Source organism: Thamnophis elegans, chromosome 14 (assembly GCF_009769535.1).
Source record: "Thamnophis elegans isolate rThaEle1 chromosome 14, rThaEle1.pri, whole genome shotgun sequence".
Taxonomy (NCBI): domain Eukaryota; kingdom Metazoa; phylum Chordata; class Lepidosauria; order Squamata; family Colubridae; genus Thamnophis; species Thamnophis elegans.
Window position 1 is genome coordinate 47699947 of NC_045554.1, and position 69580 is coordinate 47769526.

A 69580-nucleotide genomic window follows, 5' to 3' on the forward strand; every position below is an offset into this window, starting at 1 on the left:
AGCGAACAATTCAAGGGGGAAAAAAAGGGGGAACATAAAAGACAAAATACAAATAATAAAAGTCGCACAACCATACATGTCGAGAGGGGAGGGAACTCATCACCCCCAGGCCTGCCGGCGAAGCCAGGTTTTGATGGCTTTTCGGAAGGCCTGGAGAGAGGTGAGGGTCCGAATCCCTGCGGGGAGTTCGTTCCAGAGGGCCGGAGCTGCCACAGAGAAGGCCCTCCCCCGGGTAGTAGCCAGATGGCATTGGCTGGTAGATGGCACCCGGAGGAGGCCAACCCTGTGAGATCTAATGGGTCTGTGGGAGGTAATTGGCAGCAGGCGGTCTCTCAAGTACCCAGATCCAATACCATGAAGGGCTTTATAAGTTACGACTAGCACCTTGAAGCGTATCCGGAGACTGATCGGTAGCCAGTGCAGCTCGCGGAGGATAGGTGTAACGTGGGTGTACCGAGGTGCACCCACAATCGCTTGCGCGGCTGCATTCTGGACGACTTGAAGTCTCCGAATGCTCTTCAAGGGCTCCCCCTTTCCCTGTCGCAGTTCCCCCTACCACCACACCATCTATTCCCCACTCACCCTCAGGACTTTGGATCAGCTCTGGAGCACAGGAATCACACTGGCCAGTCTCGAGGTTGAAGAATTTGTCAGCCGCACATTTCTCAGGAAGGCTGGAGGCTGCAGACCCGTCCCTTAGACCCAGCACGGAGCCCTGCAGGGGATTAAGAAGAAGCAGGAGGAGGAGGAGGAGGAAGAGGGAGCCTTTCAAACTCGGCATTTCGGAGGAAGCTTGCAATGGGGGTTGGGGCACCCCACTCCCCGCAGATTGATCCTCTGTGGGACAAGAAGATCAGGAGATCTCCTGCACAAGGCTTTTGTGTCGATCCAGGTGTATCCTTAGTAACCAAACACAGGTGTGGCTTCTTAGGAGCTGAAGCAAGGTGTTTAGCTTTGACTCCCCTGCCACTTTTACCCGTGGTCATCGTCTGTGGCCAGACTCAGCCACGGAGACAAGGCATGGGGCGATCTTGGCGCAAGACTAAGGAATCACGGTAGACAAGGGCTTTCTCTGGTTCAGCACCAGTGCCACGACCACACGGAAAACACCAAGGAAGACGTGTGATTTATGAGGTTGAGAAAGGGTAGATTATGCGAAGAAGAAGGCAGCGATGTTATAACCACAGAGAAAGGGGGGTAAAATCCAAAGGCCTTTATAACTACTGTAAAGTTCACGATCCATTTTTTTTTACCCTTTTCTTTTCCTGTTGTTCTTTCTCATAAGGGTGAGGACTGGTCATAAGTCCCTTTTTTTTCAGTGCCATTTGAATGACGGCCAAATGGATGGTTATAAGTCAAGGATTGCTTGCATTTCATTTATTTAAAAGAGAGAGAGAGAGAGAATAGCACAGAAGACGGGAATCTGGAATAAGCGTAACCTGGGCAGGGGGAAAAAAGAGTGAAGATGTAGTTTCATTTATTTATTGAAGTTTTATTTTATTTTCCCCTGATCCTGTCGTAATGAGAACTTGAAATGTTTTCAGTACATAAGTTAAAAACAACAATATTTCACGTAGGACATGAAGTCGCACTCTTGATACAGGGCACTCACAACTGCACCCAATGTACATCAGAACATTTTATATATATATATATATAATTATATATTACACAACCAAACACAGCAGTTTTAAAACTTCAGCGAAACTCACAAGATGGAAATGTTTACAATCGTACGATATGCAGTTCTGGGTAGTTTTTGTTTTTGTTTTGCTTTTTAAAAGGGTAAACAAGAGAAGGAAGGTCTCAAAATGACATATTCAGCAACACCCTCCCGCACACAAAAACTAGGATCTGTTGCAGACCCAAAAAGTCGCTTAAACTCTTCATTGCAATGACAACCCCCCCCCTCCCCAGGCCTTTAAAGCCGACCTCAGAAATGCAAGCACACATCTGGATTTATGTCTTGGCATTCCACTAATCGTAGACTCTTCGCTCACATTCGGTTCAGTGCTTCTCTCCAGCCACCACCCCCCCACCTTAAAAAGAAAAAAACCTTCAAGATTTAACCGTGGAACGGAGAGGAAAAAACAAATTCACATGAGCACAATTGACGAGAGACCCAAAAGGATGAAGGTATAAAAGGAGATGGGACGATATGCATCAGAGGAACGGGACTCCTGCAGCCTTCGTGGAATAGAGCCCTGGATTGCTGTGGTTTGCAGGAACCCAGGAGAAATCCACGCAAAGCCGTCTTCAGATCCGTGCTTTCAATCATCCAGAAGTGGTAGCTGAGTTTTAATGCCAGTTTGCCCCACCGTGAAACCCTTTTGCAATCAACCCGTTGTTGGTGCATACCTCGATGCATTGTTTCCGCCGTGTGTTATAAGCTGATGCCTGCTGGGAGAAGTAGATGCCTTCCCCAAACTGGAAGAAAAGCTGAGCTAGAAGAATTTAGCAGAGGCCTCTCTCCAGATGTGGTGGTTTGGGCTTTTCCTGCGGGAATAGGAACAGCAAAAAGCCAACCGGGAGGAATACTGATGTGCTGAGCCTCCTCCAGATGCTTATCTGGGCTCCAACTCTTAACAGAAGCTACTACTGGCAAAGAACAGGCTGCTAAAGACAGCAAGCTGCTTGTTTTGGAAACCACCAGAAAAGGATCTGGTTAACAAGTGGAAATATAAGGGAAGCGTCCAAAAATTCTATCAGTAGAAGAAGTCACCCCCACTCCCAGGGCAGAGTCAACACAGACAACTAACAGCAAGGATTCCTTCCTTGAACGCTCAGAGGAAGCATGTCAAAAACCTATTCTCTTGGCGCCCTCTCTTGGTGGACAAGGGATCTGCAAGGCTCCAACTTTTGCGGGTTATTGCAAGATTTAAGGTGAAGACTCACTGTCATTCCTAAATAACAGGCACATGTACAGAGAGAGAGGGAGGGAGAGAGAGAGAGAAATGGGTTTTCTTGTGGATTCTGTAAACCAACCAACCGCTAGCAGCTATGTCTTTTTTCCCCAAAGAATGAGAAATCGGCATCCATCCAGCCACGCAAAATGAATGGAGAACACTTCCCTACACACCCAACATCAACCGGCCCTTAGAAACACGCATGCACACCAGACACGAGAACAGAGGTTGATCATCGAAGGCCTGAGAAGCAGCACGGAAGAGACTTCTCCCAACGGGAGGGTGTTGAAGAATATTTTGGTTGCCCCCCCCCCCCCCCAAAGGTGGCTTGTGGCTGCCCTGTAAGCCTTCAATAGCAATAGCAGTAGACTTATATACCGCTTCATAGGGCTTTCAGCCCTCTCTAAGCGGTTTACAGAGAGTCAGCATATTGCCCCCAACAATCTGGGTCCTCATTTCACCCACCTCGGAAGGATGGAAGGCTGAGTCAACCCTGAGCCGGTGAGATTTGAACCGCTGAACTGCTGATCTAGCAGTAGCCTGCAGTGCTGCATTTAACCACTGCGCCACCTTGGGCTCCTATGTGAATGGTGGAACCTCACACACAACCCTCCACCTGCTTCATGTGGGCCAACCAGGCAAAGCCTCTGTGAAGTTGACAAACCAGACAGATGGGATCAGTCGATCTGGGTCAACCAGTTGACCAACTACATCAACCAATGTTGGGTTGGTTCTTGTTTACACCTCCTGAGTTAGATCAGCTTCCTGGTTCCATCGGAACATGTTGCATTGAAAGCACACAGGAGGCCCCAGAACTGCTCCAGGTAACCAGGAATGTGGGCCTGGTTGGCTTGCACAGCATCTTAAGAGTTCAAAACTACAATGGTCAGCCCCTCCCTGCCTTTAAATACCTTTCTCTGCCCAACAGGACGAATTGAACTAGGCCTTCTGCATCTACAAAGACCGTCCTCCAGAATGACCGGCTCTGTAGAAAAGCTAAAAGCCCTTTATCTGCCTGTCCGTTCCATCACAACTCCTGCACAAGTCCCATTTTACATTTCATGGCTGTTGGGGGAAAAAAATACTCTAGCTCCTTCAAATCGTCTGCAATGAGGCGTGGAGGGTTTGGGTTTTTTTTGCCGTCCTTCTCAAAAGACCCAGCTCTCCTGGCCCCAATGATTCTCCCTGCCTTGCGTGGAGGGATCTTCCCAGACAGGGGCCAAAGCCAGGGTCTTTTATGCCCGAAGTTGGAGGAAGTGGTGTCCTTGAGGCTACGGAAGGAGACAGGCGTCCTGGGATGGAGAAGCTCTACGCCTACGGGCTGCTTAGCACAGCACGACACGGTTGAACAGCAATCATGCAGGATTATTGCAGAGTCTGTAGGGGGGTCTGTGGATTTAAAAGCCCATCTGAAGTCTCAGGACGACCCCAGAGACGCGTCTCACAGCTTTTCGCCTCCGCCGGCCTCTCCTCTCCGTCCTGGTAGGCTGTGGAGCTATTCAGCAGCCATTTGGTCAATGTGGTCGCTCAGAAGCTTGTACTGCTCTGAAAAGAGAATCAAAGGAGAACCAGCTGAGAGATCTTCAGAAACAGGTCAATGGGTCGGGTCAAGCCAGCGGTGGGGAGAAGAGCTTGGAGCTCCAGTTCAGCAGGAACTCTTCCACCCTACAGAATGGAAATCCCTAGGCATTCCTCTCCCGCAATCTAGTAGCCTCTACTGTGCTAGGCCAGGGTGGGTGGTGGGTGTCAAACTTGATTTCATTGAGGGCCGCATCCAGAGGTGGGTTCCTACCGGTTTGCACCAGTTCGGTAGAACCGGTTCGTCAAATCTACCGAACCGGTTAAAAGAGGTCCCACCAGTGGACCCGGAAAGCAGGCCACACCTACAGAAGAGGTTCCAAAAAAAATTTAAACCCACCACTGACACACACACACACACACACACACTCACACACAGAAAGAGAAAGAAAAGAAGAAAGAAAAAAAGAAAGAAAAAGTGAGAGAGATGAAAGAAAAAAAAGGAAAAAGGGACAGAGAGACAAAAGGAAGGGAAGAGAGAGAGAGAGAGAGAACACATGGCTGGCCACTCCCATCAGGTCACATGGCCAGCAAGCCACTCCCACAAAGGAGGCCACACCCACAGAGTAGGTTCAAAAAATTTTTGAAACCCACCACTGACACACACACACACACACACACACACACACACACACACACACTCATACAGAGAGAGAAAGAGAAAGAGAAAGAAAAGAAGAAAGAAATAAATTTTTAAAAAAAAGAAAAAGTGAGAGAGATGAAAGAAAAAAAAGGAAAAAGGGACAGAGAGACAAAAGGAAGGAAAGAGAGAGAGAGAGAGAGAGAACACATGGCTGGCCACTCCCACCAGGTCACATGGCCGGCAAGCCACTCCCACAAAGGAGGCCACACCCACAGAGTAGGTTTGAAAAAATTTTGAAACCCACCACTGGCCGCATCAGAGTTGTGCTTGACCTTGCCTGGGGGCTGGGGGGCAAGATGGGTGTGGCCAGGGTGGTGGGCATGGCCAGCATGACGTCACTCATGTCGGGCAGGCTTTTGTAGTGGCCCGAATCCTCTGCCAACAAAAATGGGCTCTCGAGCTCCGTTTTGGCCTGGGACGGCCTCCTGCAGCCCTCTGCCACCGAATATGGAGCTCGGGAGGGCTGTGAGCAGCGCTCCCAAGCCCTGTTTTTGCTGACAGAAGCACGGTGGGCCAGTCCTTTGCTATTTCCAGGGCAGCCCACGGGGCCAGATCTAAGCACCCCATGGGCCAAATCCGGCCCGCGGGCCTTGAGTTCGACACCCCTGCGCTAGAGCAAAGGTGCGCGTCCAACCTCGTCAGCGTTAAGACTTGTGGACTAATTGCTATGCCAGCTGGGGAATCCTGGCAGTTGAAGTCTTAAAAGCCTTAAAAGTTGACGCGGTTGGGCAATCCTGCACTGGGCCAAAACGGTTCCACCACATCTGTCACCAGCATTGCAAGAACAGCAAATTGCCCATTATTCAATCGGCAGTCTGGGCTACTTCTGCATACAGTTTATGTCAAAAACCATCCTTCTTGAATTGATGTCCTCCAGATGTCTGGGGATCAGCTTCAGCTATGTGGGGGGGCACACATCTGGGGGGAGGGGGGGGGCAGCAGGCAGCCTAAGGCGAAGCAAAGAGGCTAAGATGGGAGCCTCTGAATCCCCAAAACAGCTTTTTCCATGGCAACTTGAAGATGTGTGGACTTCAATTCCCACGTTGGTTGAGGAATTCCTGGAACGGGAGTCCACTGGAAGCTGCCACTTAAGTGTCAGAGGAGCCATCAAGAGAGCAGTAATTCTCCACCTTGGGAGACTGAAGGGGTGTGCGCTTCAACTCCCAGTGAGGCTGGTTGGGGAATTCTGGGATTTGAAGTCTACACATCTGAAAGGTGCCCAGGCTGAGAAACACAGCTCTGCAGGGAAATTGCTCTTCTTCTCCTTCTTCCCCGTTCTCCTTCCCCAAAGATGCCCCCTGGCTTTGCAAAGGCCCTTGGGCCTTCTTCCCAAGCTCAAACCTACCTTCATCCAGGTTGCCAATCACTGCCTGCTTCTTCAAGAAATCGTTGCAAAGTTTCTTGTTCAGCCCAAAAGCCAGCATGTTATGAGTGAACGTTCTAGTTGAGGAAAGTAAAGAGAAGTCAGAACAAGCCAGAAATCTTAACTTTAGGGGTTTGTTGGTTCAATCCAGTTGGACAAAAGTCAAGGAACAAGAGGAACAGTCTTTGTGTGAGACACTGAAGAAGCAACATTGGGCTGAATTGTTCAAGAATCTGACCGGGATTCCACATTTAAGTTGTGGGAATCAAAAGGAAGTCATGGGATCCCAGATGTGGTGGTGGGTCTATACAGCCTCCTTCTCTGCTTAAATCAAGGATCCATGGATCCATGGTCTCCAGCTACATTTCTGCTGTCTTCAGAGCCCCCCACAGATCTCACTCTTTCCCCAGACAAAACAGGACATCAATTTTGATCCTGTCTCCCAGTAACCTCAGCCCATCGCTACCCAGGGCACCACTGGTGGCCCCTGGAAGTTCATTAGAAAGAAGATGAACTAAGTCATCTGGGGGGTCAGAACTTTGACCAGATCTGCGCCATGAAGTTTACGTTATCACTGGTCCCCAAAATAAACCCATAAAGTAGGCAGAGGTTCTAATTCACTCTTGGTTGGTGGCTTTTTTTGAGCCCTACCTACTCTGAGCTAAAAGCAAGCCCCACCCCTCCTATTAACACATTGCGTATATATTTATTTCAAGACACAACTGATTTGACTTTTATTAGAACAGGTGGTTGAAGCCACCCGCTGCTTGTTCTGGGGATCCAGAACGAGGTTTTTCCAGATACATCCAATTCCCATTATCTCAGAAGACAAGCCTAGACCTTCAGAAGACCAAAAAAAGAACAGCACAGACCCTCCAAGAATGAGCAATGCAAAGGAGGCCCATGCATTTGGTAGCCTGGAGATGAGAACACATTAGGGACGCATGGATTTCCAGTATGATTTATGGCAGGCATTTAAAGAATAATTACTGTCTTAATAGAGAGAGAAGAAACTAATCTTTGAAGGCTGAGAAAGTTCGTCCTCTTTTTCTCACTAACTTGAAACCAAGGGCTGGTTTTGGTACTTACCCCAACTGTCCAAAGGTGATATTCTCATTAAAGCGGAGGCTATCGTCGCGTTCCTCCTGCGTCATGTGGCACCACTTCTCCCTGCAAGCACAGGTGGGGATCATGTAACCAGGGTTCCTTGCGCAATCAACCAGCACATCATGTGTCAAAATTGGCAGGAATGGATGGGTGCAAGGGTGAAGGGAGTAGCCTGCTTTCCCTTATTAGCTATCAATTGTGGCAACCACTTGGGAGATGTTTCTTAAGTCACCTCAAAAGGTGCGTTGCCTGTTGCTGATTTCAGATTCTGTATTTGAGCTTGTGTCACAGTGGGAAGTCCAAAGATGAATTTTAAACAAGCTTCCCTTACATTTGTGGGTTGCGTTCATGGTTATTTAGCTTCTTTGGAGTCCTCTTTCAAAAACATGCTTAACTTTACAAGCCGAGATGTTTTTCAAGGAAGTCAGTTGCCACCATAATGGTGATTAGTGTGAGACACCCAGTCCTTACAAGACATCTGTTGTGCGGGGAGCAGGAAAGGAGAAAGCCATACACACAGCAAGGGGGGAAGAAATGAAGTGGAAAGGAGAAAGGTTTAAAAGGTCCATTAAGCTCTACCTTCAGCCTGATAACCTGATCAAAATGTTAGCTTTAAATCTGAGCTCCCACCATCTAGAATTAAACATTCTGGAACTGTCCAAGTTCTTGCCGTTTCCACCAACCCTGAAAAAATCTGGTCACCATTTCAGAGAAAGGAGGACCCAGGTTCCCCCAAAGGAGAAGCCCACAAGAGAGACCACATGGAAAGGGACACACCGGGGAAGGGCCTTCTCTGTAGCTGCTCCGGCCTTATGGAACGATCTCCCCGTGGAGATCCGGACCCTTACTACTCTCCCGGCCTTCTGCAAAGTAATTAAGACCTGGCTCTTCCAGCAGGCTTGGGGCTGTTGATTTATCCAGCCCCATTTTATGTTATGAATGTTGTGGGATTTTAATGTTTGTACTTTTTAATTTTTATATGTTCCCCTCCCTTCTTTTTCTGTAAGCCGCCCTGAGTCTTTCGAGAGTGGGCGGCATACAAGTCCTAATAAACTCAAATTCAAACTCAAACTCATCTTAAAAATGCAGCCTGCTGTTCTTAGAAATAAGTTTTTAAAAAAAGTTTCCCAAGAGAGAAATAAAAACAATGCAGAGCTGAAGGGCCCTAGGTTGGTGGGAAAGTATGGAAGGCACATGAATTTGCTAACACAACTGAGCTGCTGGATGAGTTTCTACCACCGCCTCCATCTTCATGGAGGATGGAGGCAGCCTGGAACAACAACTCCCAGAATTCCTTGGGCCACGCTACCTGGAATCCTGGGAATTTCAGCCTCTGCTTTAAGAGAGCACAATGGACGAAATCCTTGCCATGCCAGATAAAGTAGATTCCTCCAAATCCCACGGAAGGTGAAGGAACATCAATATTTCAAACCAATATCCCTTCCCTTCTAGCATCCTACAGATTCAGACATTTAAGGAGTTCATAACAAGGCCAATTAACTTCACCATTTCCATTTCTATATCCTCTACTCTTCAGCGCATCACTAACATATGATACTGACACCTTGAGGCAGTATATTTCCTCTACTACAGTGGTTTCCAAACTTGGCAACTTTAAGACTTGCGGACTTCAACTCTCAGAATTCTCCAGCCAGCTCTGCTGGCTGGAGAATTCTGGGAGTTGAAGTCCACAAGTCTTAAAGTTGCCAAGTTTGGGAACCACTGCTCTATTACACTATATTACTTTACCCAGCTCTTTAATTCCCGCGTTGCCTTCCTCTGCTGCTAGAATTTCTACAAGCACTGCATTCCAAAGGTCAAATCAAGTCCAGAAAGAATAAATATAGCTTCATTTCGGTTGCTGTTCGGAATCGGATTTTCAGCGCCTGCCCTTCCCTTCTAACATCCAACAATGTTCAAGAGGCGGAAACATTTTTAAAAAGGGAAATTATAAGGTGGGGGAGGGGAAGCTGCTGGAATAAATAAAGGAATGGGAAAGGAAGGAGAAAATTGGTTCTTTGACCCAGAAAATAGAATCACGTTGGGGCGGGAAGGCTGGGATCGGGATGTCACCACAAGAGATTTTTGGGTGTAGTTCTCGGTGATTTGCCTCCAAAATTCACTTCGGAACTATTTAACTTTGCAACGTAAAATTTCGGGCTTAGTTGTGGATGTACTTCCATTTCATTTACAATCTTTTCCACTGATGGCTTTTCATTTCATTAAGATTAAAGAAATCAGGACAAAGAAAAGATCGTTCCAGAGGGCCTTCTCTGTTGCAGCTCCGGCCCGCTGGAACGATCTCCCCATGGAGATCCGGACCCTTACTACCATCCCGGCCTTCCGTAAAGCTACTAAGTCCTGGCTGCTCCGGCACGCCTGGGGCTGTTGAAGTATCCAGCCCCACTTTAATTGTGAATGTTGCTGTATTTTAAATTGCTGTATTGTCTTATTTATCTCCCCCTTCCCTTTTTATTGTTAGCCGCCCGGAGTCCTTCGGGAGTGGGCGGCATACAAGACTAATAAAACCAAACCAAAAGAATCTTTTGTCTTGCATAATCATTTCCAATCCTTGCTCACCGATTGACGGAATCGTTACCTTTAACCCTATCCACTGTCTGCCAAACATTTGAAGTCCCGAGTGCCCTGTTTGGGATAGGAAGCTGTGGTTGCCTGTTCAAAACAAGCTGTTCCGATCGTTTGGGCAGTCTTTCAAATAAGCTCACCGTATTCCTTCCTTTGAATTTAAATGCAAGGATCTGTTGAGCAATTTTTCAAGCTCGGGAGGATTTGAAATTGAAAACCTTTTGCACGCCCCTTCCCGGGAGAGGAGCTGATCTGTGCTGGCCTTACAGAGAAGGGAGGTTTCTCTAGGGAAGGAGGTTGTGGGCAACTTCTCCTGCTTTGGCCAGAAGAAGAAGACCAGAGCAGAGAGGACCTCCAGCAAAGCTTCAGATCTTGACAGAGTCAGGGGGGAAATCTAGCGGGTTCTGAACAGGTTCTGGAGAACCGGTAGCGGAAATTTTGAGTCGTTTGGAGAATTGGCAAATACCCACCTTCTGGCTGGACCCTGCGTGGGGTGGGAATGGATATTTTGCAGTATCCTTCCCCTGCCATGCCCACCAAGCCACGCCCAGGAGAACCAGTAGTAAAAAAAATAAAAATGAATTCCACCACTATTCCTAGTCCCGATCTAGGATGTGCATTGGAAACTGTGTGTGCAAACCCCCTAGGACAGGGATGGAGAACCCTTTGCACTCAGCAGGTCAAAAATCCAGACTCTACTGGTGTGTTTTACACACACGCACACACACACACACACACACACACACACACGGACCAAAGAGCTCTCTCCAAAACCACTTCTCCAGAACTTCTGGAGATCCCACGAGTGTGCTTCCATCTCACAAGGTCTGCGGAGGTTCTGAAGATCACGTGGGAACACGTTTTTTGAAGGCCCCCCCCCAAAGCAGCACAAGGTCAGGACCCTCTCCCACACCTTCCAGGGGGTCCAGAGGCTTGGTGTGTCCCCCCAAAATGGCATGGCGGCTCCCCCTTGTCATAGGTTCACCATCACTGCTGTAGGGAGAAGAGCAAGCGGGCCTGGGGCGCAGGCAGGATAAAGCCCCAGTAAGAAGGGAAAACGCAGAGTATCGTCATCGGGGCAAGAGAGAACTTACTCAGAAGAGGAGATGTGTAAAGTCCAGACAGTTAACAAAAGGAATGGAAGGGGAGGGAGAGACAGACGGAAGTCACCAAAGGCACTCAGAAGTCAAAAGAAAGGGGGGGGAGGAGGAGGAGGAGGAGGAGGAGGAGGAGGAGGAGGAGGAGGAGGAAGGAAGGGGAAACCAAAACAGAACACTGAAACTTCAGAAACTTTCTTACAAGCTCAAAGCGGCAACCTCTTTCCAAAGACTTACCCCCCGCTGCCAAGACGCAGAAATGGCAAAACCCAATTAACCTAAACGTGATTCCTGAGCTAGGATATCTGATGGGGATGGAAATGTGGAATGCAAATTCAGAAGACAATAAACAGTAGGCAACCCGTGTTGTTGTTGTTGTTGTTTTAAACCCACTGGCCTCCACCAGGGAACTAGAAGTTGAGTTCCTGTCTTTAAAGGCAATCCTGCCCATCGTGCAAAATTTCTCCCTATTGCTGTTGCCTCGCAGCTTTCCAAAGCAAGGCAAATTTTAGTCAGGAGGCCGAAGAGCTCCGTTGGAGAGCCCCCGCCTCCCCCCAGGACAGCCTCTGAAGGTGGTCCCAGAGAGAGAGAGAGGGCTGACCGCTGGAATAAAGCAGGCAGCCCCCACCAGGCCAAAGAAGAGCACATTTCAACAGAAATGGATTCAGTAAATTCATGAGTGACCCAGTTCTGTCGTCTAGCTGAGGCAGGCGACAGGATTTCTCACCCACCGGGGGGAAATTTGTGGACTGGGATAACCGTTTAGGTGGGGGAGGGAGGGGGAAGAAAGGGGAGACAGTAAAGGTGGGAAGACACACCTCTTTTCCTCTTCCTCCCCAGTGTCCCCTCTGGAGTGGCAGCAGGAAGGGCCAAGAGAAGTCACATGGCAAGTGCATGCAAGAAGGATGGATGGAAGAAAGAATGGAAGGAAGGAAAGGACGGAGGAAATGAACCAAGGGGGGAAAAAAAGAACAGGGTTACAGACATTGAGAGAGAGAGAGAAAGAGAAAGAGAGAATTAGTTTTTTCAACCCTCCAAAAAGACAGTACAAGAGTGAAGATCCTTCCCACCAATCTCCCCCTTCTTTGGAGCGCGGGCCAAAAGGTGAGCTTGCTCCATGACCAACCAAGAGCTTCTACATCCGAAGAGGAACATCCAAAAGCAGCTCGCCCACAAACGAACAGGAGGAGCCATCTTGACAAGGGACTTTAAAGGCCAGAGAGGGAGGGGAAACCTTCCCTCCAGCCAACCTTTCCTCCCCCTCGCCCTCCTCCAGAGCCAGAGGGGCCGCCCGGGAGAGGCTTACCTGGTAGTGGGGGACCGTTTCCGCCTCTCGCAGTGGACAGCGTCGAAGAAAGCTGCGTTCCAGAACCTCAGCGTGTGCCTACAAAAACCGGGACAAAGACACTAGAGTTTGCTTGGGATAGTGAGATGGGCCACATATAAATTTAATAAATAAAAGGAAGGCGGAGCATGGAGAGCGGCACCCACAACAGCTGGGTTCCGGGTGGTTGGAAGGGCCCTGTGCTGAGGTGCTCTGAGGGCCGTTTTTCCATGGCGGCTGTGGCGATTGAGAAGGGCATTGTTACGGCCTCCAGAATCAGAGGAGGAAGAGGAGACGGCGTGGGAGTCAGGGCCAGCATCAAGGCAACCTGGGAGCTCCAAGGGGAAAGAAGGAATGGAGCTTGCAGAGAGAGAGAGAGAGAGACGGAGGCAGAGCCTGGCCTGTCAATCAGCCCTCAGATGGAGTGTCAACAGCCCCCAGGTCTGGAGGTGGCTGATGAGGAAGAGGAGGAACAGCTGGGTCCAGGGCCTGACGCGTGGATGGGCAGAAGGCAGAGGAGAGGAGAGCAGTGGAAATCTATGGGCCGGTCCTTGGGACAGAAGAGCCACCGCTGCTAGCGAAGCCCCACCGTAGCTCTGGGGATCAAAGGCAGGGGGTAGAGATGAATAGATGTGCCAGAGGAGAGGAGAGCAGAGGAAATCTATGGGCTGGTCCTTGGGACGGAAGAGCCACCGCTGCTAGCGAAGCCCCTCCCTAGCTCTGGGGATAAAAGGCAGGGGGTAGAGATGAATAGATGTGCCAGAGGAGAGGAGAACAGTGGAAATCTATGGGCTGGTCCTTGGGACGAAGAGCCACCGCTGCTAGCGAAGCCCCTCCCTAGCTCTGGGGATAAAAGGCAGGGGGTAGAGATGAATAGATGTGCCAGAGGAGAGGAGAACAGTGGAAATCTATGGGCTGGTCCTTGGGACGAAGAGCCACCGCTGCTAGCAAAGCCCCACTCTATCTCTGGGGATAAAAGGCAGGGGGCAGAGATGAATAGATGTGCCAGAGGAGAGGAGAGCAGAGGAAATCTATGGGCTGGTCCTTGGGACGGAAGAGCCACCGCTGCTAGCGAAGCCCCACTCTAGCTCTGGGGATAAAAGGCAGGGGGCAGAGATGAATAGATGTGCCAGAGGAGAGGAGAGCAGAGGAAATCTATGGGCTGGTCCTTGGGATGGAAGAGCCACCGCTGCTAGCGAAGCCCCACCCTAGCTCTGGGGATCAAAGGCAGGAGGCGGAGATGAATGGGTGTGGCAGACAACTATTCATCTCCTGGAAGGACAGACTTGTTAGCCTGCGGTGAGAGAGGAACCTCTTGCTGGGGCTCCTAATAAAGGAATCGTTGATTTAACTACAGAGGGTTTCTCGCGTGTGGGGATCTGGATCAGAACAAGCATCTTCTCTCTCCTTACCAGATGGGCTGTTGCTTGAGGTGCATGTAGAGGTAGATCTTCTCCCCATTTCTTTCTTCCTCCTCCTCGGGACTGTACAGGGAAACTGCACCAAAAGGGACATTCAGACCGGGGGGGGGGGGGGGGGGGGGCTTTAGAGCAGGCAAACCCCTCAAACCTTCACTGTCCTGCTTCAGAGGTCCGGAGCTCCCACCAAGGACCACCGACTCTCTGGGTCCATCTGCTTACCTGATTTCTGCATCCTCTCCCTGGGCTTCTCTTCACCATCCCTGGAAGAAGAGTGGGATTCAGGCCAGCGGAGGTGGCAAGACCCCCCCTCTGCCACGACAGGCTCAGCCAGGGCAGCCTTGACCAAGGGCAACCCATCCTTGGGTCCAATCCATCCAAGGGCCACGATCGACGGCTTCTATGCAGTCGATCCCACCCACCCCCCCAAATCGCGCCCATAAATAAATATTTATTAGTGTGATGATGTTCTCTCCCTGACCCTCAGACCAAATCCCTTTTCCTGCCAGTTCCACCCCTTGGTTTTATTCCTGCCTTTGGGAATCCCAGAGGACAGCCCAAGGAAGAAATGCTACTGGTTTGCTAGAACCCGTAGCAAGCAATGCTAACGCTCGCCGAAACCAGTAGTTAAAAAAAGCTTTAAAAAGTTGGGGGGGGGGGGGAAATGATTCCAACGATTGCACGGATCACCCAGTGGTGAAATTAATTTATTTTTTTGCCACTGGTTCTGTGGGCGTGGCTTGGTGGTGGTGGTGGGCGTGGCCAGGTGGGGGTGGCCAACTTTCCCCCACTTTTTAAAGCATTTTTTCCCTGCTGGTTTGGGCCAAAAGAGGTAGTAAAAGAATGCTTTAAAAAAGTGGGGGGGAAATGGTTTTGACGATCGGGCGGCTCACATCTGATTCACACAATCATCAGACCCCCTTTATTTCACTTTTTAAAGCATTTTTCTACTACCTCTTCGCTGGAACCGGTAGTAAAAAAGCTTTAAAAAGTGGGGAAAAAATGGTTCTGACAATTGCGTGAATCAGCTGTGAGCCGCCTGATCGCCAGAACCATTTTTTTCCCCACTTTTTAAAGCATTTTTTTTACTATCTCTTTTGGCCCGAACCGGCAAGAAAAAAAAAATGCTTTAAAAAGTGGAGGAAAGCTGGCCACGCCCATCCAGTCACATGACACCCACACACACACACCAAGCCACGCCCACAAGAACCAATTGCAATAAATAAATAAATTTAGATTTCACCACTGGGACGCCCCCCTTTCTTCCCGAATTCAGAGTTTTTACAAAGCTGTTGCATCCTTTGGGGCCCTAAACCTTCTCTTCCCCAGCCCTTAAACACTGGACGTTTTTAAGAAGATGTTGGATAACCCTTTGTCTGAAGCGGAGTAGGGTTTCCTGCCTAGGCAGGGGGTCAGACTAGAAGACCTCCAAGGTCCCTTCCGACTCTGCTATTCTACCCTATTCTAATTTGCAGCCATGGAGGACGCGCGACTGGGACTCACTCGCTTTTCCTGGCCCCGACGGGACCCCTCAGTTTGCTTTCGAAGCTCCCGAAAAACCCCTTCATGTTCTCTGTCTTGGTGTTTTTCAGCAGCCGTTCAGCGATGTCCTTCTTCTCAGCCAACCAGCTGTTAGCGGACTTCAAGTAGGAGTCTATGGATCCCGCGGCTTTCTCTTTCCACTCCGGGGGGAGAGTTTGTGGCTTGCCTGCACCGAGACAAGGACGGCAAGGGAGAATTAACAGTTCAAACGATCATAAAACCGTGTAAATAAATAAGAGGCGGGTGCGGAAATGTAAGGTATATTGTATACAAAATGGTACAGAATAAGAGTTGTAAGAGGAATATGGGTTCACAGGTGGGTGCAAGAGGTATTGTATAGAAATTAGCACATGGGTACGGATAAAAAGAGTATAATAGAGGCATACCGATGTGGGAAATGTTGCAAAGATGATATTTGTGTTTAAAAAATGGGGGTGGGGGGGAAACTGTCGAGTAAAAATATTTAAAGAAACAAAAAGAAAACAGTTCAACCCGTTGTTTCCCAAACTTGGCGGCTTTTAAGACGCGTGGAACTTCAACTCCCAGAATCCCCTAGTCAAAAGAGGGAGTAGCCCGTCTCCAATCCCACTTCAAAGAGATCCACTTTTTAAGACAAGCTAAGTTACTAGTCCACATGGCAGCTTATAAATAAAGAGAGGCAGGATTCCTTTTTTTAAAAAAAATAATTTTTTTTTTAAAAATTCTTTTTGGAAGATCCGCAGCTGCTGCTGGAGATAAACCACTCCACCCGGTTTGGCTTTTGCTGCGCTTACCAATGTAATAGTAAGTAAAGCACATGGTCATCAGGTTTTTAGCAGGGCTGAAGTCATCCATCTGGTAGCATCTGCAAAGTCAAAAGAGAAAAGTTGGTGAAAAGTGGTGCGGGGAAACTCCAGGGAGCACGGCTCAAAAAAATTGGTTTTCTTACACTTTGCAGAGAGTTGGATTGGAGAGCAGCGTTTCTCAAACTGGCTGGGGGATTCCGGGAGTTGAAGCCCACCCATCTTCGAGTTTGAGAAATGCTGGATTTGAGGGCCACGGATCTTCCAACACCCTCCCCCCCCCAATTCGATGATTCTGTGCTTTGTGGAGCAGGAGTGGCCAGGGTCATTCCTAGGAATGAGTTACAGAGCCAAAATGGAGGTGTGTGTGTGTGTGAGAGAGAGAGAGAGAGGGAGGGGGTGGAGAGATGGAGAGAGAGAGAAAGAGGGAGGGATGGAGGGAGAGAGAAAGAGGGAGGGAGAGAGAGAGGGAGTGGGGAAAGAGAGAGAAAGAGGGAGGGAAAGAGAGAGGGAGGGAGGGAAAGAGAGAGGGAGGGAGGGGAAAGAGAAAGAGGAGGAGAGAGAGAGGGGGGGGGGAGAGAGAAAGAGGGAGGGAGGGAGAGAGAGAGGTAGGGTGTGAGAGAGAGAAGGAGTGAGGGAGAGAGAGAGGGAGGGGTGGACAGAGGGAGAGAGAAGGAGGGAGGGAGAGAGGGAGGGGAAAAGAGAGAGAGAGGGAGGGGGTGGAGAGAGGGAGAGAGAGAAAGAGGGAGGGATGGAGGGAGAGAGAAAGAGGGAGGGAGAGAGAGAGGGAGTGGGGAAAGAGAGAGAAAGAGGGAGGGAGAGAGAGAGGGAGGGCGGGACAGGGAGAGAGAGGGAGGGAGGGGGAAAGAGAGGAGAGGGAAGGCAAGAAGAGAGGAGGGAGGGGGAAAGAGGAAAGAGGGAGGGATGAGAGAGAGGGCGGGAGGAGAGAACGAAAGAGGAGGGCGGGGAGGGAGAGAGGGAAGGGGTGGCGGAGAAAGAGGGAGGGCGGGAAGGAGAGGAGAGGGGGTGGGAGCAGAGCTGAGAGGAGAAAGAGGAGGGAGAGAGAGAGGTGAGGGAAGAGAGAGGGGGGAGGGGTGCGAAGAGAGGGAGACGAGAGAAAGAAGAGGAGGGAGGAGAGCGAGAGAGAAAGAGGAGAGAGAGGGAGCGATGAGCGAGTGAAGAGGCACGGAATGCTTCGAACAGGGGTGTTGTCAAACTCAAAGGCCAGGGGCCGGAATCCGGAACACCAGGATACTCAGTTCTGACCCGTGGGGCCACCTGAAACAGCAGAGAATCGGCCCCGAGGTGCTTCTGCCAACTGAAATGGTACACCTGAGCTCCGTTTTCGGCTGCCACAACCTCCTGCACCCTCTGCCAGTTAAAATGGAGCTTGGGAGGGTCACACATGAGCTCCCTTTTTCACCCCGCAGAGGGTTGCAGGAGGTTGTGGCAGCCGAAAACGGAACTGGGGATCTCATTTGCGCTGGCAGAGTGCTCGGGCGACCACAGGCACCACCGACACAGGTGGCTCTGGCTGGGCTGAAAGCCCGCTGAATTAAGCCCTGTTGAAACACACAGACACACAGACACACAGACACACAGACACACACACACACACACACACACAGAGACACGAGATGACTGGCATTACTCACTCAAACAGCACAACGGCAAAGGACTGCACCAGGCGGTAGAAAGTCTGCTCGGAGACACACTTGGAATTGCAACGCTGTGAAGGAACCAACAAGGGGAGGAGTTAGGGATGCCCAGATGGTAGATGGTGTCCTTTTCCATGGAGGTTCACAGGGAGGCTTAACCACCCTAAAAAGAAGTTCTGAAGCAGGCTGGAATTGCACGAGGCCTTCCAGCGGCAATCCAGGCACGTTCCCCGAGATCTACAGGACTCCAGATTTAGCAAAGCCGTTTGATCCCAAATGCTTCCTTACCTGAGCACTGACGTATCTGGCGAACCACTCTCTGCCTTTGGCGTTCTCGCCGCTGCACAGCTCTCCGAATCTGGCTTGTTCCTCTTGGTCAAACTCCTCTCTGAAATCACACACACACACACACCATCACAATCACACACCTGGCGTGCCCATAAATAGAAACATCTGCTCCCTACAAATTGTTACTGCGGCCAGAACAACATTCGCAGAGAAATGGAAGAGCAACACAACACTGAACGAAGACAAGGAAACACGGAAGATCTTAGAATGCGCGGAGATGGACCAATTGACTAAGGAAATTCAAGGAAAGGAGGAATCAGAGGACTATTTAGTTTGGGGGAAATGGTACACATGGTTAAATGATAGAAATAAGAAATTGGGAAATGTAAAATGCATTGCAGGAGAACTTGGAAACAGCGATAAAAGGAAGTTGGGAAAGTAGGATATGCAAAAGTAGGAAAAGATGTACAATTGAACAAGGGTAATATTAACATCTGATACAAATAACTAAACGTAAACAAGTAAGTAAAGGAGTAAGCAACAAAATGATCACAAAATTAGAATGCATAGTAGGGGAAACAATAACTGTAAAGATGCACCGATAGGTATCTGCTGTAAGAAGGAATGTGCAGTTCCAGTGTGGTTTTGTAAGTTATGTGTATGCTTTTGTCGATGTGTTTTAGGTGTTTAAAATTTAAAAATTAAAAAGAAGAAAGAAATATCTGCTTCCAGGCTGCAAACCGGCCCCTTCCTGTCTGCTGTCCGTTGCCTCTTCTCCTGCCTTCAGGTGCCTTGGAAAATAGGTTGACGCCCCGCTTTTTTTTAATATACTTTTTTATTTTCCACTTTCATAACATACAATCACATGTATACTATTACATAGCCAATATCCTATTGCATTAAGTAGTAATTACATCAGTTCCTCTTGTCATCAACGCCCAGAAAGATAAAAACCCATTATTGGCTCTTCTGCTCTCCATACACCTCTTTCTTCGGCCTCTCTCCTACCTCCTTTCTTCCCTCCATCATCCTTTCCTACTCTACTTCCCCTTCCTTTCTCCTTCTCCTCTCTCTTCATTCCACTCCTCCTTATCCTCCTCATCTTCCCCCCCTTACCCTCTCTCCTATCCCCCTCTTCCTATCTTTCTTCTCTCCTCTGCTTCCCACTCTTCCTCTCATTCACTTGGTGTATTTCAGCTTCTGAGCAAACTCCATTCTATGTTGATGGTATTTATGCTTCCCTATCAATATACTTAACATATTAGCTCTTCTGCTCTCCATATACCTTTCTTCTGCCTCTCTCCTACCTCCTTTCTTCCCTCCATCATCCTTTTCTACTCTACTTCCCCTTCCTTTCTCCTTCTCCTCTCTCCTCTTTCCACTCCTCCTTATCCTCCTCATCTTCCCCCCCTTACCCTCTCTCCTATCCCTCTCTTCCCATCTTTCTTCTGTCCTTTCCCACTCTTCCTCTCATTGGTGTATTTCAGCTTCTGAGCAAACTCCATTCTATGTTGATGGTATTTATGCTTCCATATCAATATACTTAACATATCTCAGTTTTAAAGAAAAAAATAAGAGAAGACAGTATACATGTGGAATCATATTACTTTAAAATCTAACACCCCTCGTCAAGCCTAGTATTCATCCCTCCCTCCCACCCTCCCCCCAACCCCCCCCCCCCAGCCTTCCCTTCTCCGACTTCCCAGGAGCCCCACTTCTTTGCAACTACCTCTATGAATTTGGGCTGTTGAAGCAGAAGGAACTACAAAAGCCCCCCCCCCCGCCCATATCCCAAGTTTCAGAGGCACCAAATGGCCCCACAAAATCCCATTCATCTTTTTCTTAAAAACATATGGATGTCTGCAAGGTGTTGCCAGGTGAACCCTGTCCTCAGGAAGCACAAGACCTGCCCCTTCGCTATTGACTCAAAACAAAGGGCAAATTGTGTGATTCTGGGTCGTTGTGTCATCTGCCAAGATAAATAAACAGGTTTCCCAAAGGCACCAAAAAGGACAGGAAGTTGACTGTGATTATTTATCCTCAACCTCAATTCCACGAGATTTTTTAAAAAAAAAAACAGCTGTAAAAAGAGCACTCCTATCGGGTGAATTTTATTTATTACACCTATACGGTGACTTAGTTCCAAGGACTTCTTTCAGCTTGCAGCGGCATGCAATAAATCCAGAAAATTAAAACAATCCGTAGTAATGGTGGCAGCATATACAAAGAAGTGAACTCCGTGACAATGGGGCAAACAAAGAAAGCAGGCATCGTAGGCAGAGGTCTTCAAACTTGGCCACTTGAAGACTTATGGACTTCAACTCCCAGAATTCTCCAGCCAGGGAGTTGAAGCCCACAAGTCTTTTAAGTTGCCAAGTTTGGGGACCCCTGGCATAGGAGCATTAAGTGTCCTCCAGAACAACTTTCGATTCTGGAATAAAACCAGTGGGTTAAAGAGCTTCCAAAGTGGTGTTTCTCAACCATGGCAACTTTAAGAGGGGGAAGACTTCAAACTCCCAGAATTCCCCAGCCAGCAGAGAATTCTGGGAGTTGAAGTCCATCCCTCTTTTTTTTTAAATACTTTTTTTATTTTCCGTTTCATAACATACAAATCACATGTATATACTATCATAGTATTATATATACATACTATACATACTATCTATAGTATTAAATAGTATTACATCAGTTCCTCTTGTTGTCAACGCCCAAAAGATAAAAACCCAGTATTGGCTCTCTGTTCTCCATACCCCTCTTTCTTCTGCCTCTCTCCTACCTCTTTCTTCCCTCCATCATCCTTTCCTACTCTACTTCCCCTTCCTTTCTCCTTCTCCTCTCTCTACATCCACTCCTCCTTATCTCCTCACTTCCCCCCCTACCCTCTCTCCTATCCCTCTCTTCCTATCTTTCTTCTCTCCTCTGCTTCCCACTCTTCTACATCCTGTTTCCCTCCATCCTTTTCTACTCTACTTCCCCTTCCTTCTCCTTCTCCTCTCTCTTCATTCTTACTCTACTTCCCCTCCTTTCTCCTTCTCCTCTCTACATTCCACTCCTCCTTATCCTCCTCTCTTCCCCCTTACCCGCTCTCCTATCCCTCTCTTCCTATCTTCTTCTCTCCTCTGCTTCCCACTCTTCTACATCCTGTTTTCCCTCCATCCTTTCTACTCTACTTCCCTTCCTTTCTCCTTCTCCTCTCTCTTCATTCCACTCCTCCTATCCTCATCTTCCCCCCTTCCCCTCTCTCCTAATCCTCTCTTCCCATCTTTCTTCTTCCTCTGTTTCCCACTCTTCCTCTTATTGGTGTATTTCAGCTTCTGAGCAAACTCCATTCTATGTTGATGGTATTTATGCTTCCATATCAATATACTTAACATATCTTAGTTTTAAAGAAAAAATAAGAGAAGACAGTATACATGTGGAATCAAACTACATTAAAATCTAACACCTCTCGTCAAACCTAATATATATCCCTCCCTCCCCCCCTCCCCCCCAGCCTTCCCTCCCCCGACTTCCCACAACCCATACACGGTAGAAGTCCATCCCTCTTAAAGTTGTCACAGTTGGGGGGGGGGAAAAACCACAGTCCCACCAGGAGGCTGTTCTGTAGGATGGTTGCCATTATCACAGAAATATTAGCATCTCTCTCTCCTTTTTCTTGAACTTGCCACGACAGTGGTTTTTCCAGGGGGACATTTTAATAATAATGGGTGCAGGAAGTATCCATGCAATTTAGAAGCCACTTTGAAGGTGTTTTTCTCCAGCAGAGGAAGGGAGAATTCTCTGGACCTTGGCATCTCTCAAGTCTAGGTTTTTCCACCGTGGAAAAGAGGTCAATGAATGAATTTGTATCCACAGAAGGTGAACAGAAAAACCCTCGTTTGTTTCTCTCGCCCATTAGAAGGATCTAATTGGCTCGAAGAGTCTCACCAGCGTCCAGGCATAACCCCATTCCCATGTGCTTGCAGGAACCGCTCGCCTTCCAAAACAATTGGCTAAAACTACAGATCTTTGACGCTTGAAATAAAACGGAAAATGACTTATCCATGGAGACAGGATGTTAAGGTGCACAGTGGAGGAAGATTGCCTTGGGCTACTGGCTTTTCTTAGTCAATCAATTCTTTTAACCATTCACATTAAAAGCTCTTTTCTGCTTCTGCAAAGGGAGGGCAAAACCCCGCTTTCGGTGCCATCCACGTGCGAGCAGCAAAGGGAATATTCTGGATAATTCTGGATAACCAGCCTCCGAGCAAGCAAGAAGGCCAAGCCAGCCACCCTTCCCCCCCCCATCGCTCAGCTTCCATCACATTAATTCAGGCCCGGGTGACTCAGAATGCCCCAAGCTTTGCTGAGAATCAGTGGCTTTATATATATATATATACTGAGAATCTCCTGGTCCTTCCTTCCTGACGATTCGGGAGCCAATGGAAGAGGGGATTTGATATCAAATCCCCTCTTCCATTGGCTCCCGAATCGTCAGGAAGGAAGGACCAGGAGATTCTCAGTCATCCAACTCAGGGGGGTCTCCATCCTTGGCAACTTTAAGCCTGGCGGACTTCAACTCCCAGAATTCCCCAGCCGGCAATCCCCCCCCCAAGGTCACGTGATCAAAATTCAGATGCTTGGCAACCGGCTCATATTTACGACGGTTGCAGTGTCCCCGTTTTGTGTCATTACGACAAGCAAAGTCAATGGGGAAGCCAGCTTCATTTAACAAGTGTGGTGCTAAATTAACACTTCAGTGGTTTGCTAAACGACTGTGTTCAAAGAAAGGCAGGAAATGTCATAAAAACGGGGCAAAGTTCCCTTAACAATGGTCTCACTTAGCAACCGAAATTTTGGCCATAGGTCGAGGACTACCCGTGTCAGAATCTGCAGAGAGGAGTTTGCAATTTTAGGCCTCCCCTCACCCCTCGGCCCCTCTTTCCAGGGTCCCCATGGGGGGCTCCCGCAACACTCACCCACCGGTGAAGATCTTCTCCACATATTGGCTGACGAACTCCCGGTTTTCAGCTGCTACTCCCCCCCGCGTGGACTCTGTGCTGTGGCTGGATGAGTAGGACTCCGAGGAAGAGCGTCGGTGGTTATTCCAGCTCGGGTGGCCGGGCGAGCCGGTCGTGTCGTTCTCACTGTCGGCCGACTCGGTGGCATCGCTCTCCTCGGCCACAGGGCCCCCCTCGCGGAGATCCAGCCCTGCGTGGCCGTTGGCGGTGGAGGGAGCGGTGGGGACCGACTCGGAGGTGTCCGTGGTAGACGGCTCAGAGTCAAAGTCGATGAGATTTCCCACGGGGACATCCACCACCTCCATGGTTCTTGCGAAGGGGCTGGAATGGAGCTAGAGAAGGTCTCAAACTTCCTTTTCAAGGGAAACTGGAGGCCGCCAGGAACAAGCCATGTTCTAGATCAAAGCTTCTCTTTGGCCAGCATACTTGAAGACTCCTGGGGGGGAAAAAATACACAGAGCAATTCATTGTGGTTATTTATTTATTTATTTATTTGACTTATATACCACTTCCTAGAGCTTTCAGCCCTCTCTAAGCGGTTTACAGATTTTTAGCAAATTGAATCAGCATATCGCCCCCACAGTCTGGGTCCTCATTTCACCCACCTCGGAAGGATGGAAGGCTGAGTCAACCTCGAGGCGGTGAGATTAGAACCGCTGAACTGCAGATAACAGTCAGCTGAAGTGGCCTGGGTCCTCATTTCACCCACCTCGGAAGGATGGAAGGCTGAGTCAACCCTGAGCCGGTGAGATTTGAACCGCTGAACTGCAGATAACAGTCAGCTGAAGTGGCCTGCAGTGCTGCACCTTAACCACTGCGCCACCTCGGCTCCTTAATCATTAAAATCCAAACTTGGGAACTTTAAAACTTATGGACTTCAACTCCCAGAATTCTCCAGCCAGCCCTGGGAGTTGAAGTCCACCAGTCTTAAAGTTGCCAAGTTTAAAACACCCCTGATTTAAACCCTATGGATATTTCTGGGTGGTCCTTGACCTGCAACCACAATTGAGCCCAAAACTTCTGCTGCTAAGCAAGACAGGTGTGTTTAGCCCCGCTTTACGACCTTTCCCACTTATTAAGTGAATCACTGCAGTTGTTAAGTCGGTAACAGTCGTCATTAAGCGAATCTGACTTCCCCAATGACTTTGCTTGTCAGAAGGTGGCAAAAGGGGAATCACGGGACTCTGCAACGGTTGTATGTCGAGGATTTCCTATGCAGAGGTTCTTTTTTTTTTTAAACAAAGGTTTTTTTTATTTTTTGTTTCATATTTTAACTTATTTTATAAACAAAGTGTGGTTCGGGTTTTCCCCCTCTTCACATCTTCCGCTATGCATAGTTCATTTTACACCAGATTTCCATTTCATGTTTCAGCCGCCTTATTTCCTTTCCATCTTTTCCAGCTTCACTTGAATTTCTTCTATGGTTTTCCCAGTTGCAATGTATGTAAAAGTTGGACCATAAGAAAGGCTGAATGCCAAAGAATTGAGGCCTTTAAACTATGGTGCTGGGGAAGACTATTGCGAGTCTCTTGAACTGCAAGGCGATCAAACTGGTCAGTCCTAGAGGAGATCAACCCTGAGTACCCTTTAGAAGACCAGATCCTGAAGATGAAAGTCAAATACTTTGGCCACCTAATGAGAAGGAAGGACTCACTGGAGAAGAGTCTCTAATGCTGGGAACGATTGAGGGCAAAAGAAGAAGAAGGGGATGGCAGAGAAGGAGGTGGCTGGATGGAGTCATTGAAGCAGTAGGCGTGAGCTTAAATGGACTCCAGAGGATGGTAGAGGACAGGAAGGCCTGGAGGAAAGATGTCCATGGGGTTGTGATGGGTCAGACATGACTTCCCAACTAACAACAACAAAGTCAGTGTATGAACGAGCTGGAGAAAAGGATATTTAGCATTTCTCTTAAGTATGAAAATATTTCCCCTTGTTGACAATATCATTATGTGCCTCTCCAAGTTAATCGGATTTAACGTATCGTTTCCATCTATTATTCTGTTTTACTATCAATAACACATATCCTCAAATTTAACTTTATATAGTACCCATCTCACTTAGTTAATTATCCAAAATTAATAGTATTAATCTATTTCCCCCACATCGTATGAGCTATGTACCATTGGCTGTATTTATTTCGTATTTCATTCTATTCCACTGGTAAATCCTTTTCCTTCTTTCCTACTTTCAACCGTTTTCTCTTAGTCTCTCAGGAACTCCTCTTATATTCGCTCCTCTCCACCCATTCGCCTAGCTTTTTCTTTTTCTTGTAATTTCTACATTTTTTCTTCTTGATTTTGTTTCTCCTTTTTAATTCTATGGTTTTGGTGCCTTTCCCCAGAACCTATGCAGAGGTTCTTAAGGGCAAGGCCAGCATTCGGAGCTGCTGGCAGCTGGAAACTTCCCCCGTTTTAAAAGCTTCCTTTCCAGTTCATATCCAACAACTTCCAAATCGGAATCCAGACACGTCGACGCCAATCGACCCTCCGTGGCAGCCGGAGGGAGAAGATCAAACGGAGCTTGAAATGAAGAGATGCTCCAGATGCTTTGGAGCTCCCTGGAAAAGCTCTTGGAGATGCTTCTTGGCTGCCTTGCTTGCTTCGACACCAGGGAAGCCTTCGGGAGCCATAAAAGCACGGGTGGAATCCTACCGGTTTGGGACGCTTCACCCCAACCGGTAGTAAAAAATGATTAGCAAAGTTTAAAAAAAAAAAGTTGCAACGATCAGCTGTGCTGCGCAATGGTAGAAACTGTTTTTTTAAAAAACTTTTTTTTTAGCATTTGGGATCCAGTTTTGCTCCCAGGAGGCTTCCCTGAGGCATGCTAGGCCGAAACTGAGTGGGGTGCTAAGGAAGGAAGGAAGGAAGGAAGGAAGGAAGGAAGGAAGGAAGGAAAAATGGAGGGAAGGGAAAAAGAAAGAAAAAGAGAAAGGAGGAAAGGAAGGAAGGAAGGAAGGAAGGAAAAAGGGAGGGAAGGAAAAAGAAAGAAAAAGAAAGGAAGGAAGGAAGGAAAAAGGGAGGGAAGGGAAAAAGAAAGAAAGAAAAAGAGAAAGAAGGAAAGGAAGGAAGAAAGAAAGAAAAAAGGGAGGCAAGGGAAAAAGAAAGGAAGGAAGGAAGGAAAAAGGGAGGGAAGGAAAAAAGAAAGAAAAAGAAAGGAAGGAAGGAAGGAAGGAAGGAAGGAAGGAAGGAAGGAAGGAAGGAAGGAGGCTTCCCTGAGGTATGCTAGGCCAAAACCGGGTGGGGTGCTAAGAAAGAAAGGAAGGAAGGAAGGGAAGGGAAAAAGAATGAAAAAGAAAGGAAGGAAGGAAGGAAGAAAGAAAAAGGGAGGGAAGGGAAAAAGAAAGAAAAAGAGAAAGAAAGAAGAGAAAGAAAGAAAAAAGAAAGAAAGGAAGGAAGGAAGGAAGGAAGGGAAAAGGGAGGGAAGGGAAAAAGAAAGAAAGAAAAAGAGAAAGGAAGGAAGGAAGAAAAAAGGGAGGCAAGGGAAAAAGAAAGAAAGGAAGGAAGGAAGGAAGGAAGGAAGGAAGGAAGGAAGGAAAGACTCTGCAACCATTTCAATATCATGCTCCAAAGAAGCCACACTGGGAAGGGGGCCTGGGCCAGAGCATGCTCTTTTGTAAGCCAACAGCTGTAATTTCAGCCACTCCACAACCCGTATTTAAAAGGCTGCTGGGCCCACCTCCTTTCTCACTGTGCCACTTTTAAAAACAGGCCGTTATCACACTTCAGCGAGGGGTGCAATTTGCCTGATTATGGTGTTAAAACCTGCGGGGCCCATCTGTGCCCTCCACCCGACAAAGAACAGCTGAGCGTCACGCAATCCAGGCAGTGCCAACCGACTGGCATGGGCCAACAGGGTGGGGGGGGGGGCACCCAGCAATTCTCTCCACAGCCAGCTGGCTCCAGGACTGATGTCCGCAAGGGAAGATTTCCCAAGAGAACCGGGGTGTCGAAAGGAAACTCAAGGCGGTGGCTGGAGCAGTGCTGCCAAAAATCTATTTTTATGTGCCGACAAGGGGGAAAAGGAGGCATAAATGAATACAGGCTCTTGACCAGTTCTATCTCCATTTGGGGTCCCTGACACACACACACCCCTTTGACATAAACACGTTTTTCGGAAAAGCAACAGAGCGAGGAGTCAACCGTAACACAGAAATAGAAATGGAGCCACCACCGCAAAGGTCTGTTTTTTGGTGGTTCTGCCCGATGTCCATCCTTAACATAGTGGCTTTGATTCCCACCACACACCTGACCCACCTACTTCCCAGGCCCCTTTTGTGTGTGACGTGAATCCATCCAGAAAGCACAACATGGAACCGGGACCCACCAGGGCCCCCCAAAACTTAAGATTTTGCCGTATCAGGATTGAACGGGGTACGCAAAGGCCTCCAAACGGCCCTAATCCCATCCTCTTCTTCGGAAGCAAACTTCCCTTTCTCTAGGATTGGATTCTCACTCATCCAAGCCATGGTTGCCCCAACGGTGCTTTTTACAAAAGGCCACCAGACTTTGTTTTTTTTGCCTGAAGGGGTTTCGCTTCCCACCCAAGAAGCTTCCTCAGTTCAGAAGGGTGGAAGAGGAAAGGATTTGTATTCTCGAATATTTCTATCCAAGGATTTATATTATGCCTTGCAGACAGCTGGTCACTTGCATTCTTCCCGGGAGCCCTTGAGGCCACTTGGAGGTTTATCTGTGCCCTCAGGGGCACCTGAATCAGAGTGCAACTTTCCTGGCCCTGCTGAAAAGACTTGTGCTTTGCACAGGAGATAGGAGTACATTTTTACTCGTGGATTTGCCACTGATCGCTCTTCCTCCATTCCCCCACCCCACCCCATTCTCTCGCTGGCACCAGCACCCACATCCAGTCTCCAGCTCTGCTTGGTGCTTCGGAGAGCTGAAAAGGAGCTGACTTCTCAAGTTGAAAGCATATATTATTTTCCCAGCTGGACTCTGCCCTCTCCGCAGCTCAGCCGCCCCACAATTCCTCCTCCTTTGCACCAGGCCCTCACCGTCAATAATTATCCCCTTTCAAGGAAGAGAAGGGTGATGCAGCACCAGCTGCTCGCGCCCGAATCAACCTGCTCTTTGCTCCTGACAGGAAGGAGGATGAGCTGTCCCAGACCCCCCATCCCCATTCCCCACCCCAGCCTGCAAAGCTGCACAGAGGAATTCAGTGGCTTTGGAAGGAGGAGAAACTAAGCATCTCACGAATGCAGCCCTCCCCAAGGAGATCTCCCCCCCCCCATACACACACACACACACACACACACACACATCCTGTGCCCCCTGGATTGGGAAATCTGGAAACGACATCCAGTTCGAACTGGGGATCGATCCCGCAATTCTGGAGTTTAAGTTCCAGAAAAAATGGGGTCTCACTAACGCAGCCAAAGTCAGCGTTCCCTTCTCGTTAAACTTGACAGGATTGTGCCCCCCCCCCGCAAAGGTGCAACAGAACAAGCATTTGCAAGGATAATAAATAAGGGAGGGCAGGTGGGAGGAGAGAAGGAGGGACAAGAGGAAGGCAGGCAGGCAGGCAGGCAGGCAGGCAGGAAGGAAGGAAGGAAGGAAGGAGAGAAAAGAGGAAGGAAGGAAGGAAGGAAGGAAGGAAGGAAGGAGAGAAAAGAGGAAGGAAGGAAGGAGAGAAAGAGGAAGAAGGAGGAAGGAAGGTGAGAAAAGAGGAAGGAAGGAAGGAAGGAAGGAAGGAAGGAAGGAAGGAAGGAAGGAAGGAAGGAAGGAGAGAAAAGAGGAATGAAGGAAGGAAGGAAGGAAGGAAAGAGGAAGAAGGAGGAAGGAAGGTGAGAAAAGAGGAAGGAAGGAAGGAGAGTAAGAGGAAGGAAAGAGGAAGGAAGGTGAGAAAAGAGGAAGGAAGGAAGGAGAAAAAGAGGAAGGAGGAAGGAAGGTGAGGAAAGAGGAAGGAAGGAAAGAAGGCAGGAAGGAAGGTGAGAAAAGAGGAAAGAAGGAAGGAAGAAGAGATGACAGAAGGAAGGAAAAAACTAAAAAGAAGCAGATTGACTGCCTTCAGTCCAAAGTTTAGAAAAATCCGACGTCTTCACAGAGGCATCCTCACTTTTTCATCTCTTGATGAAAGACATGCCCTCTTTCACTTCGTCCTTGACAAAGCCAGATTTCAAACCCATAAAAGACGCCAGCAGACAGAAGATGGCCAGAACAGTCAAGAAAAGTTACGCCTGCTCCGTTTAATCCCAGGTCCATAGTTAACGGCAACTCTCCCCACCACCCCCACCCCCGGCCCCCTAAAAAAAACACCCCAGCCCCTCAGATCACTGGCACGGAGCAAAGGCTCCAACCTCCCTCCACCAAACCCACCCAGTTTCCCCCTTGCCCTCCAAGGCTGTGCCACAAGGTCGAGGGACACCACCTCACCTGCTCCTGGGCTGCCTTGCGAATCTACACGAGGCTCCGGATGCAGCCAGGAGAAAAATTCACTCTGGCCCAGAGAAGCTCGGAGGGGGGAGGATTCCTACACAGCCTCCTGAGCAATTCAGCACTCATTCCCATTCGCCGCTTGGTGCGTGGTGCGCGGTGCGCGCCGCCAGCCTCCCATGCCTCGTTCCAAGGGAAATACACCGAAGCTCAGCCCCAAACCTCCTGGGCATCTTTGAGAGCCATCCATCCATGCCAAGGAAATCCCCAGGATGGAATAAACATGGTCAGTTCACACAGTTTTCTCAAGACCTGGGATTGTGGTCCCAAATGGATCCTTAGATACTTATTGACCACAATACACACACACACACACACACCGATTCTGAGAAGTGCTGAGGAGCTGCACCAAGGGACTCTTCCCTCGGTAAGGTAGGAGACATCCGCTCCACCTGAGATCCAGGTATGGTCCTCTGCTCCAACCCCCATACCCCTGGTGGCTGAGGATAGAACAGAGCTCAGGGTGAGGAGTGTAGGAGCTGGACTTACCCACAAGGTAAGGGGAGATCCGGAATCAGCCAGCTGGCTTGGGAACCTCTGTGTAGGAAGCAAGCAGGAAGGCAGCACAGCTGGAGAGAGAGGGGGGGAGGGAGAGAGAAAGAGTGTGTGTTAGGGAGAGAGAGAGAGAAACACACACACAGAGCGAGAAAGACACAAAGACACAGAGAGGGGGGGAGGGAGAGAATGGATGAAGACAGAGAAAGAGAGGAGGGAAGAGAGAGAGAGAGAGAGGGAAGAAAGAGAGAGAGAGAGAGAGAGAGAGAAAGTCTCCCGGTGCTCAACTTCACACTGGAGGAAGGAAGAAGTGCAGATGATGATCCAAGCACGTCTCCTCTCCCAGTTAACCTTCTGGAACCACGTCAGAGAAGGGATGGGGGGGAAATCTCCCTGTGACTCACGCTCAATGACATTTGAGAGAGAGAGAGAGAGAGAACCAGCCCACCAGAGGCAAAAGGAAAATCTTATCAGGATTTAGCAGCGTGGTTCCTTCTTCCGCGTGAAATGCCAAATTGGGGCAGAACGGGAAAGGCATCCACCACAACGGCTGACCTTGGATGGACCGCAGAGGGAAGGCCCGGTCCAAGATTTAACGAGCCCCAGGCGAAAACAAAAGGGTTTTAATCTCCAGCCCCCAAACTCTGAGCCTGGAGGGAGCTGCTGGCACGGGCGAAGCGAGGAGGCTCTGCGTCAAAAGTTGTGCAGTGAAAGACTCCCCTGGAAAAATTCCACGTTAACACGTCGGATGAGCATCTATCTTGGCTTGTTGAGACATCTCTGCAGGCAATGAGTTTGCGCTCCCAAAGATCACAAAAACCATACTCCCCTGCAAGGCTGGCGTGCTGTGCAGCGGCTCTGAAGCTTAAAGTTGAGTAGGAACCCTTTTGAGATGGGACTGAATACTATTTGCGTACACACACATTCACACACACACTCACAGGGAGTGCAGAGAAGAGCAACCAAGATACTAGGGGACTGGGGACTAAAGTGTATCACGAACGGTTGTGGGAACGGGGAATGCATAGTCTAATAAAGAGAAGAACTACGGATGGCGTGATAGACATCTTCCAATACTTGAGGGGCTGTCAAAGGGAAGAGGGGGTCCACCTGTTCTCCAAACCACCTGAGGGAAGGGCAGGAAGCCTAACAAAGGGAGATCCAACCCAGAATTAAGGAGAAATTTCTTGACAGTGAGAGCAAGGAATCGGTAGAGCGGTTTGGCTCCAGAAATTACGGGTGCTCAACCATTGGAGGTTTTGAAGAGGTTGGACTGCCATTAGTCCAGAATGGTGTAGGCCAGGCTCTGCTGCTTGGGAAGGAGGTTAGACTAGAAGACCTCCAGGTCCCCTCCAACTCCGTTATCCTGGAATCTTATTCCCAACAGAGACCATATACGCTCCCACCCCGGTCTCAAAGTGCATTCCTCAAAAGCACACAACATCGTTCGGCTCGAAACAAATTCCTTGCCTCTTGATCAGAAACTTAAGATTGTCGCGGAAAGACACATTTCCAAAGACCTGCGAGGGATAGGGGCACGCCGGGGCAGCTGGAAATCCATTTCGCTTCAGGCAGATTCGATTTTAGACAAAGCCGCAGCCTCCATGCACCCACTTTAGCCCTTGAAAACAAGCAGCGTTTTGTTCCCGGCACCTGAGCAACAGGAGCCAGGTGGACAGCTAGGTGTGGTCGCTGGCACAGCATGAAATGGCCACCTCTGCAGGAGGGTCTCTGTGCCGATGGCTGCCACCCCTTCACAGTGCAAGGACCCCCCAGCACTGAGGGGGGGTGTCTGTCGGGCCCCTCACCCCAGCATATTCTAGGAACAGACGAGATGCTTCCCGTTCTGTTGTGCATTTTGGTAGCTGCAGGCTGTGTGTTTCTCCCCTTCTCGATTCTTGATCAGAAACTCCTGGTAAATGCAAACCTTTCATGTCGGCTAACCGTTGCCTCGCTCCTTTTCTTGGCGGGGGAGGGGGAGCCCTTGACACCCCACCACCACCCCGATTCCTGGATGTTTGACAGCAACGCCTCCAAATCTGGGAAAATTTGCAAGCCGGGGTGTTATCTCCGCTGCTCCTTTCTCCAAAACACGGGGGAAATCTGGCTCCCATCACCCCCCATATGTAGTGTGCGATGATGATGTTTCTCTGTCAGTTCTCTGCATTCATCACTTTTGGGCTTCCTTTGGGAAATCAACCAGATAGCAGTGGTGGGAGGAAGACAGCGAAGGAAGCAACTGCCAGTTTTTCTCCCCCTGTTGCTCCACCAGCTTTCGAAGCCAGTAAAAATAATTACTTGCAATGAGGCAGGAAGTGAACAGCCAGCCAGTCGGGCTCTTAACTTCGTTTCAGCCGTGCCTGTTGAAAAGCGAACCCAGCTCTTATTCATCCTGTCTCGGACAGACCTGAATTTTGGGTTCCTTCCAGCTTGGGTAGCATGTTTTGCCTTCATTCAGAAGGCAGGGCCCAGGCCAGGAGCGAGCAGCAATGGCCCCCTTTACGACGTATGGACTTGAACTCCCAGAATTCTGCAATCCAGGGGACTTCTGGAGCATCTCAATCGATCAGAATCGAGCTGGAAGGGACCTTGGAGGCCTTCTAGACCAACCCCCTGCTCCAGCAGGAGACCTGTATCGTTTCAGACAAACGGCTGTCCAGTTCTCTTCTTGAAAACCTCCAGCATTGGAGCACCTGCAACGTCTGGAGGCCAGCTGTTTCACTGGTTAACAGATCTGTTAGGAAGTTTTTCCCCCCCCTTAATTCCAGGTTGCTTCGATCTTTGATTAGTTTCCATCCATTGTTTCCTTCTTCTCGACTGGCTCAGGAATCCTGGGAGTTGGAAGCCCGCAGGTCATAAAGGGCCTTGGTGTCTCGGATCGCGTGGGAAGGCAGAGATCCTATCCAAGGATCAGGAGACTGGTGGGACCAGGGCCCCAAGCGCTGGCGGTTTCTTCTTTGTGGGGTGCAGTCAAGGAGATGCCAAAGTAGCCTCTCTGCTGGCAGGAAGTCCCCAGTTCAATTCCAGCCAGTTCTAAGTTGAGGAGAGTCTTGAAGTCAACTGCGAGTCCCAACGTCCTTGGCCATCTGAACTGAGGTTCCTGGAAACTGCAAGCGTTTAACTTTCAGCTCTGGGCACTGCATTGTTAAACCACTCAAGCCAAGGGCAGAAAGTAGAAATGAAGTCGTGGGAAATAGAGGTCTCCAAACAAGACGGAGGGAAGCAGCCATGTTTAGCCTTGAGAAAAGATGAGCAGGGAGGGGGCTGGGGGGAGAAAACAGCTTCTGCTGGGATGTTAAAAATGACCCTCCCCAGCATACAAGAAGCTTAATAATACGAGAGGAGCTTATTCCAACGAGATTGGAAAAAATGGATTGATTATATACAAAGTAAACATGGGACTAAGAAACTCCAGATAGCTTATGCTTAACATCAGTAATAACTTAAACTGTTTAAAACTTGGGTAACAGTAAGAAGCTGAGTCCAATGTAGAGATATTTTAGACTGTGATTGTCAAAAAGTTATACCGTGTACGGGCTCTGGGAAGTCGGGGGGGGGGGGAAGGGAGGTGGGGATCTAGGGGGAGGGGGGAAATATAATAAGTGTTAAATTCTAAAGTACATGATTGCACCTGTACACTGTGGCTTTTTAATGTTAGTGTCAAAACAGAACAAACCGAATATATTGGAAGGTAATAGAAGTATACCGAAGGGAGGAGCTGAGTGAAAGAAGAAGTAGGGTGGAGAGGGGGAGAGAGAGGAGGAGGAGAAGGAAGGGAGGGAATGGATTAAGAGAGGGAGTGATAGGGTTAGGGTTAGATAGAGGGGGAGGGGAAGTAGGTGTAGAGGGGTATGTGAGAAGGAAGAATGAAAGTTGGAGGGGGTTGAAAGAGGGTGTACGGTGGGCCGAGGTGGTATATGGGGTTTGTATTGTAGGGGGCATTTTCTATATAAGCGAGGGCTGTGTCTATTACTCAATGTTATATGCCTCGGTTGCACAGTAAACATGTGATTGTATAGAATGAAAAATAAAATAAAAACTTGTTAGTCTAAAGAAGCTTAATAATACAAGGGCCAGGAAAGAACCCGTCATCCATGCAACCTGTCATTCCCACCCTAAAAAAACACATTATTACAGATCTGCAAGTTGACATCTATTGAATATTCCCTCTTCTGGCGCTTTAAAGGTTAACTTTTTCTTCCTTGATGACGCTGACCTTGCCCATTGCCAGTTTCTGAAGCTGGCGCTGAGTCACTTGTCCACCTTAGCTGAATCCCTTTTGACACCTGTCGCAAGACCGCCCCGCATTCCTGTGCTACCTAAGCTCCTTGGGCAGGCAGGTGTGAGCCGCAGAGCATCTGGCTTCTGTAGAAAGGCTCGATAAGCTGTCAAGCATTAAATATTTCTTCGCCAGCTCACCGGGGACTCTGGCAAGCTCCATTCAGGCATGACCATGTCACAGCTATGAAAAATGGACAATAGAATTGCTCCCCGGCCAGATGAGGAAGTACAGCAGGGGAGACTTGAAAGTGGTTTCGCTGAACTGCCCTGGGCTGAGTTTCGCCGTCCCAAGAACTTAAAAAAAAAAAAAAGGCTGTAAAATTGGGGGCAATCCATTGATGATTCACTGGCACAACTGGCTCGACTTATGACCGTAATTCCAGGCTCAATTACAGTCTTAAACCAAGGACTTCTCATACTACCAATCAAAGAAGATTGGACAAGTTTCCAAATTGCTCAATTGCTGCGCCAGAAAACATTTAGACTTGGTTTGGTTTGGTCTATTAGATTTATATGCCGCCCTTCTCCCAAGGAGCCGAGGTGGCGCAGTGGTTAAATGCAGCACTGCAGGCTACTTCAGCTGACTGCAGTTCTGCAGTTCGGCTGTTCAAATCTCACCGGCTCAAGGTTGACTCAGCCTTCCATCCTTCCGAGGTGGGTAAAATGAGGACCCGGATTGTTGTTGGGGGCGATATGCTGACTCTGTAAACCGCTTAGAGAGGGCTGAAAGCCCTATGAAGCGGTATATAAGTCTAACTGCTATTGCTATTGCTAAGGACTCAAGGCGGCGTACAGCATTAAAAGAAACACATAATACAAAAGTTTAAAAAAAATTTAAATAGAATATCCCAAACAAAGCCAATTAGAATTGACAATAACATTTTTTTAAAAAAAAAATCGAATTAAAATTAACAATGATCAATAGTTTGTTTTGTTTTGTTCAGGCCAGGCTGGCTTGCTGGAAAAGCCAACTTTTTAGGGCGCATCGGAAGGACCGGAGGTCGGGGATTATACGAAGCTCTCGGGGGGCTTCTCATTCCAGAGGGAAGGTGCTCCCACAGAGAAGGCTCTCCCCCTGGGGGTCGCTAGCCGACACTGTCTGGCCGACGGCACCCTGAGGAGGCCAACTCTGTGGGATCACACTGGACGGTGGGAGGTTACCGGTGGTGGCGCAGTGGTTAGGGTGCAGTACTGCAGGCCACTTCAGCTGACTGCTATCTGCAGTTCGGCGGTTCAAATCTCAGCGGCTCAAGGTTGACTCAGCCTTCCATCCTTCCGAGGTGGGTGAAATGAGGACCCGGATTGTTGTTGGGGGCAATATGCTGACTCTGTAAACCGCTTAGAGAGGGCTGAAGGCCCTATGAAGCGGCATATAAGTCTAACTGCTCTTGCTATTGCGGCTCTATTTTCTGGGGCACCCTACGCTTTCCTCCTCTCTTATGTCTGAGGATGCAGACGCTGAGAGCTTTCCAAAGAGCTTAATTCCAGCATCGCTGCCAGCTGGGGGGGAACTTTGCTTTAAAGAGATTTTCTTTTGACCTCTTCGCCACGGCCGGCCGGCCGAGAGGCTTCGGCACCCCCCGCTGTTCCAGAAAGGATGAGCAAGCAGGTTGCCAGGGGCGCTCACTAGCATCCCTGCCACTGGTGGAAAGGTTGGCCTGGTAACTGAATTACCCAATGGTTACACAACACACAATTGCAGCCCACCACTTTGTTTCCCCCCCCCTTTTTTTGTTGGGGAAGAGGCGCCTGGCGCAGGCTTGGAGAAAAACGAGGGCAGCGCACGCACGGGGTGCCCGTGGGCAGAGTTAAAAGACGGAACGAGCCACTGCACTGAAAGCAGCAGGACGGGCTCCTAGGTCCCCAGGTGTGTGTGTGTGTGTGTGTTGTCAGTTCCTTGCTCTGTGCAAAGCGTTTCACGGGGGAAAGCTAAGAAAAGCAGCTTGCGTGACGCTCTTCCTTCTTGCCGCGTCATTTGCCAAATTAAAAGGATCCGGCGGCTTCCATTAAGTGACATCCCCGTTGGCCTCGGCTTGAGGATAACACCCGACAGCCAGCGCTCCAGGCCATTCGCATTGCAAAGACCTCTTCGACTTCCCGATTGTAGAGCTTCGGAGAAGCCAATTCTAGCAAGGCGAGAGATCTCTGGCCGTTGTGTAACTTATTTTTAAAATAGCACAACCTTGCTTTTTGGTCACATGCACCCCAGCTTTGTGCTCTGGGCGGCTTCTGGTTTACATCAGGCCTTGCTAATCCATGACATGATTTCCTTCGGCTATTGGGAGGACATGCTGAAATTTGAGATGTTATCTAGTGGCGTTCAGTGCATCGAGCATTAAGAGAGAGTCCAGTTTTGCTTTGAAAGGGGTTCAATTCAAGTCACATGTGTCTGTTCCATGCATTTAATCCCCCTGGACAGAGGGCAACTCAAATAAACTGCAATTCTCCCACATCTCTTTCAGCTTTGAAAATTACCTAATTATGTTCGTTAATAAGAATGGGTTGTTTTTAGTTGTTCAATTAGTTCAGTGTTTCTCAACCTTGGCGACTTTAAGTCCTGTGGACTTCAACTCCCAGAATTCTGGGAGTTGAAGTCCACAGGACTTAAAGTCGTCAAGGTTGAGAAACAGTGGACTAAAAGCTGGCTGGGGGATTCTGGGAACTGAAGTCCACCCCTTTCCAAGCGGCTAAGAAACACTGGGCTAAGTTGAAATATCCTGGGAAATATTGAAAAGGCAGAATATTATATTTCCCTGGGTAAGAAATGGAGAGATGTGTTTTTAGGTAGGAAACAGCTGGCTGGGGAATTCTGGGAGTTGAAGTCCACAGGACTTAAAGTTGCCAAGATTGAGAAACACTGAATTAATTGAACAACTAATAACTAAATTAGTTAGAATTTAGTTGTTCAATTTCTACAGACTTACAACAGCTCATTGAGTGACCAAAGTTACGCCGCTGAAAAAATTGACATATAACCGCGTTTCACACTTATGGCCATTGCAGCAATCCCCATGGTGACGTATACAAAATTCCGACACTTGGCAACTGATTCATATTTGTGACGGTCACCGTGTCCCGGGGTCATGTGATCCCTTTTGCGACCTTCTGACAAGCAAACTCAACGGGGACACCAGCTTCACTTAACAACCAAGTTCCTAACTTATCAACCGCAGTGATTCACTTAACAACCCCGGCAAGAAATGTTGTAAAATGAGGCAAAAATCACTTAAGAAATGTCACACTCAGTTGTGGTGGTGGTTAGTAAATTTTGAACATGTGACTATGGGGAATGCTGCAACGGTTATGTGGGGTGGGGGGGGGGAAGTCACTTTTTTCAATGCTGTTGTAACTTCGAAGTGTCACTTCGTCACTAAAGGAACCGTTATAAGCTGAGGACTACCTGTATTAAACCTGCTCGTGTGAACACAGTTGAGAGGGCAAGGATAGCTACAAGAAGCTGAATTGATGGCCCTCCCTGAGATCACTTAGAAATGGTTTCATTCTGGGAAGATGTGAAATTCTTGCAAAAAATACCAGCATTTCCTTGTTGGGGAAAGACAGGGACTGAATTGCTTCACGCTTCCACCCACAACTCTAAGCTCCTCCGAGCAAAATCACACTTTGTGTCCTCACCTTTTTCTCAGCCGTGTTCAACCTGCAGTTGTGACTTTAGCCCACAGCGACAAACCTCAACCGATTCGGGTCCAAACTACACACCTTTTGCTGTACATGCCTTTCCGCTCTGGAAGCCAAAAAGTAAAAGCCAAGAATTCAGTTTGTTGACTTTCTTAAAATGCTGCACTGTGTATTTTACAACTTCCCTCTTTCTACAAATAGGTGGAGGTTAATAAAAAGTTGTTCTCCAGGAGAAATGAGCAAGGGGAGGAAAGCAATTGTCTCATTTGATCTCGGAGAAACTGACCGGATTTAATTATTGGGGGGGGACGGGGATGAACAACACACCCAGTCTTCCTCTTTAAACCATGTTGGTCAAATAAGGACAAGACGCTGACTTTCTGAAGACCAAAATGATCTCTTTGCAAGACCTCAGCCACAAGCCCAAGCGCTCAACGGCTGCGGATTTGGCCCAGGTATGATCTGAGTAACATGTGTGAAACTCACAGCTACAGGCGATTGTGAAAGCCTTTACGAGTTGAAGTCACAAGACCTGGGTTAGAAGTTAGATTCCGTCAACCAGAAAAGAATGGGTTTTATCTTATTCCCCCTGAAATATTGGGGGTGGGTGGGGTGGTTATTGGTCCTGAGCTTTGCTGATTTTTTTTTTCTCAAGGTAGGGCTGAAAACAGGACAGAGCTGCAAAGATTCACAGATAGGGGAAACAGCTGCACAAAAATGGCACAGCTGCATAATATATCCAAGAGCTGCTACAGATGTTAAAAGCAGGTCCGCAGAGAAAAGGAAGAATAGCCAAGAGCAGTGGTTCCCAAACTTGGCAACTTTAAGACTTGTGGACTTCAACTCCCAGAATTCTCCAGCCAGCTCTGGGAGTTGAAGTCCACAGGTCTTAAAGTTGCCAAGTTTGGGCACCACTGGCCTAGAGGGAAGTCTTCAGATGTGCCAACTGGCCCTGCAGTGTAGGACTTCTTCCAAATCAGGCCCGGAAAGAAATTCCAAGCAGCTGTTTGTCGCCTCCCCCAGCTGTTCAAGAGAGCCACAAATCCCTTCCTTGGCAGGCAGGAACCCGCTCAGCTAGCGGGCTTGCCAACAAAAATTCCTCCCAACTTTTAAAAGTTTGCATGCCGATGTATAAACCTTCCGCTTCCTCATTAAATCTCCTAGTGGTCCCTTTTCTAAGTCTTCGGAGCTTCTCAAGCACAGCCAAGGCTGGCTAAGTGCTGTCACCTAGCTGGATGCCCTGAAAAACGAATCCATTGAAAAAAATGCTCCTATAACCAGTGACGGCTAACCTTTTCCGCACCAAGTGCCGAAACTGGAGTGCGCACGCCAGAGCGCTGGAACCTGAAAGAGAGCAGCTTGGCTGGTGCGCGTGCGTGCCAGACCAGCTATCTGGCGCCCACGCACACGACAGAATCCAGAAGAGCAACTGGCGACGGCACGTGTGCCCAGAGATGGCTCTGTGTGCCAGCTCTGGCAAGTTGTATACAGTACCTCTGCCTTCTCCTGCCATTCTTACCAGAAATTAATTTCGCAATTCGCAATTTAATGAGTTTATATGCCGCCCAATCCCGGAAGACTCCGGGTGGCTTACAAATACGAAATAAAATAAAATAACACATAGGGGAAAGAACAAAAACAGTTTAAAAAACACAACATACATTTGGCTTAGCTGGGGGGTTGGACCTGATTTAAAAATCAGCAACCCCAGGCCTGAACAGCCAGGTTTTGGTGGCTTTACGGAAGGCCACGAGAGTGGGAAGGGTCCGGATCGCTGCTGGTAGCTCGTTCCACAGAGCCAGAGCAGCTACAGAAAAGGCTCTCCCAGAAGAAAGGAGGGAAGGAAGGAGGGAAGGAAGAAGAGAAGGAGAGAAGAAAGGAGGGAAGGAAGGAGGGAATGTAGGAGAGAAGGAAGGGGGGAAGGAAGGAGGAAAGGAAGGGGGAAAGAAAGGAGAGAAGGAGAAAAGAAAGGAGGGAAGGAAGGAAGGAAGGAAGGAGGGAAGGAGAGAAGGAGGGAAGGGGAAAGAGGGAGGGAAGGAAGGGGAGTAGGAGAGAAGAAACAAGGGAAGGAAAGAGGGAGGGAGGGAAGAAGTAGGACCGTTGTAAGATAAGATGGATCTATGGGATGTTAAAAAAAGCAATCTTCAAGTATATTGCCAACAGTAGGGAAAAATTGTTATAAATACATATTATTAATAACAGTTATGAGATCATATAATTGTGAATGTATATATAAAATTGATAAAATAAAATAAAAATTAAAAAAATCTGAATCCTTCAAAAAAAAAAAGTGGTTGCCAGCCGGCATTGTCCGGTTGACGGCACCCGGAGGAGGCCTAGCCTGTGGGTTCTTTTCGGACGTTGGGAGGAGGAGACGGTCTCTCAGATATCCAGGTCCAGTGCCATGCAGGGCTTTAAAGGTTATCACCAGCACTTTGTAGCGCGTCCGGAGACCGATAGGGAGCCAGTGCAGCTCGCGGAGGATAGGTGTAACACGGGTGTACCGAGGTACCGTGACCCGTCAAAACCGCGGTCCACAAAAGCGCGCTCGACGAAAGCGCGCATTTGACGTCATCACAGCGCGACGAAAAAGATCGAAAAATTGAAATAAAAATTAAATTACAGCAAGCCGATTCACATAAAAGTAAGGGTTAGGTTTAGGGTTAGGTTTAGGGTTAGATTTAGGGTTAGGTTTGGGGGGGGTTAGGGTAAGGTTTTCGCTTTATTTTTACATTTATCGATCACAGCGCGATGTTTTCGTCGCGCTGTGATGACGTCACGTACGCGCTTTCGTCGAGCGCGATTTTGTCGTCCGCCGTTTTGTGGTGGAACCCCCAGGTACACCCGATATCGCTCGCGCGGCTGCATTAGAAGACCCGAGGAAGCTTCTTGGATGAGAAGTGAGACCTTTTCAAGGGGGGATTTAAAAAAAGCAAGAAAGTCCTTTTGAAAAAGCACCATTTGGGGCAACCATGCCCTGGAGGATTGGGAAGCTCCACAGACCTTTGCCAGAAATAAAAACACTGCCCTGTTATGCACCAATCCAGACTGCCGGTGAGACCCTCAAGGGGGAAATGGAGAAGATTCACCCAGCTGAGCCAGCCCGTTCCCCCAGATCTGGGATCCCAAGCTCTGAATCCAGTCCATGCCATTCGCCCTGCTGCTTGTCTACAAGTTGCAAGAGACCGAGGTCGCCACCCCCAGGAAATGCTTCCCCCCCCCCCTCCACAGAGCCGAGGTGGCGCAGTGGTTAGAGTGCAGCACTGCAGGCTACTTCAGCTGAGTGCAGTTCGGCTGTTCAAATCCCACCAGGCTCAGGGTTGACTCAGCCTTCCATCCTTCCGAGGTGGGTAAAATGAGGACCCGGATTGTTGTTGGGGGCGATATGCTGACTCTGTAAACCGCTTAGAGAGGGCTGAAAGCCCTATGAAGCGGTATATAAGTCGAACTGCTATTGCTATTGCTATTGCTGGATCTCACCTGCTTGTCCAAAAGCCGAGCCAGCAAAGCAGGGTTGGTTGCAAAGGAGCCGCGAACTTTTCCTGGTCTTAAGCAGGAAGCCGCTGCCTCCCATCCGCTGCCCGGTTTGAAGCCTTTTTAAAGACAGCCAACACACACAAAAAAAGGAGGAGGGGGGGGACCTATTACAGCCCTCCCCGGATCTTGGCCAGGCGTCGCAGCGGGAAAGGGAAAGGCGGAGGGGAGAGGAGAGGACGCCAGCCCTGCAGGGAAAAGGGGGGCGCGGGACACCTGCCAGGAGGCTGCGCTGCATCCACACGACCTTGCCCGGGGCTCTCCAGCCTCCCGAGAGCGGCCGGAGCGCTCAGCCCATGCCCAGGAGCTGGAGAAGGGCTGGAAAGGAGAGCCGCACCGAGGGGGCGGGAGGCGCGGAAAGGCAGCCAAGCCGAGAGAGGAGGGGGGGGGGCTCTGTCTGCACGGACCCTCCTGGCCCGACCCGCTCCCCAATTCTCCCGCACCCCCAGGCCAAGCGCTCTGCACGTGCCCAGGGGCGCCCTGCCTGCCCGCCCGCCCGGCACACCGGCCCCACGCCGCCCCTACCTCGGCCGCCTCCTCCTCCTCCTCTTCCAGCTGCTGCCAGCGGAGCCAACAGGGCGCAGAGGCGGAGCCGCGGGCGGGGAGTGGGTGTGGGTGGGGAGGGGGCGTGTGTGTGTGTGGAAGCTCCGCAGCTGCCACGTGGGGCGGCCGGAGGAGGCGGAGGCGGGGAAGCCCGGGCGAGCCGGACGCGCAGCTGCGGCCAACATCTGGAGCGCGCGCGCGCGCGCGTGGCTGCAGCTCCCGCAGGGCGGGAGGGGGGGAGAAGCCCTGCTGGGAAGGAGCCTGGAAAAGCGGCTTCCGGGGGGCATCGTGGCCGGGGGGGGGCTTTCAGCCCTCTCTAAGCGGTTTACAGAGTCAGCATATCGCCCCCAACAACAATCCAGGTCCTCATTTCACCCACCTCGGAAGGATGGAAGGCTGAGTCAACCCTGAGCCGGTGAGATTTGAACCGCTGAACTAGCAATAGCAGTTAGACTTATATACCGCTTCATAGGGCTTTCAGCCCTCTCTAAGCGGTTTACAGAGTCAGCGTATCGCCCCCAACAACAATCCAGGTCCTCATTTTACCCACCTCGGAAGGATGGAAGGCTGAGTCAACCCTGAGCCGGTGAGATTTGAACAGCCGAACTGCTGAACTGCAGTCAGCTGAAGTGGCCTGCAGTGCTGCATTTAACCACTGCGCCACCTCGGCACATATTCACAGGGGACTTTTATATTCAAAGGTCCGAGAGTCCAGGAGGAAAAAAACCAGCCTAAAATGCGCCAAGGGACTTTTCAATCGCTGCTGGGAATGTGGGGAGAGAGGGAGGGAGGCTCGTCTTTCTCCTGCCTGCTGGTCTTCTTGTACCAGCATTTGGGGGTTCAAGCAACACAGGGGGGTGCAAAGAATTCCGGGCGTTGAAGTCCAGACCTCTTGAAAGGGGCCAAGGTTGAGAAAGGTCATGTTAGTGTTAAAGGAGCGGAAGTCCTGGGAACCCAAGTTGCAAATTCGCAATTCGTGTTTTTTTTTAATTATTATTATTGTTGCTGCTATCCTGGTCTGAAACTGGAAAAGCCAGTTGTAAAACCTGCAGCTCCTCCAGGGCAGCAGCTGGGAGAGAGGAAAACCACTGGGGAGCTCCTGAAAGGAGGCCAGCCCGGAAGCAACATTTCGGAAATGCATATGGAAGGGAGGGAAGGAGGAAGTGTGGGAAGTTATCATCCAGTCCTCTCCAAGAAAAATGAAATATCCTAGGAAATATTGAAAAGGCAGAATATTTCTCTGGATGTGAAAAGAAACATGTTTTAAAAGAAAGAATAGCTGCCTGTAGCTTCCTGCCCATCCCCACTTTGTCAATGGGCCATTAAGACGGCCAAGCTAGTCCACTTTACATAATAAAGACTTCACCAGCAGCTACAGCAGGAAAGCATGATAATATTGGCGCTTTACTCAACTGACCACATGGCATCTGAGAACTCATCTATACCTGGATTCAAAACACAGCCTAGAGAGTAGCCCCTGCATGGCCCCATGGGAGTCTGACAACCAATCAGAATACATTTCTGACACAGGAACAGGAAACGGAGAGGTGGGACTGAACTGGTTATAAAAAGCCTAGCAAGCCCCTCCCTCAGCCCTTCTCTTCTTCTCCGCCAACATTGAAGCATGTGATCACCTTTTCTGTTCAGGGCTCAAGCCATGTGGCCCTGTCCAACAATAAACCATCTTTCCAAGCAGCCTCCGTGTCTCCAGTGTCTTTTTCCCCACTTGGAGCTGAACCCAGAAGGACATTTCTTTCAACAGAAGGAAGGAAGGAATGCACCGAGGGAGATAAAAAGGAGGGGAGGAAGAAGGGAAGGGGGAGGGGAGGCGGGGGAAAGGAAGGGAGATAAAAGGAAGAGAAGGGGGAGGGGAGGAGGAAGGGAGGAAGAACTATTGGCATTCCTGTTTACCTCCTGCCAATCAAGCCCACCATTCCCTATCACATCCACAAGGTCAAGCTGCACCATACAGGGTGGGTCACAGATGCCCCCCTCGATTTGGGGAATCCCAGCAGGTCAGAGCTGGGGGGGGGGGGAAAGACGCCCCAACCAGCATTCCTGGCTAGCAGGAAATGCTAGTTGATTTGAGGACAGTTTCCTCGGTCCCAGTGAAGAGAAAACCACCCATGTTTAATGCATGTCCTTTTTGGGGGGGGGGGGGGAGGCGCACACCGAAAGTGGACCAGCAAGATTAAAAAATGCCCCTGCAGCCTGAAAACCAGCCTCATGCCCCCCCTCCCCGCTCTCTCCCCTATATAATGAACCCCTTCCTGTTAAAAATAAAACCCAGAAATGCAACCCCCCAATCAGACTCTTGATGGCAAGAGCAGCCTTCATTCTCCATGACAAAGCTTTTTTTTTTGCAGAATTGACAGAGCAGGGGGAGGGAAAGCATCGCCCCCCACCCCAATAAAGAAAGGCTAAAAGGCCTTCTTGAGCTGCATTTATGCCCTGTGCCTAGACGCAGAGGCACACCCTTCCAAGAGACAAGCACTCTGGAGCAATTTTCCAACGGGAGTTTTAAGAGACGGCTTTAAATTCCTGAAAATAAAAAAAAGGGCTGGCCGTAGTTATGCTTAAGCGACTTACTCGGCACAGCCAAGGGGCTCCGGAAAAAAATGGGGCTGGGGAAGACCCTGTTCGGCCTGCAATTGCCACACCGGGATTTGACAGGCCACTCAGAAGGGGGAAGAGCTTGAATTCCCACCGCCGGCCACAAGCCCTATAGTAGCATCAATTGTTAATGCTCACATCCTCCTGGCACTGGCCGGCCCCACGCAATGGCCGCACTAGGCATCCCTGGTGGAAAAAACGCCACCTGGGAATTTACACGGGGAAAATGAGAAGATTAAGATTTAATAGAGTGGTAGAGGGGGAGGGGAAGTAGGGTAGAGGGGAATGTTGGAGGGAAGATGGAAAGTTGGAGGGGGGCGAAAGAAAGGGTGTATGGAAGGTCGAAGAGGTGGTTCCACCACAAAACGGCGGAGGACAAAATCGCGCTCGACGAAACTGTGCATTTGACGTCATCACAGCGCGACGAAAACATCGCGCTGTGATCGAAAAATGTAAAAATAAAGCGAAAACCTTACCCTAACCCCCCCAAACCTAACCCTAAATCTAACCCTAAACCTAACCGTTAACGTAACGCTAAACCTAACGCTAACCCTTAACCTAACGCTAAACGTAACGCTAACGCTCTAAACCTAACCCTAACCCTAAACCTAACCCTTACCTTTATGTGAATCGGCTTGCTTTAATTTTAATTTTATTTCAATTTTTATTTTTTTTTGTCGCACTGTGATGACGTCAAATGCGCGCTTTCGTCGAGCGCGATTTTGTCCTCCGCGGTTTTGACGGGTCACGGAAGAGGTACATTGGGTTTCTATTTTGGGGGGGTATTGTTGACAAGAGGGCGGGCTGTGTTTATTGTTTAATGTTATAAGGCCCCGGTTATGCACAGTATATATGTGAGTGTACGAAAATGAAAATGGGAAAATAAAAACACATTTACAAATTTTAAAAAAAAAATTAGGATAAAACATAAAGAGAAAATTAAAAAAAATAGAAATAAAAACTAAAAAAAAAGTAAAAAAAATAACAAAAGAATAAAATAAAATAAAAAGAAGATTTAATGGATTTGTATGCTGCCCAATCCCGAAGGACTCCGGCGGCTTACATAAAAACAAGTTAAAAATATTAAAAAGGTTTAAAATACAAAGGCAACAGTTAAAAGAACACAACACGCACTCAATCTTAGTGGGGCTGGAACTCAAATCAAGGATCAACAGCCCCAGGCCTGCCGGAACAGCCAGGTCTTAATAGACTTCCGGAAGGGCGAGAGAGTGGGAAGGGTCCGGATCTCAGGGGGGAGATCGTTCCACGAAGGAAGTGGCTGCCCCCCCCTGGCTCATTCTGGGATGGAAGGCGAGGGGAAATCCCTCCCCCCCGACCCTTAAAATGGGAACTCTGCAGCTTCTGCTGGAAGGGAGCAAGAGAATTGTCCACTGCCAGTTCTCCTGGCGGTCAGTGTGGGCTCTGGAAGGGTGCACGCCGCACTTTCCTGCCTGACCAGTTTGTGGTGGCAGCGGTATGAACCGAAACAGAACCTGAAACCATGAGAAAAGCCGAGTTCCAGTTTTGGTCAAGCTGCAGGAACTGGCTCACCCCCTCCCACATCTGTCAGCCTGAGAAGGAAGCTGGAGAAATACCGGTGTCCTTTCCACCTGTTATCCGCCTCCTTCCCAAACAGCACCTGCAACACACTGCATTAGGAAAGACGCATGGACCCTCCCCAACCTAGACCAGCCCTCCGGGGTCCTCTATCCGAGGCAGACCCCCAGTTTCTTCTGCATTCTGGTAAAAACAATACGCCAAACCTCACCTTGTCCTCATTAGCCCTCTTCTCCGTTCCTCTCAGCTGCATCTCCAGCCCTGCGCCTGGCCCTTTTCCAGGGGCTCCTGGCTGGCTGAGCCCCCCTTGCCCCCTACCCCCCCCATCAGCCTTTGCTTGTGACTGGACTGAATTTATGGCCAGCCAGAAGATTTCTATTCTGCTTAGGACAAGAGATATTTATCTGTCAGGCAACTCCGGCTGTTAACGGATAGGAGCTGTTATCTGTTATCCTGCAGAGGAACCTTAATATTATAATCGAGTGTGTCTGTGTGTGTTTGTGTGTGTTTTTGCCTTAGCAGCCAGGGAGAGGAAAAGGGGGCAGGGGGGGATGAACAGGAAGATCTATGGGTCTGACGTTTGGGGATAATCCAGGACAGCTGGCGGAGAAGAATCCACATTAACCAAAATGCATTACTAGCAGGACGCCATGTCCTAACGAAGAAACCAGAGGGGAACAGGATGGAAAGGAAAGTCGTTAAAACAAGTGCTTTTTATCCTCGTAATGATTATGGGCTGGGCTACAACTCCCAAAATAGAAGTGGTGTGGGGAGGGGGGACACACTTTCTGCCAGTTAGATCTCACACTTGCAAGCTCTACCATTCAACTTAGCCCAGTGTTTCTTAGCCGCTTGGAAAGGGGTGGACTTCAATTCCCAGAATTCCCCAGCCAGCTTTTAGTCCACTGTTTCTCAACCTTGACGACTTTAAGTCCTGTGGACTTCAACTCCCAGAATCCCCCAGCCAGCTTTTAGTCCAGTTTCTCAACCTTGACGACTTTAAGTCCTGTGGACTTCAACTCCCAGAATCCCCCAGCCAGCTTTTAGTCCACTGTTTCTCAACCTTGACGACTTTAAGTCCTGTGGACTTCAACTCCCAGAATCCCCCAGCCAGCTTTTAGACCACTGTTTCTCAACCTTGACAACTTTAAGTCCTGTGGACTTAAAGTCGCCAAGGTTGAGAAACAGTTTTAGTCCATCCCTTTTTAAAGGCCTGAAAAACACCAAGTGAGAATCATGGCCAGGGTCTCTAACCTTCCTTAGCTTTAAGATGTGGCGGGTGGGGTTCCAGCTCTTAGAAACCTGAGAATCGAAGCTCACCCGCCTTACAATTCGCTGAGGTTCAGAAACCCTGGTTTAGAGTAGCTTTCGGGCAGACATCCTCAAACTACGGGGCAAAGTATCCTGCCCTCCTGTGAAGTGGTGGGATGAAAAAGCAGCTGCTTATAAAGAACTGCTTTAAAAGTCTTTCAAAGTCATTAAAACAGCCTTTCAGAGGTTTTTCACAGCCATGGGACCCGTTCAAAGGTTGTTGTAATATAATTCCTTGTGTAGGTGTGGGTCACCCATGGCCCAGTTCATACCAGGGCATGCAGAGCCACGCTGAACCACACAGGAGAAAACAAACTCCTAAAACTCCATAACATCCTGATAGTTCATAACATAACATCCTGAGATGTGCCCTACCAATGACGCCCAGGATTTGACCATATATAGCCAGAACTTCCCTGAGCAGTAGATTAGAAATTGTACTTTTACAGGCTGTTTTTAACCACATGCTATTGCTCCTCCTGCCTTTGTCCTATCTCAATAAAAGGGGCTACCAGACCCCCAATCTGGGTCGCTCCATCCCGAGAAAGGTCGTGTCCGTGTCTTTTCTCCACATTGGCCTCATGGACGAACCACGGGAACATTACAAAAGGTTAAAAAGAAGATGAATAAAAACTAAGAGATCTCCTTAATGTTTCTGAACAAAATATTAAGTAGACCTTAGTTTTTTTTTCATTCATATTGTTGGAAGTAGGGATTGGCGTTAACGCCAAGCAAAACTTGACAGATTCTTCTTCGTTTTAAGAATATGAATATTCTTAGCATTCTTCTTAATGCTAATAACGCCGCCCTGTGAAATGATGCCAAGCAAAGACAATCCTATTTATGGCTTACCTTTTAAGAAAAGCTTCCTGGGGCAGCCCGGTTTAATATTTTTTCTGAGTCTGAAGGTTATGAGCAAACTCCATTCTAGACCAGGGAGGTTTTTAAAGTCAGAACAACACATTCAGCAAAGAAGCCCAAAGCGATAGAGTCTTCTTGCTTGCTCTGGGGCGGGGAGAGGGAGGGACGGCCAAGTGGTGTTGGTGGCTGGTTTTGTATTCTCACAAGCCCTGCTTTGAGACTATTTCCGTGGTCTGCAGGAGGCTAAGGCAGGGGTGAAATTCAGCAGGTTCTGGAGAACCGGTAGCGGAAATTGTGAATAGTTTGAAGAACCGGCAAATGCCACCTCTGGCTGGCCCCCCGAGTGGGTAGGGAATGGGGATTTTGCAGTATCCTTCCCCTGCCATGCCCAAAGCCACGCCCACAGAACCGGTAGTAAAAAAAAAAGATTTTCATCACTGGGCTAGGTGTTGTAGCCCGGCAGGTGCCGTTGGAGCTGCCGCCATACTCTGACAGCGAGGGGTCTTATGAGTCGGCCCTGGAGGAGGTGGAGGACCCTGGACAGGGTGCCGACACCAAGCAGGGCGAGGAGAGACTGGTTGGCCACCAGGTGGCGATGGAGCCTTGGATCAGAGGGAGTGATCAGGAAAACACTTGTGAGTTGTTTCGGGATGCACGCCGTCGAAGGGCTACTCGGCGGCAGGAACAACTGCGTAATCATAGGAGATGATTACGCTCAGTTGATGCTTATTAAGATCCTCTCCTGATTATAAAAGAGACTGCTTGTGCCACGCAGTCTCTTTGTTTATGTGGCTTGCAGCCAACAAGAGTCTTGACTGATTAAAAGGAACCTTTTTATTTACGTGGATTTTGGCTTTCATTCCTGGACGGAGGAGGGGGGGCAGAACATCTAGGTGTGTGTGTGTGTGTGTGTGTTTGTGTTTGCACCAACCCGGGCCTTGAGGCGAAGGTGGGAAGGCAATGAAAACACAGGGATGCAAGCTGCCCTCCCAATATAATAAAGCTATATTACAAACTATACATCACGTATTGGGGAAGGAACATTAGCGCACAGAGGAGGAGGAGATAGGATACAATTTGATAAAAAGGCCGGATAGAGAAGGACGCCGTGGCCTCTCACGCCGAGGTCGGGCACCCAGACCCCCGCCGTGGGGTGAAGGGGATCCTTCCTTCCTCAGGTTCCTGGATGGCCACCATCATGAGGTCAGTAACTGAATGTTCTTCAGCATCTCGTCAAAAGCTTCCGGCGAAGGCGCCTCGGCGTTCTGGAAGGAGACTTTGATCCGGCTGTAGAGGCTGAACGACTGCAGCTCTAACCAGATGAAGCCGAAACGGTCATCGTCAAACAAGACGAAAACGCCGGGGGTTCGTTCGGGACTGGTGAAGCCGTGTCCGGCGATGAGGCCCGTCCCATAGAAGCTGCCAGAGGCGGAAGGGAAATAAAGACAGCGTGAGCGTTTCCCACGTCCCATTCAGATAAGAACAGTGGTCTCCAAGCTTGGCAAGTTTAAGACCTGTGGACTTCAACTCCCAGAGTTCTGGGAGTTGAAGTCCACAAGTCTTAAAGTTGCCAAGGTTGGAGACCACTGAGATAGAAGAAGCAGAGACTTTCCCAATAACTTTCTTTTTGCTTTTTCCAAAAGGCAACTGGATTTTCTTGGGGGGGGGGGGTTCCCTTTGAAAACATCTCGTTTTCAGAGAAGGGAAGAAGAAAGGGGGAAGAAGAGGAGGAAAGAAGAAGGCAGAGAAGGGAGGTTGAGAAGATAGAAGGAGCAAGGTTGTTGCAGAATAAGATGTAGGCATTGGGTGGCAAGAAAGTGACCCATATATATTTGTAAGAAAATAACGATAAAGATTAATGATGAATAAATAAATGTTAAAAGCAACTTTAAGAATGTATATTTGTGAATGAATCTGACAGAGGAGAAAAAAAACTTTATTTGAAAACATTTCGCTTCTCATCCAAGAAGCTTCTGAACGGAACTGGAGATGCTTTTTGGACAAGAAGCAAAATGTTTTCAAGGGAGAAAAAATAAAACAAGAAAGTTCAATTGCCTTTTGAAAAGCATCTTTGGGACAGCACCAGGATGGTTGAGAAACACGTTAATCACCAATTTGTTTTGATCCTCCGTTTCCAAAGCGGTATAAATCCCTCCTCCCAATTTGCATTACTAAATCAAAATATTGATGCGGTCAGCGGTTAGTTCTGCAAAGTGGGATTCTGAAGCTTTGCTTCCAGTTTTGAGACAGAAAAACAAAATGTCTTAAGGTAACGATTTAAGAGCTGAACAGCTGCTTTAAGGCTGTAAAATTGGAATGATGATGCAATGAGGAGTCAGCAAGGTTTTTTTTTTGGCTGATACGACTTTAAGAGGCTGCATATACAAGAGAGGCCCTGTGAGGGCATCTCTGTTTCTTTCTCAGTGGGTGCTTCTGTGCTATTGCTGATGATTGATTGCCTAACTTTGCCTAGTATGTGTATGTATATATTCCTTGTAGATAAACCACTGTTTGAAAGACAAACCTCTGTTTACTGTATTTTGCTCCTGGGTTATCTCAGATTACGAGTTCCTGGCAGGGGCAGGAATTTAAAGGACTCTCACTCAATATCAACATTATTCATGGGAATCCCCCTCCCCTTCTCCCCCAGCCTTTAACATTACCATGCTCTGCAGGTGCGGGGATAATCCTCGTTTCGGGAGGCGATCCCGCCAGGCAGGACGAAGGGGCAGGGCTCAGGTGGGGAGACAGAGGCGGCTGCTCCTTCTCCCGCTGCCTCCGATCCAGCCCCGTCCTCCTCCTCCTGCTGGCCTGCGGCTTCCGGCCCCGCCTCCTCCGCCGAGCCTTCTTCCTGCTGCTGCTGCTCCCGCCGCACCTGTTCCCGCACCTCCAGCACGATCCGGGAGAGCTCGCTGAAGTTGCTCAGGTTTTCAATGTCAGGCAGCTGGATGGGATGGGCAAGGTCGATCTCGACCGTCTGCTGGCCGGCTGGGATGTTGGGATCGCCCTGGAGATCCGAGAGAGGAGCAGGTGTCAAGCTTTGTATTTGCAGAAGTGGCCGGGCGGGTCTTGGTCCACCTCTCTCCTTGCAATTCTCCTAGAAGCTCCCGCTCAGGTAGCTTCCTCCCAGAGACCTTCTGCTTCTCCCCATCCCTCGTCTTGAACCACTCCACAGGTAGTTGATTTGATTTGATTTAATAAATTCATAGGCCGCCCAATCCCAAAGGACTCCGGGCGGCTTACAGAAAATAAATTTTAAAAAAGTAAAAAGTTAAAAAACGGAGGAAAACAGATTAAAAAAACACATCATGCACCCAGTGTAAGCAGGGCTGGACGTCGGTCAAGAGGTCAACAGCCCCAGGCCTGCAGGAATAGCCAGGTTTTGATAGCCTTTCGGAAGGCCATGAGAGTGGGCAGGGTCCGGATCTCTGGGGGTAGTTTGTTCCATAGGGTCGGAGCGGCTACAGAGAAGGCCCTCCCCCAGGTAGTTGCCAGCCGACATTGTCTGGCTGACGGCACCTGGAGAAGGCCCACCCTGTGCGATCTTAGTTCTCGACTTACGACTGGTCACTTGGTGACCTTGAAGTTACAGCTCACCTGGAAAAGGAGACTTTTGGCCCAGATTCAAAGTTCTGACAGCCGGGTCTTCTCCGCCAACTTCAAACACTCGGCAACATGGCCTTTCGCAGTGACCCATAGCTGCATTTTACGGTGGTTTTGCTGGAAACCAGTACTCAAAACCGTGTCCCTGTAGCAAACCACTGGTCCGCTTAACAACGGCTGTGTTCGCTTTATGGCTATCGTGTTTGCTTTACGACCATTGCAAAACAGCAACACTAAAATCTTATAATGAAAGTAATATTAGGCTACATGACTTGGGTTGCCTCATCCGGTCTGCCTTGAAGGCTGAAAATCTGTGGATCTTATAGGCAAATGGTCAGCATAGCCGGCTGGAGAATTCCATAAGTCTTAAAAGTTGCCAAGTTTGGGGACCCCCTGGCCTAGGACTCTGTGAGGCCGTCCCCTCGGTGCTCACCGTGATTTTGGTGCCCTTGGCCTTTTTCCCATGGAAGCTGAGCATGACGATTTCAAGGCCATGGCTCCCATAGGTCCCTTTGAAAAGGCCTGGCTGGATCAGATACTCCGGGCTGCGCGGAGGGAGGTAAATGCGCCGGTATGTTAAGCAGTTGCTGGAACAGAAAAAGCAGACCAGGATGACCAACGCAGAGAGGGCTGGTTGGAACAATTCACCTTCCCCTTTATCAATTCATGTATTTATTCTCGTTCATCAAATCTAGGTGCAGTGATTCTAAACCAGATATTGTGGTGTGAGTTTTTATCATTTAAAATAAAGGTGTCCCAAATTAAAGTTTCTAGGCCTTTAGTCAGACAGGTAAAGCAAACTAGGGAACAAAAGGGAAACTGATGATTAAAATATGAGGAGAAAATTCTCGTCTGCTGGGCTTAAATTCCCTGAGAACCAGAAAGGCTGCATCCCTCAACTTAAGGGTGGTTCTCCTTCACCTGATGCTTCCTAGGTAGCCACGAGTGGGGAAATATGGGAGCTGCAGTCCAGGATTTCTAGAGGGCCTTGGGGAGGGCAGTAGCTTAGGGGGAGGAGGAGAGAGCTGGGGTAAGGAAAGGGAGGAGAGCTCTCGGATGAGCCCTGAAGAGTTTCCCCAGGTGTCAGGCCTGGAGCCATCTTTCCTTCTGGATCTCTGGCCTGCCACACTTTCTGTTATTCTACTATGCATTTTCTATGGTGGGAAAATGGGAGGGGGGGATTGTATGGAGTTAGATGATATGTAGCCATAACAACATTCTTTCTAGAAAGCCAAGGTCATCATCCTTTGTCTTTGCACCTCTGCACCTGGCCGGAACTGGATGGGTGGAAGCTGCCAGCATGGCAGTGGGAGATTGGACGATGGGATGGACTTGTGGGTGTGGGGGCAAGAACGTAAACTTTCAACTAGGTGGGTTAAACTGGGAAGCTTTATAGAAATCCCCCAAATTAGAAGGAGACTAAAATAACTGGAGGGAGGTGGGGGAGAAGAGGATACGGATTCCCCCTAGGGACACAAGGCTGCTAGTACAACAGACTAGCTCTCTCCCAAAGGTGTTTTTTCAAGAGGCAACTGGACTTTCTCGTTCGTTGAAACCGTTTCACTTCATCCAAGAAGAGCTGAAGAAGCTTCTGGATGAGAAGTGAAACATCTTCAAAGAAAAAACAGAAAGTCCATTTGCCTCTGGAAAAAAAGCACCTTTGGGGCAACCAAGACCTGGACGGCTGAGAATCTCCATCGACATTCCTAAATTAGCACCTTGAAACTGTCCCTTGACTGTGTTTAGTAATAGCACTTATTTATATACCGCTTCATAGTGCTTTTAAGGCTCTCTCTAATGTTGTAATATAACTCCTTGTGTAGGCGTAGCGGTCACCCATGGCCCAGTGCATAACAGGGCATGCATAGCCACGCTGAACCACACAGGAAAGAAAACAAACTGCTAAAGAACATAACATCCTGATAGTACTCCATAACATCCTGATAGTACTCCATAATATCCTGATAGTTCACTCTAGATGTGCCTTACCCAACGATGCCCAGGATTTGACCATATATAGACAGAACTTCCCTGAGCAGTAGATTAGCAATTGTAGTTTGACAGGCTGTCTTAAATCACATGCTGATTGCTGATTGCTTCTCCTGCCTTTGTCCTATCTCAATAAAAGGGGCTCCCAGACCCCCAATCTGGGTCGCTCCATCCCGAGAAAGCTCGTGTCCGTGTCTTTTCTCCACATTGGCCTCATGGACGAACCACGGGAACATCACATTTGGTAGCAGAGGATGGTTACTTCACATTTGGTGACCCCGACTCTAAGCGGTTTACACAGTCAGCCTCTTGCCTCCAACAATCTGGGTCCCCATTTTACCCACCTCGGGTAAAGGGAGGCTGAGCCAACCTTAAAGCTGCTCAGAATCGAACTCCAGGCTGTGAGCAGTGAGTTAGCCCTGCATGAACACTGCATTTTAACCACTGGGCCACCAGGGCTCCTTGAGGGAAGAAACCAGATGGCCCCCTTTCCACCTACTCGTATTGGCTTGTGTAGATGAACTTCATCAAGATGAGCTCCTGCATATGTTCATGGAAAATGTCCTCCAGCGTCCGGCCCCATTCTTCTCGTAGCCACGTCCGGAATTCCTGCAGAAACAGCCGGGAGGAGAAAGTGAGGCCCACAGGTTGGATATAAGCCCCTCTGATCCTGTTGCACCTCCCACTAAGACCTGCCAGGCCTGTAGCCATCTTTTCTTTTGGATCTTTGGCCTGCCACACTTTCTATTATTCTGCTATGGTGGGAAAATGGGAGAAAGGACTGTATGGAGTTAGATGCTATGTAGCCATAACAACATTCTTTCTAGAAAGCCAAGGTCATCCTTTGTCTCTGCACCTGACCGGAACTGGATGGGTGGAAGCTGCCAGCATGGCAGTGGGAGATTGGACCCTGTGATAGACTTGTGGGTGTGGGGGCAAGATCTTGAACTTTCAACTGGGTGGGGAAAACCAGGAAGTTTTCAGATTCGGGTTTTCCCAGATGTGCCAACACGGCTCTCTTAATAAATTGGAACTTTGAGCAATACTTTGCCTTGGACTCTGATTTAATTTTCGATTCTATTTGGAACCCTGACGAGATCACCACTTAGGGAGTCGTTCAGAAAACCAGCCGGAGGTTGGGTGAATAAAAGCCACCATTATTTGGAGGATGCCAAATTAGGTGGCTTTATTTGGGTGCGGGAGGGGGTTTACTGAGGCCCAGCTCACCTCTTGTCTCCCTCCTGGCATACGATGGTGATCTGTCTGGTTGCACTTGGTCGAAAACTCGTCCTTCTTCACAATCTACCCGTTTTGGAGAAAGGGAGGTTAGAAGCCAGAAGCCCAGTTTGGAAATGGAGCCCCCTGCCTGGATGAAGAACCTGGGGCCCCTGAACAGAGGTCTCGTGGGGACGGTGCACTTCTCCTTCCTTCCATGGGAGAGGGAGAAGAGGGAGGGGGAGGGCCTCACCTGGATATGCCCACTGTGGGGTCCCTTGTGCCCATACATGCACTCAACGGTGGCGCTCTGCCTCTCCATGAGGTGAACTCTGAAGAGGGGCTTGAAGCGCATGGGGCCGTCCACGTGAGGGTCATGCGGGGTCAGGTACATCCAACCAATGATGAAGAAGCCGTCAACCTGCCAAGGGCAAGAGAGGGTAGTGGTGGGTGAGAAAGACCCCGAGAATTAAGGGGGAAAGAGATGCTGCCTGCAGACGGATGAGGTCAGGGAAGTTACAGCCTGCAGCTGCGTAAGAGACAGAGGAAGGGGCTCAGACACAAGGGACCCTCCTTCATTTCTCAAGACCAGAAAGGAAACGGTGGGAGATTTCTACTTTCAAACTCTCAAGAAGAGTGTTTCTCAACCATGGCAACTTGAAGATGTCTGGACTTCAACTCCCAGAATTCCCCAGCCAGCTGGCTGGGGAATTCTGGGAGTTGAAGTCCGGACATCTCCAAGTTGCCAAGGTTGAAAAACGCTGCTCAAGAATATGTCAATGTAGCCTTGCGATCAAGTAGAAGGCGTCTCACCAGGTGTGGTCTACCTGGGAAGACTGACTATAGGGAAGGGCCTCCAAGCCCACTGGAGTGGTAGCTTTGCCCCAAGGCCTATATCCAGGCCCAGCTACCACTTCGGCTGGATCCCTGCCTTCCTGCTCAGCTCCCTTTGCTGTAGTTTCCCCAGTTTTTAATCGCTTTCGTCCCCTCGGTTCTCCCTGCAAAATGACTCTCCTTCCCAGCTCACCCCCCCCCCCTTCCAAAACCTTCCCAAGTGTTTTAAGCTCCAGAGAACATTTGTGCTGCCCAAAAATGCCTCCAGAAGTGGAAGGCTCCCAAAACTGGAAGCAGAAATGAAGACAGGGGAACAAGGATCCGTCCCAAGAGAGCCCTACAGGAAAACTGCCTTTCATCACCGCGGGAGAAACCACCTGTTTAAGTAGGCAGCCACCTGCCTGGAATGCTGCAGGGTCTCCTGCTTGAGCAGGGGGGTGGACTAGGAGACCCTCCCCCTCCCAAGGCCCCTTCGGGTACCGTCAACTGGGCAATGCCGGTTGGCGACTACTTGGGGGAGGTCTTTCTCTGTAGCTGCCCCGGCCCTGTAGAATGATCTCCCCGCAGAGATCCGGACCCTTCCCACTCTCTCGGCCTTCCGTAAAGCCACTAACACCTGGCTGTTCCAGCAGGCCTGGGGCTGTTGACCCCAAAATACGGTCCAGCACCACTTAGAACGGAGTGCATGGTGTGTTTTTAAATCTATCTTTTCTTTCCTTCTCTTCTTTTTGAATTTATTTGTATTGTTAGCCGCCCGGAGTCCTACGGGATTGGGCGGCATACAAATGTTATTAAACTTTAAACTCTTCCAGCCCTATTCTGATTGATTGGAGAATGTCCTTCTTCAGATACACCATGCTCAGGCCTTGGCCGAACCATGAATTCCTTCCAGGACGAGAAAAAGAAAAAAATAATAATCTTATCCCCAGAGAAAAGCAGAGGAGGAAAGCACAGTGGCTACCTATTCCTGAAGCTTCTGGACTTACCACCACATTTAGGAGGCCCCCATAGGGTCCAATGTCTGGTTGCCAGAGACCTAAGATATGCCGGTACTGGTGAAGCACTAAGGAAAGAGAGAAACAAGGAATCAGGTATGACGGAAAAGGAATTCCTCGGTAGCAATAGCAGTTAGTCACAGTTAGACTTATATACCGCTGAGTCAACCTTGAGCCGGTGAGATTAGAACTGCCGAACTGCAGATAGCAGTCAGCTGAAGTGGTCTGCAGTACTGCACCCTAACCACTGCGCCACCTCGGCTCTTAGCAGAACTAAGTACAAGTTCTGGGAGGGACAGGAACAGCGCATTCTGCTTCCTTCGTCCATACGGACCAGGGGTGAAATCCTCCCACTTCAGCCCACTTCGGCCGAACCAGTAGGGACAATTGTTGTTGGTTTTGCAAACTGGTAGTTAAAAAAAAAAGCTTCCGAGGGATCGCGCAGCTCTGCAATCGTCCCGTCAGCTTTTTAAAGCATTATTTTCCCCTGCTGGTTCAGGCGAATAGGCAGGGGGGAAATGCTTTACAAAGCGGGGGGGGGGGGGGACGGGGGGACGACGTCTGATGATCGCGCGGCTCACAGCTAACTATGTGATAGCGGAAAGCTCTTTTTTTCACTTTTTAAAGCATGTATTTCTTGCCTATTCGCCCGAACCAGTGGGGGGAAAATGCTTTAAAAAGTGGGGCACTGCCCACCCAGCCACAAGAGTCCCCCCCCCTCTCCCCAAGCCACTCCCACAGAAGTGGAGTTAACTAGTGTTTCTCAACCTTGGCAACTTGAAGATGTCCGGACTTCAACTCCCAGAATTCCCCAGCCAGCGAATGCTGGCTGGGGAATTCTGGGAGTTGAAGTCCAGACATCTTCAAGTTGCCTAGGTTGAGAAACACTGAGTTAAGTTAACTAACTAGGAGTTAAAGGCCATAACGCCTCAGAGGTGCCAAGGCCAGGGTTCTAACTGGTTAACTTTTGCTAGTTCCATGGTTAGGCAAGCACACTGCATGCGTTCACGGCACAGAAACCAGTGGTCAGTGGGAGGTACATACGGCGGGCGTAAACATCCCTGTATTCCATGTGCTCGTAGTCAGGAAGGAGTTTCATAAAACGTCCCGACTTCACTCGCGGGTTAATACCTGAGCAGACACAGCAGGGGACGGTGAAAATGCCGCTCACCGCCATCGATCGCAACGGTCACGTCAAAGTTAGGATCCTTTGCTCTGAAACAATTTGGGCCTACAAAATTTAGAACCTTCCGCCTCCTTTGGGTGTGTTTAGCTACATCGATGGCGGTGGGCAAAGCGCTTAAGGGTCTTAAGAAAGGGCGAAGGCGAAGTAGGGTAGCGGTTTGATCTGAAAGGGCAAGTTACCGTCACGTTGTACGAGTCAATCAGACCATTGTGGTTTATTCAACAAGCCATCATTAAAGGAATACTGATTTAGGGTCGTGCATGTATACAAACAGTCCTTGATTCGAAACAGTTCATTTAGTGACCAAAGTTACAACAGCAGTGAAAAAAGGTGACTTATGACCGTTCCTTACACTTACGACCGTTGCAACATTCCCATGGTCACATGATCAAAACTCAGATACTTGGCAACCGGTTCACATTTAGATTCACTTAACAACCCCGTTACTAACCTAACAACTGCAGGGATTCACTTAACAACTGTGGCGAGAAAGTTGATAAAGCGGAGCACAAATTCACTTAGCAACAGTCCCGCTTAGCAAAAGAAATTTTGGAGTCACTTGTGGTCATAAGTCAAGGTGTCAGGCCTGCAGCCATCTTTTCTTTTGGATCTTTGGCCTGCCACACTTTCTATTATTCTGCTATGCCTTTTCTATGGTGGGAAAATGGGAGAGAGGATTGTACGGAGTTAGATGCTATGTAGCCATAACAACATTCTTTCTAGAGGAACTATACTGAATTCTACTGTATAGTGCAATATGAACGCAATATCAGGGGTTTTCAATTCAATGGTAAAGAAGGTGAAGGATGATGCGTGTTTTTATTTTTTATGCCTAATGTACACTGAAGATGGCATTTAATTCCGTTGTACGAGGGGCAATGGCAATAAAGTAAACTTTAAAAAAAAACAAAAAACCAGAAGCTTAGGACTTACGCTTGGCATATACATCTCGACAAGATACGCCGGTGATCTCCAACTTCCGCAGGTTCTCGCAGACGCCATATTCTGAAATTCAAGGGAGGGGAAAAAGTGTCACCGAGGATTAAGTTGTGCTCTGATGCCATTCCACCTGCTTTCCAAAGGAACCCTGTGTTCCAATGGAGCCTCCTGACCTCCACTTAAAGCCCGTGTAAGTTTTAACCTTGGACCAGCCCCACGGAGAGACAGCCTCCGACACCACTGTTGTGTACCTCCTGTTTGCCATTCCAGTTTACTTTTCACACTGAGGCCACTTTAATCTCCACTTCCGTACTCACAAGCCAACCTCACATTTAGGTATTTCCCCAGGAGAAAAGCCAACGGGGAAGGCTCGTCCCTTGGAAGCTCCTGCCAGTGAAGAAAACCTCCTACAATTTCAAAAGCTTGTCCTAGGAATCCATGATAACAATCAGGAAACACGCTCGAAAAGCTGTTATGATGTTACAAGAAAGAAAAAAACACCCTCTGGTCCATCTGATATAATGCAAGGAAGAGAAAGATGAAAGTGGAGGAGGAGGAGATTAAAAAACAACCTCTCCCCACTGCAAATTCACCAGAGGAATTAATTATTTAGGATGCTCTAAAAAGTGAATGCAGAGGGAAATATATATATAACTTTGGGGCCTTTTTCTCACATTTCGCAATCTAGATGCGGAATCTCAGGTCCCAGCAACAAAGGGTGAATATTCATAAGGAGAAATATCCCAAGATTTATTGACTGTATAAGCTCTGGAAATTCTCTACTAATATTTACTGGCATGAACTGGAGTGGCTTATCTTGCTGTCACTTTCGCAGGAACTGGGCGAGGCAGCAAACAAGACAACGTGAAGCTGGGAGGAAGAGGAGGAGGAGGGAAGAGGAGATAGCTGTTAAGAGTAAAGACAGACCTCTTCATCTGACAGCCTAAATTAAAGCTTGCGTTTGGGGGAATAAAACAGCTGCAACCTCGCCAAATCCCGAACCCAGTACTCTGCGCATGGGCTGAGATCATATCCCCATGATATTTCCCAGGCAGTGTTGTTGGAGAGGTGGGAAGCATGTGCCAATGTCCGTGCACAAAGGAGAAAGCAGATTGCTGGATTGCAGCCTGAAACAATACTGGCTGCTCTCCTCAAACACCTCCACCACCACCCCCAAAAAAAACTTTCTAAAGGCAACATGATATTGCACATTATTTATTTGTCTGTTGCTGGTTCCCTGGGACGCTCTTAACATTCAGATTGGTAGAAAGACCCGACGGCTTCCCAGCAGTTACGAAAGGCAAAGACCAGGCTGGCTAACATTGAGAAAGAAAATAAGAGGGTTCATCAAAATAATAAAAGCAGGAGGGTAATTTGCTAATTCAGTCCATGCAGCAGTCATGGGTATCTATTTATAGCCCCATTGCAACCTCTGGGCCCACAAAGTCATATGAGAGAGAGAGAGAGAGAGAAAAGGCTATTTATTCCGAAGACTAAAGGCGAAATCTATTGGGGTTGACAACGGCACGGAGATCGTAGCACACAAACCAAGAAATCTGGAGCCGGTTGGCAAAAATGGCGCCGCCGTGACTGGTAGCCAGCCTGTGTTGGATGAATCTCAATTACCTGCCAATTACCTCCAATAGACCGATCAGATCCCACAGATTAGGCCTCCTCCGAATCCCATCCGCCGGCCAGTGTCGACTGGCGACTACCCGGAGGAGAGCCTTCTCTGTGGCTGCTCCGGCCCTCTGGAACGAACTCCCCGTGGAGATTCGAACCCTCACCACCCTCCAGGCCTTCCGCAAAGCCCTTAAAACCTGGCTGTTCCAACAGGCCTGGGGCTAAAGAGCTGTTGCCCCCGTCTCAAATGGTATGACTGTTGTGTGTTTTAAATTATGTATTGTTTTGTGTCGTTTTTAATTTTTGTTTGTATCCCCCTTCCCTGGTTTGAGTTTTGAGCCGCCCTGAGTCCCCTTCGGGGAAAAGGGCAGCATATAAATAAAATAAACATTCAAACATTCATCGTGCTGAAGCAAGAAAAGCTCTGTGATAAAAGACTTCATTTCTCATCGTTCCAGAGTTACCGGCTTCCTTGCAGTGTTTCTACAGAGTTAAATAAACTCAGGGTCCTTTCTACATCCCGAGGATGCTGCTTCCCTTAAATACACCCCCAAATAGAGAGCCAGTAGTTTTAAAATGTTTGTTTAATAATTAAGGTGCTGGGCTAGAAGAGAGACCCCAATTCCAGTTTTCCAGGAAGCACAGAAGCTGCCTGGCTGACTTTCCACCAGTCGCTCTCTCTTGAGCCCTAAAACTAATGATCTGTCTTACACATTCCCTTGCCTCTGCACACCCAACCTCTCTTACTTCCTCTTCTCCCCACTTCGCCCCAATTTAAATCTGCCACCGGTTTAGCAATTCCACGCGTCAGAGCTGCAGCTCAGGGAAACATTTTGCCTTTTAATGAAATCTTCGTCGGAAAAGATGCTGCTACCGGGCCCCTCCTGATTTTTGCGGCTGTGCTAGAAAGCCTGCCTCCGCGCCCTCCGAACGTACTTCAGAAAAGGGGTGGGGGGAAAAAGAGAAGGACCCCCATCAGTCTCAGGATAGGACAGGCTACCTTATCAAGCGGTAGCACCTTGTCGAGCCACGGAGCTGAAAGCTGCTATATCAAAATAAGATAGGAACCCAAAGCAGAAGGTTCAGGAAGCAAATTACATAACTAGTATTTGGCTTGTGACAGTGTTTTTTTTTTTTTGCCTGCTGTTTGCTCCAACAGGCTCTGAACCACAGCCAGGGTCTATAAACAAAATGGATTGGTTTCCCAAAGATTTAGGTTTCGTTTTATTTATATGCCACCCTATTCCTTGCGGGACTCAGGGCGGCAAACAACTCAAAGGGGGAAAGGGAACACAAAAGTACAAGACAGGATTTAAAATAGCCAACAGCCACACAAGTCGAGAGGGGAAGGGAAACTCATCAACCACAGGCCTGCCGACACAGCCAGGTTTTGACGGCTTTTCGGAAGGCCTGGAGAGAGGTGAGGGTCCGAATCTCCGCGGGGAGTTCGTTCCAAAGGGCCGGAGCTGCCACAGAGAAGGCCCTCCCCCGGGTAATAGCCAGATGACATTGGCCGGTAGACGGAACCCGGAGGAGGCCGACCCTGTGTGATCTAATGGGTCTGTGGGAGGTAATTGGCAGCAGGCGGTCTCTCAAGTACCCAGGTCCAATACCATGAAGGGCTTTATAAGTGACGACTAGCACCTTGAAGCGTATCCGGAGACCGATCGGTAACCAGTGCAGCTTGCGGAGGATAGGTGTTACGTGGGTGTACCGAGGTGCACCCACAATCGCTCGCGCGGCTGCATTCTGGACGAGCTGAAGTCTCCGAATGCTCTTCAAGGGCTGCCCCATGTAGAGCGCATTGCAGTAGTCCAGTCTTGAGGTCACGAGAGATATATTACTGTACAGGGGGGGAAAAAAGAGATGCCTCGTTTTAAGAAGACCAGATTTAGAAGAGGTGTGCTTTAAAAAGAGAGACAGTGTGGTTAAAAGGTTAGAAAGTTTTACAAGGCTGGTCAATGTTTAAATCACCATTCAACCATGTATAGGTTGATTTTTGACCAATGGTTATTTCTCACTTTAATTAATAAACTTATAGCTTTATTCTGTGGGGAGGGAGGGAGGGAGGAATGTTGTCTCTTTGCTTTCTGGAGGAAAGGTAAATAGTGAACTTGAGAAAGAATAAACAAGAAGAGCGAACTCCATTACACCTGATCGCAGAAGTGGATATACTACAATGTTAAGGTTTGGATTTTACTTAGAGAGAGAGAGAGGGATCAAGAGAGGAAAAACTGGCTCGCCAGAACTTCAGAGAACCATCTGCCAAAAAAAAAGGATTAGGCCAGGGGTGTCCAACCTCAACTTCAAGACCAGTGGATTTTAACATGCTGGCTGGGGGAATTCTGGGAGTTGAAGTCCACAAGTCTTTAAAAAGGTACCAAATCTGGACACTCCTGGATTAGACAATTGAATTCCTGGCCATTCAAGAAGCTGAACCTCAAAAACAACGTCTTACTCTGTGTCCAGACCATCGGATGGAGCTGTAGAAAGAAGGAAGAGCTGCCACAGAAGCCTTCTAAAGCAGTGTTTCTCAACCTTGGCAACTTGAAGATGTCCGGACTTCAACTCCGAGAATTCCCCAGCCAGCATTCGCTGGCTGGGGAATTCTGGGAGTTGAAGTCCAGACATCTTCAAGTTGCCAAGGTTGAGAAACACTGTTCTAAAGCCTTCATAAGATCAAATATGGGGGAACCTATGGCACGCCTGCTACAAGTGGCACCCAGAGCCATATCTGAGGGCACGTAAGGCATTGCCCTGTCAGCTCCAGCGAGATGCCCAGCTGATTTTCAGCCTTCCGAAGGACGGCGGGAGGCCGTTTTCACCCTCCCTAGGCTTCAAGGAAGATTCCGGAGCCTGTGGATGGTGGAAAGTTCATTTCCAAACTTCCTGTAGGCCCGTTGGCCAGTTTTCTGTCCTCCCCAGGATTTAGGTGGTTTTCCCTGAAGCCTGGGGAGGGTGAAAAAATGGCCCAACGGGCTCACATGAGGTCTGGAGGCTTCAGTGAGGCCTGTGCGTGTGTGTGTGCGGGGGGGGGGAGCGTGGGAGGGAGGGTTATGTGCACATGCACCGGTGGGGAGGGCATTGCATTATGGGTGTGGGCACGCACACGCGTGCTCTTGGGCTCACATGTGCCGAGGTGGCGCAGTGGTTAAATGCAGCACTGCAGGCTACTTCAGCTGACTGCTAGTTCTGCAGTTCGGCTGTTCAAATCTCACCGGCTCAAGGTTGACTCAGCCTTCCATCCTTCCGAGGTGGGTGAAATGAGGACCCGGATTGTTGTTGGGGGCGATATGCTGACTCTGTAAACCGCTTAGAGAGGGGCTGAAAGCCCTATGAAGCGGTATATAAGTCTAACTATTGCTATTGCTATTTTGCCACCCGAGCAGAAAAACATTTTGCCACCACTGCCATATATAGTCTCTTATCGAGAAGGAGAGAAGAAAGGAGGGAAGGAAGGAGGGAATGTAGGAGAGAAGGAAGGGGGGAAGGAAGAAGGAAAGGAAGGGGGAAAGGAAGGAGAGAAGGAGAGAAGAAAGGAGGGAAGGAAGAAAGGAAGGAGGGAAGGAAGGAAGGAGGGAAGGAGAGAAGGAGGGAAGGGGGAAGGAGGGAGGGAAGGAAGAAGAGTAGGAGAGAAGAAACGAGGGAAGGAAAGAGGGAGGGAGGGAGGGAAGAAGAAGTAGGACCGTTGTAAGATAAGATGGATCTATGGGATGGTAAGAAAGCAATCTTCAAGTATATTGTCAACTGTAGGGAAAAATTGTTATAAATACATATTATTAATAACAGTTATGAGATCATATAATTGTGAATGTATATATGAAATTGATTTACCTAAATAAAATTTAAAAAAATATATAGTCTCTTATCTTGTTTTCCTGGTAATAACCACCCTGGACTAAGATAGTGCTTGGCCCCAATCATCTCAGGCCGGAAAGGTTAATGCAATTTGAGGCTCAATGAAGTCCCTTTGGAGAGAATTCTGGGCCTCCTCCGGTCCAGGAGGATGAGTCAGTGCTATCATCTTCCCTACCCCGAGACAGAGCTCTCCCCCCCAACCCGCCCGCCCCCAGGAGGAGAGAGCGCGGGCACAGGCATCCTGCACGCATTGCCAGGCTCTGCCTTGGGCAGAGACAGCTGTGCTCAGGCGTCTGCCCCCCAACCTCCTCTCTCTGGCAACTCCAAAGGCATGACTTCATTGCAGGCAGTAGACGCAGCCACCGGGAAAGCAGGGGAAGGGACGGGCTGCATTAAGGGGCCGAAGGGCAACACTCCAACTGCAGTGCTGAAAAGGGAAGAGCAAGAAAATGGGCAGGAGAGAGAGCAGGATCTGGCTGGGCAGGGGCTGCGAAAGGAAAGGAAAAGGTTCCCCCCACCCACCCCCCAAAAAAGAAATCTGACTTGGGATCTACGCTTTGGCAGTGGGAGAGTGACACCCATGGCCGTCATCCACTCATCCTTCACGCCGCCTCTTAAACCTGAGCAGGACCACTGAGGCAGGGCACAAATCTACAAGCTACCTGGATGCGCTGTTTTTTTTTTTAACACGTGCACACTTCGCTGCAGATTCGTTGTGTCGTTTGTGTACATTTACCCCACTACAGCTCTTGAAAGAGGCAATTAATCTTCAGAGGGGGCTAAAATTGGGGTACCAAAAGGAGGTACAAGAGAAAGAGGGATCGTGGGCTTCTTTTTAAACCACTTGGTTAACCACTTAAAGACCTACCAAGATTAATTGTAGTAGTAGTGTGTGTGTGTGTGTATTAGCACACTGCGAGAAGAATGTGACTGTTTCCGATTAGGTGGATTCATAAAACGAGTTCAATCAATCATTAGGTTCAAGATACTCTGCGAACTGCTTGCCACCCATAAGTGTGGAGTTATTTTGGAGTTTATAGAGTCAGAGGTCTGATTATTTTTGGCCACTGGCTTATAATCGCACAGCTACTTTCTACCGGGTTACTAACTGGCTGAAAGGGAAGACTTCTCGGTTTACTTCCTAGAATTGATCCAAAGCAACCTTTACCCAACTCTGCTCGGCCTGCCTCTCCCTGAAAGTCCCCTGCTGCTCCGTTCCTGTCCTTTTGCGACTTTCCTCCTGGGGTTGGTTGGGAGATTCCCCCCACCCTGCTTCTTTGCAAAGATCACTAGATCACTGTCCAGGGAACAGGATCTTCTCTGCCACCCTGGCCTGGGAAGAATTTTGAAAGCAAAGAACAAGAAAGGGTAGTAGATTGGCAGAGTTGCCTGGCAGAGGGATGGGCGGCAAATAAATCAGATATATACAGACAGACAGATAGAGATATGGATGGATGGATGGATGGATGGATGGAGAGAGAGAGAGAGAGATAAAGACAGATGAATGGATGGAGATATGAGAGGTAAAGATAGATAGATAGATAGATAGATAGATAGATAGATAGATAGATAGAGATAGATAGATAAGAGAGAGATAGAGAATATGGATGGATGGAGAGGAGAGAGAGAGATAAAGATAGATAGATGGATAGATGGATAGATGGATAGATAGATAGATAGATAGATAGATAGATAGATAGATAGATAGATAGATAGATAGATATAAGACAGAGATAAGGTAGAAGGATGGATGGAGAGATGAGAGAGAGAGATAAGATAGGTAAAATAGAGAGACAGTCAGACAGATAAAGATAGATAGATGATAGATAGATAGATAGATAGATAGATAGATAGATAGATAATAGAGATATAAAGAGAGATGACAGAGATGGATAATAAGAGGTAAAGAGAGAAAGATAGATAGATATAGATAGATAAGAGAGATAAGAGAGATGGATGGATGAAGAGATGAGAGAGAGATTAGATAAAATAGAGAGAGAGAGACAGACAAATAAAGAGAGATAGAGAGAGACAGAGAAAATATAGAGATGTAAAGAGAGATGATAGATAGATAGATAGATAGATAGATAGATAGATAGATAGATAGAGATAGATAGATAGATAGATAGATAAGAGAGAGAGAGAGATAGGATGGATGGATGGAGAGGAGAGAGAGAGAGATAAAGAGATAGATAGATAGATAGATAGATAGATAGATAGAAGACAGAGATAAGGTAGAAGGATGGATGGAGAGATGAGAGAGAGAGATTAGATAGATAAAATAGAGAGACAGACAGATAAAGAGAGATAGAGAGAGACAGAGAGAATATAGATATAAAGAGAGATGACAGATAGATAGATAGATAGATAGATAGATAGATAGATAGATAGATAGATAGATAATAAGAGATAGGTAAAGAGAGAGAGAGAAGGATAGATAGGTAAATATATATATATAGACACACACATATATACACATATATAAATAAAGGGAGGGGGGAGAGAAGGGGGATATAATTTCAGAAAGGAAGAATAAAAGGCAGGGACCTTCTGCGCTCTGCAAGCGACGCCTCCAGGCGACTCTCCCTTGGGGGATCCTTCTCTCCGGAGGCCGCCCGGGGGTCCCCCCCCCGCCCCTTCCCCTCCCTCCCCCCCTCCCTCGAGGGACGCCCCCTCCCCAGCCGCCCCCCCTCCCCGCCTGACCTTCCTTGCAGCGCCGGCGCCAGATGGTGTCTGTGCTGAGGATGCGTCGGAAGGCGCCGCAGACGAGCGCCAGGCTGGGCAAGTCGGTGCCGGGCAGGGAGCCGAAGATGTGGACCAGCAGCTCCGGCGGCAGCTCCAGCAGCGAGAGCGGCGCCCGGCCCGCCGCTGCCACCGCCGCCGCCCCTTCTCCTTTCCCCGCCGCCTCGCCAGCGCCCTCGCCGCCTTCCTCGGGGTCGGTGTCCGGCTCGCTGCTGTCGCCCGCCGCCCCTTTGCGCTGCGAGCCCCGCCGGCGGCAGCCCCGCGCGGCGCCCACCCCGCACAGCCGCGCGCACACCGCCATGGCCGCCGCCGCCGCCGCGACTCCCTCCGCCCAGGCTGAGCCAGCGCCCGCCGGCCCTCGCGCGGGGGGATGCGGCGCCGCGCCCAATCGGCGCCCGCCGCCCCGCCACGGACCCGCCCCCCGCGCGGACGGCCGCCAATCGCAGCCCGGCTCTCTATCCTTCTGCTCCTGGGAGTGGGGAGGGGGGGGGTGTCTTGCAGACGTTTCATGACCCAACTAGGGAACCTCATCGGGGATGGAGGGAGGAGGAGGAGGAGGAGGAGGGATATTGTCCTTGGTGCTCTCTGAGTTGGGTGGTTTTCTTGCAGGCGTTTCATGACCCAACTAGGGAACATCAGTTTTCAGAGAGGAGGAGGAGGAGGAGGAGGAGGAGGAGGAGGAGGAGGAGGAAACTGCAAACTGATATTACTGATGATAGCAATAGCAATAGGAGTTAGACTTATCTACCGCTTCATAGGGCTTTCAGCCCTCTCTAAGCGGTTTACAGAGTCAGCATATCGCCCCCAACAACAATCCGGGTCCTCATTTTACCCACCTCGGAAGGATGGAAGGCTGAGTCAACCCTGAGCCGGTGAGATTTGAACCGCCGAACTGCAGAACTGCAGTCAGCTGAAGTAGCCTGCAGTGCTGCATTTAACCACCTCGGCTTTTAATAAATGATGTTACCTAGCTGGGTCACGAAATGTCTGCAAGAAAACAAGCAAGCTCAGAGAGTAGCAAGGACCCCACAGTCGTCGTCCTCCTCCTCTACTCCTCCACTCCATAAAGTCTTCCACCTTCTAGCAGTGATAATGTTGCCTAGTTGGGTCAAGAAATGTTTGCAAGAAAACCACCAAGTTCAAAGAGCACCAAGGACCCTTTAATTGTGGTCATCCTCCTCCTCCTCCTCCTTCTCCTCCTCCTCCTCCTCCTCCTCCTCCCATACCTCTCTCCCTTTTAGCACTGATGCTATTACCTAGTTGGATAGTGGAACCTCTTCAAGAAAACCACCAAATTCAGGGAGCACCAAACACCCCACAGTCCTCCTCGTCTCTGCCAACTGATAGCACTCATAATGTTCTCTAGTTGGGTCACGAAACGTCTGCAAGAAAACCACCAAGCTCAGAGAGCACCAAGGACCCCACAGTCCTCCTCCTCTTCTCTTCATACCCCTCCTTCTAGCACTGATGATATTACCTAGCAGGGTCATGAAACGCCTGCAAGAACCCCCCCCCCACGCTCAGACAGCACCAAGGACCCCACAATTGTTATTATCCTCCCCCACCCCCTCCTAACCCTGATGATGTTCCCTAGTTGGGTGGCGAAACGTCTGCAAGGAAACCACCAAGCTCAGAGAGCACCAAACACACCACAGTCCTCCTCCTCTCTTCATACCCCTCCGTCTAGCACTGATGATATTACCTAGCGGGGTCATGAAACGCCTGCAAGAAAACCCAGACAGCTCAGACAGCACCAAGGACCCCACAATTGTTATTATCCTCCCCCACCCCCTCCTAACCCTGATGATGTTCCCTAGTTGGGTGGCGAAACGTCTGCAAGGAAACCCCCCGAGGGCTGCAGAGAGGACCCGGGAGGACCCTGCCCTCCTGTCAACGCTGAGCTGCGAACATTCTCCTTCATTATGTCTTAGTTTTCTGGGCACTTAGCCGGGCGGGCCCCCCCCCACCGGGAGCCCCGCCTCCTGGGAAAGGCGAGGGGCTGGTTGCAGCCTTTCTCCCCCCCCCCCCAC

The 69580-nt window shown here is 49.1% G+C and overlaps 2 protein-coding genes across 8 annotated transcripts; both read right to left on the reverse strand.

Annotated features, from left to right (window-relative positions):
• Positions 1-3407: 3407 nt before the first annotated feature.
• On the reverse strand, positions 3408-46693 carry KIAA0513 (KIAA0513 ortholog). 6 transcript variants are annotated; one of them, XM_032231269.1, is made up of 14 exons: positions 42207-42238; positions 41628-41740; positions 38145-38253; positions 23251-23728; positions 18293-18392; positions 18002-18075; positions 16338-16408; positions 15526-15730; positions 14245-14285; positions 14017-14101; positions 12587-12664; positions 7580-7660; positions 6473-6567; positions 3408-4451 (listed from the first exon to the last, which is right to left on the reverse strand). In XM_032231269.1, exons 4-14 carry the CDS (start codon positions 23595-23597, stop codon positions 4402-4404), a joined length of 1227 nt encoding a protein of 408 aa, XP_032087160.1. In that variant the 5' UTR covers positions 23598-23728; positions 38145-38253; positions 41628-41740; positions 42207-42238; the 3' UTR covers positions 3408-4401. The 6 variants fall into 6 exon arrangements, with proteins under 6 accessions (XP_032087160.1, XP_032087162.1, XP_032087161.1 ...); XM_032231271.1 differs by lacking the exons at positions 41628-41740; positions 42207-42238 and adding an exon at positions 46606-46693; XM_032231270.1 differs by lacking the exon at positions 41628-41740 and having other exon boundaries at positions 42207-42276.
• Positions 46694-49543: 2850 nt separating this feature from the next.
• On the reverse strand, positions 49544-67851 carry LOC116517788 (F-box only protein 31-like). 2 transcript variants are annotated; one of them, XM_032230958.1, is made up of 10 exons: positions 67512-67851; positions 59322-59393; positions 58247-58333; positions 57194-57270; positions 55627-55794; positions 55386-55460; positions 54658-54767; positions 52603-52756; positions 51230-51573; positions 49544-49985 (listed from the first exon to the last, which is right to left on the reverse strand). In XM_032230958.1, exons 1-10 carry the CDS (start codon positions 67849-67851, stop codon positions 49763-49765), a joined length of 1650 nt encoding a protein of 549 aa, XP_032086849.1. In that variant the 3' UTR covers positions 49544-49762. The 2 variants fall into 2 exon arrangements, with proteins under 2 accessions (XP_032086849.1, XP_032086850.1); XM_032230959.1 differs by lacking the exon at positions 58247-58333.
• Between the last annotated feature and the right edge of the window lie 1729 nt (positions 67852-69580).

Excerpts from the sequence above, each read along its gene's own strand:
- KIAA0513 (XM_032231271.1), bottom strand. The coding sequence starts at position 23,597 with ATGGAGGTGGTGGATGTCCCCGTGGGAAATCTCATCGACTTTGACTCT. Across the intron at positions 14,286-15,525 it reads GTCGGGGCCAGGAAAAGCGA|GGATGGTGAAGAGAAGCCCA; the intron begins GTGAGTCCCAGT and ends CTCTTCTTCCAG. Across the intron at positions 14,102-14,244 it reads GGAGAGGATGCAGAAATCAG|TTTCCCTGTACAGTCCCGAG; the intron begins GTAAGCAGATGG and ends CTTTTGGTGCAG.
- LOC116517788 (XM_032230958.1), bottom strand. The coding sequence starts at position 67,851 with ATGGCGGTGTGCGCGCGGCTGTGCGGGGTGGGCGCCGCGCGGGGCTGC. Across the intron at positions 57,271-58,246 it reads CAGGGATGTTTACGCCCGCC|TGCTTCACCAGTACCGGCAT; the intron begins GTATGTACCTCC and ends CTCTTTCCTTAG. Across the intron at positions 55,461-55,626 it reads CCCACAGTGGGCATATCCAG|ATTGTGAAGAAGGACGAGTT; the intron begins GTGAGGCCCTCC and ends CAAAACGGGTAG.